The sequence below is a fragment of the Ranitomeya variabilis genome, chromosome 4, assembly GCF_051348905.1.
Source record: "Ranitomeya variabilis isolate aRanVar5 chromosome 4, aRanVar5.hap1, whole genome shotgun sequence".
NCBI classification, from domain to species: domain Eukaryota; kingdom Metazoa; phylum Chordata; class Amphibia; order Anura; family Dendrobatidae; genus Ranitomeya; species Ranitomeya variabilis.
Window position 1 is genome coordinate 318,356,422 of NC_135235.1, and position 72,089 is coordinate 318,428,510.

General features: G+C 45.5%; 1 protein-coding gene and 1 pseudogene across 1 annotated transcript; both read left to right on the top strand.

Annotated features, from left to right (window-relative positions):
• The first annotated feature begins 14,291 nt into the window (after positions 1-14,291).
• Positions 14,292-22,128, top strand: LOC143767866 (putative CENPB DNA-binding domain-containing protein 1 pseudogene; annotated as a pseudogene).
• Positions 22,129-23,103: 975 nt separating this feature from the next.
• Positions 23,104-36,937, top strand: DEPTOR (DEP domain containing MTOR interacting protein). The gene is made up of 9 exons (XM_077250453.1): positions 23,104-23,339; positions 24,602-24,780; positions 31,314-31,437; positions 32,479-32,657; positions 33,302-33,493; positions 33,719-33,823; positions 33,942-34,012; positions 36,464-36,568; positions 36,658-36,937. The coding sequence occupies exons 1-9, from the start codon at positions 23,173-23,175 to the stop codon at positions 36,817-36,819; spliced, it is 1,284 nt and encodes a 427-aa protein (XP_077106568.1). The 5' UTR covers positions 23,104-23,172; the 3' UTR covers positions 36,820-36,937.
• Positions 36,938-72,089: the final 35,152 nt, after the last annotated feature.

Consider the following 72,089-nt stretch of genomic DNA (forward strand, 5'->3'; position numbering starts at 1 on the left):
GCACAATGTCCTGGGGTACTAGGCTGGGAGAAGCCCCTCTCTCATGTCTCCCTGGTGGTAGTAGTGAGGGGCCCATTTCAGTTTCCTGAGCCTGATAAGGGTGCAGTATAGGGGGAGACAGGTCCTCAGCCAGCTCAGCCTGTGACACGGTCTGTCCAGGGGGGAGGGGCAGGTCACAGCTCTCACCTCTCCCTTGCTCTGTGCTCGGCTCCCTCCTGTCAGTTTCTGTGGTGAGCGGCTGGTCCCTGGTGCAGCAGTCACTCGTCCTCTCTCCTGTGCCTTCTCTGCTATGGCCCCATTCTTCTGTGTGCCTGCAGTCCCAGATGGGGAGCTCCTGTGTGCATGCTGCTGCATGGAGGATAAGGCACCTCCCCCCTCCACTATGGCTGAAGGAGCTGCTCTCTTTCCCATGCTTCCAGACAACAACATGTACCTGGTGATATTGGAGCCTGCGTGGCCCGCTGTGAGCTCCCTAGATACCTGGGAGCGGAGCCAGACTTTGCTCTTCCACATCGGTGGGTGAATGGAGCTGATGGTGGCTATATAATTGCTGCAGAGGCCTCAGGCACGCTGGAGCTCAGGAGAGATGTGTGCTCACAGCTCCATGCCCAAGCCACGCCCCCGTTTTAGCAATCCTTGACATGGAGTGGGCAGCTTGTCAAGTTTTTCTGGCCACGTTATTTGACCACACCGTTTTCATGGATGGAAAGGATGTCGAGCAATGCACATAATAGTGGTCAACTAAAATTAAATCCCTGCAGAGGTGAATTCCCAAGTCCTTTCCCTCTACAACACATGCACTTTAGGGCCACCATTCATCAGAAATGGTGAAACACTGGAAACACCCTTTGTTAACTCATCTCTCCAATCCACTTGACCATGACCTTGTTCCTGGGTTAGTCCATGCATGCAAGGATCTGCCTTCTTTGCTCCCCAATAAATTAATATGTGCCTTAAAACCCACACTAAAAATAAGTGAAAGTAGCGGTCACTGGGGAGCGCCAGGAAAGCTGTGAATGAGGTAAATTAAATTAATAAGCGGTCCAATGCAGCTCCAGCCGTGAACCTCCAATGGAGGATAGGATCTGGAACAATGTAGAAAACGGTCAAATGAGTGCAAAGAACACAAGGACAAGGTAGTAATTTCTTAAGCCCACAACGCGTTTCGATGGTAAACCGTCTTCATCAGGTAGATAACACCTACTACATTTTGGGGTAGGATCTTGGAGATGGGAATACCTCTTTAATTTGCCACCTGATGAGGACGGTTTACCGTCGAAACACGTTGTGGGCTTAAGAAATTACTACCTTGTCCTTGTGTTCTTTGCGCTCCTTTGACCGTTTTCTACATTGTCCCTCAAAACCCACACTAGACACATTCTGCATATTAAGAAATGGAAACGTCAGTAAAAAACCTGAAACACACCACGCCATTCCTCAGACTTAAAGGAGAAGGGAAACCAACTAAGTTACTCCAAAAATAAGAGTAGCAATGATGTCCACAATCTCTCCACAGACCAAATGAAGATGCACACCTGCCTATCCTTTGCACCACCTCAAAAGGAAGGCCCCAAACCTCAGCTGCAGCCCCAACTGAAAGAGAATGAGGGGCAAACCTACCCGCTCCCATCTCCAAGGCCTCTAGACAATTTTAAAAAATCACTTGAAAATGTTACCGGTATAAAAATGAACCATTCCAATAGTTTAATATGGGGCTAGAACCTTCCATATTCAAACCCAAATACAATGTAATACAAGCCACTGGACACCTAGTGGACCCCTGAGCCATTGCCAACAACACCCTTTTTCATTTTCCTCATTGATCCATCTTAACGTACCGTCACACATAACGATTTTGTTAACGATATCGTTGCTTTTTGTGACGTAGCAACGATATCGTTAACGAAATCGTTATGCGTGACAGCGACCAACGATCAGGCCCCTGCTGGGAGATCGTTGGTCGCTGCGAATGATCAGGACCTTTTTTTGGTCGCTGATCACCCGCTGTCATCGCTGCATCGGCGTGTGTGACGCCGATCCAGCGATGTCTTCACTGGTAACCAGGGTAAATATCGGGTTACTAAGCGCAGGGCCGCGCTTAGTAACCCGATGTTTACCCTGGTTACCATTGTAAATGTAAAAAAAAAAAAACACTACATACTTACATTCCGGTGTCTGTCACGTCCCTCGCCGTCAGCTTCCCGCACTGACTGTGTCAGCGCCGGCCGTAAAGCAGAGCACAGCGGTGACATCACATCGGGCTACTAAGTGCGGCCCTGCGCTTAGTAACCCGATGTTTACCCTGGTTACCCGGGGACTTCGGCATCGTTGGTCGCTGGAGAGCTGTCTGTGTGACAGCTCTCCAGCGACCACACAACGACTTACCAACGATCACGGCCAGGTCGTATCGCTGGTCGTGATCGTTGGTAAATCGTTAAGTGTAACGGTACCTTTAGAGCAACACACCCAAAATTCAATTGAATTAAGTAGAATCACCACATCTTGATCCTGATAAGCTATGTCCCTTACCCCATGTGCAGGGCATTGCAGTAGCTTAGGTATCCATGGTTATGACCACTTTTATAGTGACAGTTAGTTGTGAGTACTTGAAACTCTGGATATCTAAGCTACCGTACTTCAATGCCCTGCACATGGGGTACATGACAAAGTGAATCAGAAGAACTATACTAGATTTCTAATTGGAGATATGTATTTGCTAATATTATTATTATTATTATTACACCTACTACATTTTGGGGTAGGATCTTGGAGATGGGAATACCTCTTTAAAGAACCCAATAACAGAAAGCTACCCACTCTATCATTCTCAATAACGAGTGATGATCAAGAAGCCCATTGAAAGACACCAATCCACAAAATAACCACTCTCCTAAAAACATCCCAAACAAATATAAACTCTTGAGGTGAACAAGCAAATAGCGGAAACAGACTCAATATCTGTTTTTGCTAAAAGAGCCACATTCCTGTAAGACCTAACCCAACTAACTGCCACGTCAAAATTCACCGAACGCACTTTGGGGTAAGAAAGATGGTGAATGAGGCAACATTTATTTGTCAAAAAGGGAGAATCAGAAAGCCCCAACATATGCCCTAATCAATACTCCTGCATCAGTTTCTGAGACACGACCGAGAGGTGCTGATAAGCAAATTACGTTTTTTAATCCAAAACAAACCACATGCAACATAGAGTCATAGAATGTTAAGAGTTGTAAGGGACCTCAAGGGTAATTGTGTCCAACCCCCTGCTCAATGCAGGATTCACTAAACCATCTCAGACAGATGTCTGTCCAGCCTCTGTTTGAAGACTTCCACTGAAGGAGAACTCAGCACCTCTGGCAGGTTGGGCTAGCCCCATCTGGAATGACTGGCCATATGTCAATCCAGGACTGATTATATCCTTGTGGTGCCAGCATCTGCTGGGCTGCATTGCTTTTCTCTGTCTAAACTTTTCATAGTACCAAAGTCGAGTCTTCCCAGTGTGAGTGCGATGAGCCTCCCCTATGGTGTTCATATAGCAAAATTGCCGAGTACAATGCTTCGAAGTAGAGTTGAGCGACTTTTACTTTTTTCGGATCGAGTTGGGTTTCGCGAAACCCGACTTTGTCAAAAGTCGGGTCGGGTGAAATCGGACGATTATTGCGTAAAGTCGGGGGCCGACTGAAACACGAAACCCAATGCAAGCCAATGGGGAATCAAAGTCGGCAATGAGTGGAGGACAGGAAAACACTTACAGTGCCCATTTTAATGCCAAAAACATCAATTCTTATTACTGAAGCTTGTGAATCTTAATTTACTTTATAATAATAGTTAGGCATTGAAAACTGGGGGTCATTTGGCTAAAGTTGTGGGGGGGTAGGGCTGGCTCAAGATTTTCGTGGGCCCAGGAAACGCGGAATATGTCACGGCGATGGAGCAGGGAGAGGTAAGTATTTCAACTTTGCAAGTGCTGTGATCCTGAGCAAGCAGGGGGGGCCCACTCATTGGCATTGGCACTGGCACAGGGCCCCTCATAGTACGGCAGTGTGTTTGACGGCGGGTGGCGCCTCCCACCGGCAGAGACACTTTTGCTTACTATGAGGGGTCCTGTGCCAGTGATGTCACCAATGAGTGTGCCCCCCCACCTGATGAAGGAACCTGCACTTTCATCTGCGCCTTCCTCTTTGTCACCGTGTAAGGTGGTATAGTATGCGGGAAGGGGAACCTGACTTTCAGCAGGGTCAGATTCTGGCTGTGTAGAGTGCAAGGGGAATGTAGTGGTCTGGGTCAATGTACCAGCAGACTCATCTAGCAGTGGCTGGGCAATGGGCAGGATGAGGAGGAAACGAGGAAACACAGTTAGTAGGTCCAAATAATAAAGTAGGCTAAATGTAGTTCAAAATTGGTAACAGGACTAAACAGGCGGCATTGCTTTGTTCAGCGGAGGACAACTGTAAGGAGTGGCAGACACAGTTAGTAGGCCCAAATAATAAAGTGGGCTAAATGCAGTTCAAAATTGGCAACAGGACTAAACTGGCGGCATTGCTTTCTTCAGCGGAGGACAACTGTAAGGAGCGGCAGACACAGTTAGTAGGCCCAAATAATAAAGTGAGCTAAATGCAGTTCAAAATTGGTAACAGGACTAAACAGGCGGCATTGCTTTGTTCAGCGGAGGACAACTGTAATGAGTGGCTGACACAGTTAGTAGGCCCAAATAATTACTTAGGCTAAATGCAGTTCAAAATTGGTGACAGGACTAAACTGGTGGCATTGCTTTGTTCAGTGGAGGACAACTGTAATGAGTGGCTGACACAGTTAGTAGGCCCAAATAATAAAGTGGGCTAAATGCAGTTCAAAATTGGTGACAGGACTAAACAGGCGGCATTGCTTTGTTGAGTGGAGGACAACTGTAATGAGTGGCTGACACAGTTAGTGGGCCCAAATAATTAAGTAGGCTAAATGCAGTTCAAAATTGGTAACAGGACTAAACAGGCGGCATTGCTTTGTTCAGCGGAGGACAACTGTAAGGAGTGGCAGACACAGTTAGTAGGCCCAAATAATTAAGTAGGCTAAATGCAGTTCAAAATTGGTGACAGGACTAAACAGGCGGCATTGCTTTGTTGAGTGGAGGACAACTGTAATGAGTGGCTGACACAGTGGGCCCAAATAATTAAGTAGGCTAAATGCAGTTCAAAATTGGTAACAGGACTAAACAGGCGGCATTGCTTTGTTCAGCGGAGGACAACTGTAATGAGTGGCTGACACAGTTAGTAGGCCCAAATAATAAAGTGGGCTAAATGCAGTTCAAATGTGGTAACAGGACTAAACAGGCGGCATTGCTTTGTTCAGTGGAGGACAACTGTAATGAGAGGCAGACACAGTTAGTAGGCCCAAATAATAAAGTGGGCTAAATGCAGTTCAAAATTGGTAACAGGACTAAACAGGCGGCATTGCTTTTTTCAGTGGAGGACAACTGTAATGAGCGGCAGACACAGTTAGTAGGCCCAAATAATAAAGTGGGCTAAATGTCTGCCAAAAAATTGTTCATAAATAAACAGGTGGCATAGCTAGGTACAGGGGTGGGCTCCTCTGCTGAGTAGCAGACAGTGGTAGTAGGCCCAAAGTATTAACTGGTCTAAATGGAGGCCAGGGCCCCTGTATATTTTAACTATCATCTATCATTTCAACAAATTTGTATTGGCAGTGCCATTGAAGGATTTAACAGCCCAGACTACAGAGTGGTGGAGCAGGGAGAGGTAAGTATTGCAAGTGATAGAGCACTGTTCAAGCTGGGGGGGAAGATTCTCTCGTGGGCGGCGGTACTGGCACAGGGCCCCTCATATTACGACGGTGTGTCTGACGTTGGTTGTGCACCACCACCGTCAGAGACACTTCATTGTACTATGAGGGACCCTGTGCAAGTGTCATCGCCCAAGAGTGGGCACACCCACCTGTCCAGGCAAACGGCACTTGCACGGGTGTTTGCGCCAGGTGGTGACCATGGCCCTGTGGGGGGAGTCAGCCCATTTAGGGAGGTATAAAAATGGCCCATGGTGGACATTCAGCAGCTGCAAATGGAGGAATTGGAGCAGTCAGTAAGAGGAGGCCAAAAGCAAGACATTTTTCAGGCAAGCTACGTGTCAGCAGGGGAAGGTGGGGCCAAATAATTTGAAATCCATGATTAGTTCATTTTAATGAAGGTTAGATCATCAACATTTCGGGTAGCCAGACGTGTCCTTTTTTCAGTCAGTATTGAACCAGCAGCACTGAAGACTCTTTCTGATAGCACACTAGCAGCATGGCAAGCGAGCTCCTGTAATGCATATTCTGCCAATTCAGGCCAGGTGTCTATTTTAGATGCCCAGTAATCAAAGGGGAAGGACCTGTGAGGGAGAACATCGATAAGGGAGGAAAAGTAGTTCGTAACCATACTGGAGAAATGCTGTCTCCTGTCACTTTGAATCGATGTAGCAGTACCTGTCATGTCAGCGGTCATTGCGAAATCACTCCACAACCTGGTCATAAAACCCCTCTGTCCAACGCCACTTCGGATTTGTGCACCTCTAACACCTCTGCCATGTTGCCCCCTACGGCTCGTGTGAGAACCATCACCACTGCTGTGTGCTGGGAATGCCTGAACCAAACGGTCTACAAGAGTTGCTTGTTTGGTAGCCAATATTTGCTCAAGGTTCTCATGTGGCATAATATTTTGTAATTTTCCTTTATATCGTGGATCCAGGAGGCAGGCCAACCAGTAATCGTCATCGGTCGTCATTTTGATAATGCGGGGGTCCCTTTTTAGGATACGCAAGGCATACTCAGCCATGTGGCCAATGTACCAGGTGTCAATTCACTGCTTGTGCTGGGTTGAGGAGCACTTTCTTGCAAATCAACATCACTTGTGTCCCGCAAAAACCCTGTACCTGACCTTGCAACGCCACCAGTTTCTATTGCCCCCTGAGAAGAATCCTCCTCCCATAAATATTCATGCCAATCATCCTCCTCCTCCTCCTCTTCGTCCGCCACTTCGTCCAGGAGAGTTCCCTGAGCAGACAATGGCTGACTGTCATCAAGGCTTCTCTCCTCCTCGGCTGCAGACGCCTGCTCCTTAATGTGCGTCAAACTTTGCATCAGCAGACGCATTACTGGGATGCTCATGCTTATGATGGCGTCGTCTGCACTTACCAGCCGTGTGCATTCCTCAAAACACTGAAGGACTTGACAGAGGTCTTGTAGCTTTGACCACTGCACACCAGACAACTCCATGTCTGCCATCCAAGTGCCTGCCCGTGTATGTGTATCCTCCCACAAATTAATTACAGCACGCCTCTGTTCGCACAGCCTCTGAACCATGTGCAGTGTGGAGTTCCACCTTGCTGCAATGTCGATTATTAGGCGGTGCTGGGGAAGATTCAGCGATCGCTGATGGTTCAGCATATGGCTGGAGTGTACAGGCGGATGTGCGAGCAAAGTCTTCGCACCTTCAGGAGCAGGGCTGGTAACTCCGGATAATTTTTAAGGAAGCACTGCACCACCAGGTTCATGGTGTGAGCCAGGCAAGGTATGTCTTTCAGTTCTGAAAGGGCTATGGCAGCCATAAAATTCCTTCAGTTATCACTGACTACCTTGCCTGCCTCAAGATGTACACTGCCCAGCCATGACTGTGTTTGTTGCTGCAAGTACTCGGCCAGTACTTCAGTGGTGTGTCTGTTGTCGCCCAAACACTTCATTTGTAACACAGCCTGCTGACGCTTACCACTAGCTGTTCGATAATGGGACACCTCGTGTGCAACACTGGCAGCTGCGGATGGAGTGGTCATGCTACTGCGCTCTGTGGATGAGCTTTTGCTTCTGTAGGAGGAGGAGGAGGAGGGGTGGCAAACGCCTACAGCCAACTGTTTCCTAGACCGTGGGCTAGGCAGAACTGTCCCACTATGGCTGTCCCCTTTGGACCCTGCTTCGACCACATTAACCTAGTGCGCCGTGATGGACACGTAATGTCCCTGGCCATGCCTACTGGTCCATGCATCTGTTGTGAGGTGCACCTTTCCACTGACTAATTGCCTCAGTGCATGGACAATGCACTCTTTGACATGCTGTTGGAGGGCTGGGATGGCTTTTCTCGCAAAGAAGTGCCAACTGGGTAGGTCATAGTGTGGTACTGCGTAGGCCATCAGATCTTTGAAAGCTTTGCTTTCAACCAACCGGTAGGGCATCATCTCTAACGAGATTAGTCTAGCAATGTGGGCGTTCAAACCCTGTGTACGCGAATGAGAGGATGGTGCTGGTGGTGTCCTAACCGGTGGGCTTACAGTGAGGGAAGCAATGTAGCGTTGCTGACTACCTTCATTCTGAGCAGGTGCACCAACGGTACGTGACGTTTGGTAGTTAGTCCAGGCTTGCAAGTGCAGCTGGTTAAATGTCTACGCATGCACGTTGTATTTAAATTTGGAAGATTCTTCCCTCTGCTAAAGGTCTTTGAGCATTTCTTACAGATAACTTTTGACTGATCATTCGGATCTTGGTTAAAAAATTTCCACACTGCACTCTTCCTACTATTGAATACCTTTTCCGGCATTGCACGCTGTGCTACTTTCACCGGATCGCCACGCTGTCCTAAAACTGTTTTTGTTTTTGACACACGTTTTTGGCCTGATACGGGCCTGCCAGATGACAGCTGTTGCGATGTAGATGGCTGCTGCGGATCATCCACCTCCGCTTCTGAGCTACTGGCAGCGGTACCCTCTTCCCCCAATGGCTGCCAATCTGGGTCAACAACTGGGTCATCTATCAACTCCTCTTCAATGTCATGTGCACCTTCCTCTGTGTCACCGTGTAAGGTCCTATAGCGTTCGGGACGGGGCACCATAGTCTCATCAGGGTCAGATTCTGGCTGAGTATACTGCGAGGGCAATGTAGTGATCTGAGTCAATGCAACAGCATAATAATCTAGCTGTGGCTGTGCATCAATGCACTCCATGTCCGATTCATCTTGTAATGGGCAGTTAACAATTTCCCTTTCTAACCCAGGCACGGAATGTGTAAAGAGCTCCATGGAGTAACCTGTAGTGTCGCCTGACGCATCCTTTACTTTTGGTTTGGGTGAAGGACACAAGGAAACGTCTTGTTCCTGACTGGGAGCATCCACTGATGACTCGCTGCTTTTATATTTTGAACTTTCTGAAGAGGAGGCGAAAGAGCTAGAGGCTGAGTCAGCAAGGAAAGCCAAAACTTTTTCCTGCTGCTCCGGCTTTAAAAGCGGTTTTCCTACTCCAAGGTAAGGGAGCCTTTGAGGCCTTGTGTAGCCAGATGATGACGCTGGCTCAACACCTCCAGCCTTAGGTGCTATTTTGCTTTTCCCACTACCACCAGATGCTCCACCGCCACCACCACCATCAGTACCAGCTGGCAACGACCGCCCACAGCCTCTTCCACCAGACTTCATAATTTTTGGTAAAATCTAACCAAAATAACAACCGTTATATGGTACTGTAAAACAAGGTAGAAGGTGTATATAAACTTGTTGAGAATTTAAATCTCCCTTTTTTTGGGAGACTGCACCGAAACTCAGGCCCAGTGTATAACACAACACAATGTAAGTGGCAGAACGTGGCTGGCTCATATACGACAAACTAACAGAACTGACGTATATCCACTTTCTGACAATTTGAATCTCCCTTTTTTGTGGAAGACTGCACCAAAACTCAGGCCCAGTGTATAACACAATACAATGTTAGTGGCAGAACGTGGCTGGCTGATATACGACAAACTAACAGAACTGACGTATATCATAGTAAATAGATCAACTGACCGAACAATATATATATATATATATATATATATATATATATATATATAATAGTTTGTAGCCAAAAAAAGTCAAATATAAAATAGGTCAATGGCCAAACTCATCTGTGCTAAAAAATAGGAAAATGTGAAATATGTGAAGTGTGAATAGCATACTGGCTTATGAACTTAATGAACAAACACATGAGATTTTTAGCACAAGATTTGCAAACATTGTGAGCCCATTCACCAAAACGTCAAGGTAATCTCAGATCGAATGGGTAACTACACTGACTCTCTGGTGTGAACACTTACCTATGGTTTCTGAGCTGAATGCCTAATGTGAACACTTACTTGTGGCTAATGAAAGGGTAAAGCCATTTATATAGGAGGCTCAGAACCAATAGTGTTGAGATGTAATTAAAACATGGAGAAGGGCAGGGCGTTCAAGTCAGAAAATAATATATAGTAAATAGATCAACTGACCGAACAATATATATATATATATATATAAATAGTTTGTAGCCAAAAAAAGTCAAATATAAAATAGGTCAATGGCCAAACTCATCTGTGCTAAAAAATAGGAAAATGTGAAATATGTGAAGTGTGAATAGCATACTGGCTTATGAACTTAATGAACAAACACATGAGATTTTTAGCACAAGATTTGCAAACATTGTGAGCCCATTCACCAAAACGTCAAGGTAATCTCAGATCGAATGGGTAACTACACTGACTCTCTGGTGTGAACACTTACCTATGGTTTCTGAGCTGAATGCCTAATGTGAACACTTACTTGTGGCTAATGAAAGGGTAAAGCCATTTATATAGGAGGCTCAGAACCAATAGTGTTGAGATGTAATTAAAACATGGAGAAGGGCAGGGCGTTCAAGTCAGAAAATAATATATAGTAAATAGATCAACTGACCGAACAATATATATATATATATATAAATAGTTTGTAGCCAAAAAAAGTCAAATATAAAATAGGTCAATGGCCAAACTCATCTGTGCTAAAAAATAGGAAAATGTGAAATATATGAAGTGTGAATAGCATACTGGCTTATGAACTTAATGAACAAACACATGAGATTTTTAGCACAAGATTTGCAAACATTGTGAGCCCATTCACCAAAACGTCAAGGTAATCTCAGATCGAATGGGTAACTACACTGACTCTCTGGTGTGAACACTTACCTATGGTTTCTGAGCTGAATGCCTAATGTGAACACTTACTTGTGGCTAATGAAAGGGTAAAGCCATTTATATAGGAGGCTCAGAACCAATAGTGTTGAGATGTAATTAAAACATGGAGAAGGGCAGGGCGTTCAAGTCAGAAAATAATATATAGTAAATAGATCAACTGACCGAACAATATATATATATATATAAATAGTTTGTAGCCAAAAAAAGTCAAATATAAAATAGGTCAATGGCCAAACTCATCTGTGCTAAAAAACACAACACAATGTAAGTGGCAGAACGTGGCTGGCTGATATACGACAAACTAACAGAACTGACGTATATCCACTATGCGACAATTTGAATCTCCTTTTTTGTGGAAGACTGCACCAAAACTCAGGCCCAGTGTATAACACAACACAATGTAAGTGGCAGAACGTGGCTGGCTGATATACGACAAACTAACAGAAATGACTTATATCCACTTTGTGACAATTTGAATCTCCCTTTTTTGGGGGGGAGACTGCACCAAAACTCAGGCCCGGTGTATAACACAACACAATGTAAGTGGCAGAACGTGGCTGGCTGATATACGACAAACTAACAGAAATGACTTATATCCACTTTGTGACAATTTGAATCTCCCTTTTTTTTGGGGGGAGACTGCACCAAAACTCAGGCCCAGTGTATAACACAACACAATGTAAGTGACAGAACGTGGCTGGCTGATATACTACAAACTAACAGAACTGACTTATATCCACTTTGTGACAATTTGAATCTCCCTTTTTTTTGGGGGGAGACTGCACCAAAACTCAGGCCCAGTGTATAACACAACACAATGTAAGTGGCAGAACGTGGCTGGCTGATATACAACAAACTAACAGAACTGACGTATATCCACTTTGTGACAATTTGAATCTCCCTTTTTTGGGGGGAGACTGCACCAAAACTCAGGCCCAGTGTATAACACAACACAATGTAAGTGGCAGAACGTGGCTGGCTGATATACGACAAACTAACAGAACTGACTTATATCCACTTTGTGACAATTTGAATCTCCCTTTTTTGTGGGGGAGACTGCACCAAAACTCAGGCCCAGTGTATAACACAACACAATGTAAGTGGCAGAACGTGGCTGGCTGATATACGACAAACTAACAGAACTGACATATATTCACTTTGTGACAATTTGAATCTCCCTTTTGTGGGGGGGAGACTGCACCAAAACTCCGGCCCAGTGTATAACACAACACAATGTAAGTGGCAGAACGTGGCTTGCTGATATACGACAAACTAACAGAAATGACTTATATCCACTTTGTGACTATTTGAATCTCCCTTTTTTTGGGGGGAGACTGCACCAAAACTCAGGCCCAGTGTATAACACAACACAATGTAAGTGGCAGAACGTGGCTGGCTGATATACGACAAACTAACAGAACTGACGTATATCCACTTTGTGACAATTTTAATCTCCCTTTTTTTGGGGGGGAGACTGCACCAAAACTCAGGCCCAGTGTATAACACAACACAATGTAAGTGGCAGAACGTGGCTGGCTGATATACGACAAACTAACAGAACTGACTTATATCCACTTTGTGACAATTTGAATCTCCCTTTTTTGGGGGGGAGACTGCACCAAAACTCAGGCTCAGTGTATAACACAACACAATGTAAGTGGCAGAACGTGGCTGGCTGATATACGACAAACTAACAGAACTGACGTATATCCACTTTGGGACAATTTGAATCTCCCTTTTTTTGGGGGGAAACTGCACCAAAACTCAGGCCCAGTGTATAACACAACACAATGTAAGTGGCAGAACGTGGCTGGCTGATATGCGACAAACTAACAGAACTGACATATATCCACTTTGTGACAGTTTTAATCTCCCTTTTTTGGGGGGAGACTGCACCAAAACTCAGGCCCAGTGTATAGCACAACACAATGTAAGTGGCAGAACGTGGCTGGCTGATATAAGACAAACTAACAGAACTGACGTATATCCACTTTGTGACAATTTGAATCTCACTTTTTTGGGGGGGAGACTGCACCAAAACTCAGGCCCAGTGTATAACACAACACAATGTAAGTGGCAGAACGTGGCTGGATGATATAAGACAAACTAACAGAACTAACTTATATCTACTTTGTGACAATTTGAATCTCCCTTTTTTTGGGGGGGAAACTGCACCAAAACTCAGGCTCAGTGTATAACACAACACAATGTAAGTGGCAGAACGTGGCTGGCTGATATACGACAAACTAACAGAACTGACGTATATCCACTTTGTGACAATTTGAATCTCCTTTTTTTTGGGGGGGAGACTGCACCAAAACTCTGGCCCAGTGTATAGCACAACACAATGTAAGTGGCAGAAAGTGGCTGGAAGATATGTGAAAAAATACAAGGACTGTAGTACCATTTCAATCTCCCTACAATGATCTCAGGACAAGTATGGCAGCAATACAAAGGACTGCTGCACTGTCATGTCGGACGCTGTTCAGACCAGGTCATTCGACAGACAGCGGTAATTCCACTTTTGACCACTATTTGCTCATTGGCGTCGGCTAGGTTTTGTCCAGCTGTTCCAGGGTTAATTTACCTGATCCTCGGATTGGAAGCTGGGCCATGCCCATGGCCTTTAAATAGTTCTCCGGATCATTGGGCATCGCTGATTATAGCTTCTGTCTTGCGTTGTTATCTCGGTCTGGAGTGGAGAGCTGGTTGTTGGAGAATCATTGCTGGTGGTGTATTTTCCTTTGTCTTATTTACTCCTTCCTATATTTGTGTTTATTTTGCCCTGCACATTTATAGTGTATTCCTGAGTGACTGCGGCGTGGTGTATATTTTCCTTTATCCTTGTCTGTGCTACTGTGGGTATTGGTGTATTACATTCACTGGGTGGAGGGCGAAGGTTTTCAGCTTAGGGTTGTAATAACAGGAGGCAGGGTGAGGTTCGAGGCCTGGACATGCACACCATCATTGTAAACTTCAGGTAGAGGGTCAGTCAGCATTTCCCTAGTCTGAGGGAAATTGTAGGGGCCCGGGTTACTAGCTCTCACCCACCTAGTCTCTCGGTGACATGCACACAAAAGTGTGGACAAATAAACAAGATACAGTTAGTCCTCGGTTTACGACGGTCTCGGGTTACGTCGTTTCGTGTTTACGACGCTTTATACGACGCCTCATTCCGACTTACGACGTTTTGCGTCGTAAGTCGAACTACGTGCAGGGGCGGAACTAGAGTGTCCAGTACTGTACACTGTACCCGGTTACAGAGGAAACTGAGCCTCCTGCACGCCATAACACGCTTCATTATGGCTCCCAAACGCAAGGTAGACTCATCTGACACCAGCAGTGCATCAAAGAAGAGGAAGGCCATCACCATGGAGGTGAAAGTGGATATCTTAAGGCGATCTGATAAGGGGGAAACACCAACAGAAATTGGCAGGTCATTAGGACTTAGTCGTTCGACTGTCGCTACGATTATCAAGGATAAAGATCGTATCCTTGAACATGTGAAAGGATCTGCTCCTATGAAAGCGACAGTGATAACAAAGCAGCGGAGTGGGCTTATTATTGAGATGGAAAGATTATTGGTGCTTTGGTTGGAAGACCAAAATCAACGCCGTATCCCTGTGAGCCTTATGGTTATTCAGGAGAAGGCTAGGCGACTGTTTGAGGCGTTGAAAACAGATAAGGGGGAAGGAAGTGAAAGTGAAGAATTTGTGGCGAGTAGGGGTTGGTTTATGAGGTTTAAGGATCGTGCCAATTTCCATAACATTAAAGTGCAAGGTGAAGCTGCTAGTGCTGATGAGAAAGCAGCAACTGAGTTTCCTAAAGCATTGGCTGAGATAATTGAGGAGGGTGGTTACTGTGCTCAACAAGTGTTCAACGTGGATGAGACAGGCTTGTTTTGGAAACGTTTGCCTAACCGTACGTACATCGCCAAGGAGGAGAAGTCAGCACCAGGTCATAAAGTCGGCAAGGAGAGACTGACTTTGCTTCTTGGGGGCAATGCTGCTGGCGACTACAAACTGAAGCCCATGCTGGTGTATCAGGCTGAGAATCCAAGGGCACTCAAGGGCATTTCAAAGAGTCAACTACCAGTCATCTGGAAGTCTAATAGGAAGGCATGGGTGACACTTGCAGTGTTTGATGACTGGTTCACCAACCATTTTGTGCCAGGCGTGGAGCGGTATTGCACCTCCAAGGATATCCCCTTTAAGGTGTTGCTAATTCTGGACAATGCCCCTGGACACCCTGCTCGTCTGGATGACTTTAACCATAATGTCAAGGTGGTTTACCTTCCACCTAATACCACTGCCCTAATACAGCCTATGGACCAAGGAGTCATTGCTACATTCAAGGCCTACTACCTCCGAAGGGTCATTGGTAATGCTTTAGCAGCAACTGAAAAGAATAAGGACTTGACTCTAAAGGCCTTTTGGAAAACATACAACATCCTTGATGCTGTGAATAACATTGCTGATTCCTGGGATGAGGTTAAGCAGACCAGTATGAATGGTGTGTGGAAAAAACTGTGTCCCCAGTTTGTGAATGATGTCACAGAGGTCCAAGAGTCAGTGACTAGTGTCATAAAGAACGTTGTTGATATGAGTAAGACAATGAATCTGGAGGTGGAGGAGGATGATGTCACAGAGCTACTGGCATGTCATGGAGAGGAGTTATCTGCTGAGGACCTTATTCAACTGGAGAAGCAGATGATAGAGGAAGAGGAAGACATACCAACCCCAGAACGTAAGAGATTTAAAAGGCAGGGCTTGGCAGGAGGTTTTGCCCTGATACAGGAAGGATTGTCAAGGTTTGAGGCTGAGGATCCCAACATGGAAAGGTACACTAGGGTTGCCAGAGGAGTCATGGATTCCCTTAGGTGTTACAAGGAGATCTTGGAGGAGAACAAGATGGTCTCCTTCCAAACTAACCTGCAGCAGTACTTCAAGAAGGTAGAGAGGCCTGCAATAGATCCTGCAACAGATCCTGTACCTGTACCCTCTACCTCTCCTGCCCCTCTTGACTCACCTGCCCCTCTTGACTCCCCTGCCCCAGTATCTCCAGCACCTTCTGCTGATTCCTCCCAATAAGCCTGTTCTGTCTTTGGAATTGTTATCTTTGTTTATTACAGTACTGTACAGTACTGTACACTGTTTATTACCTGTTATAGAACTTACAGTACAGTAGTACTGTACTTCATTATTAAACATACTGTACTGCACAATATTTTACTGTACCTATCTTTATTGATAATTATGTAGGGTACTGTGTTAGGATAGGTGTTTGGATAGGCTAAATGTTTGCAGTACTGTACTGTTATTATGGTACAGTACTGTATGAACGTATGGTTCGACTTACGTCGAAATTCGGTTTACGACGACGCGTAAGAACGGATCAACGTCGTAAGTCGAGGACTACCTGTAACTGTGCAGAAAGGAGCAACAGGATTTTTGCTTTTAAAAAAGCAGTTGGTTTGCACAGCAGCGTGCAAACAGCAATCCAGCTATCAGGGAGCCTTATAAGGCAGCCTAATAAGCTACAGAGCTGATGCACAAAAATATAGCCTCCACTGTCCCTGCAAAAAAAGGTGGTGTTGGACAGTGGAAATCGCTACAGCACAAGCGGTTTGGGGGTTAATCTTCCCTCCCTAACTATATCCCTTCTTCTGATGAAGCTTCAGCAACCTCTCCCTATGCTAAGATCGGCAGAAGTAAGATGGCGGTCGGCGGGAACGCCCCTTTATAGCCCCTGTGACTCCGCAGAAAGCAAGCCAATCACTGTCATGCCCTTCTCTAAGATGGTGGGGACCGAGACCTATGTCATCACGCTGCCCACACTCTGCGTCCTCCTTCATTGGCTGAAAAATGGCGCTGAACGCGTCATATGAAACGCGACCTCACGGCCGATAACACACTAGGATCGGGTCGGGTTTCATGAAACCCGACTTTGCCGAAAGTCGGCATTTTTGAATTTGTCCTATCCGTTTCGCTCAACCCTACTTCCAAGTTCTTTCACCAATGACACTGGCCAGAACAGCAAAAGTTTGCAACCAATTTATTAACGTCTGTGGAATAAGCTGCCACCTATGCTTTCCCCCCTCCTTTTTCTCTTATTTTGTTTTTTGTGTAACTTAAATTTCTCCAAAGGGAGAAGAGAAAAATGTTGTTCTATCTTGTCTTTCCAAGTTTTTCCTCTACCTCCTTTTTTAAATGGGTGACTAGAGGACCCTCAAATACATAAACCTCTCCTTTTTCTCTGTTCTTCAACATGATTTTATCCTCACCCTTATCCTTGTCAGTCTGAACTGACACCGAAACAGCCCCATTGAAAATGAATGAAGCAGTGGTTGGGCAGACCCCCACCAATCAATAAGTTATTATCTATACAAGGCCAGTTTTAGACAAAGTGGAGCCTTGGGAAAAAGGGTAAATTGGGACCCTAAATTCTAGCATATTGCACCATCACAGAAAAATATGTCAGTTGTATTTACATGCACTAAATGCAGGCTGTTAAACAAACGTGATTGACAATATTGAAGTCATTCGACTCTTGTTTCGGGCCTCTTTACACAGGATGACAAAGAATGATGGGAACAGAACGATCACCAGTAGATCAATCTAACCCCATTATCATTATCAGCAGCACCTTTGCAGTTCATACCGGGTGATGTGCTTCTGAGAACAATGATTTTTGTTCCTGCATAAACAATCCAATCACTCAATGAATAGGCAGCATTTTGATCATTTAGTACAAGCACCCCATAGTCCTCCACATAGTATAATGCACCCCATAGTCCTCCATATAGTACAATCCACACCACATAGTCCTCTATATAGTTTAGTTCACACCCCATAGTCTACCATATAGTATAATGTGCCCCATAGTCCTGTATGTAGTATAATGCACCCCATAGTCCTCCATATTGAATAATGCACCCCCATAGTCCACCATATAGTACAATGCACTCCCCATAGTATAATGCACCCCATAGTCCTTCAAATAGTATTATGCACTCCCCATAGTCCTCCATAAATAAAATGAACTCCATAGTCTTTGATAGAGTATAATGCAGGTCCTATAAAGTACACATGGTATAATGCTTCCTATACTTTTCGACAGAGTATAATGCAGCCCCCACATAGTACATAGAGTATAATGCAGAGCACATAATCGTCGATAGAGTATAATGCAGTCCCCTTATAGTACATATAGTATAATGTCCAGCACATAGTCCTTGAGAGAGTATAATACAGCCCCCATATGGTATACTGTAGCCCCATATAGTATAATGCAGAATCCATATGGCATAATGCAGCCTTCTTATAGTATAATGCAGCCACATATAGTATAATGCAGCCTAATATAGTATACTGCAGCCTCATATAGCATAATGCACATTCCACATAGTATAATGCAGCCCCATATGGTATGATACAGCCCACATATGGTATAATGCACGCCTCATATGGTATAATACAGCCTCCATATGGTATAATGCAGCCCTATATAGTGTAATGCAGCACCTTATACTATAATGAAGCCCAGTATAGTATAATGCAGCCTTCTAATAGTATAATGCAGCCCCATATACAAACAAAGGCAATCCAGCACTGCATATTCACAAGGGCCAAAGGTAAATGTTTTAAAACCTTTCCCATATGACAAATTGGCACATCGCCAGGTGAAATACTCAAAAATCAGATTATATACCAAAAGAACAAGAGTATATAATTCACCACCACAAAATCTTTAAAAAGTCAATTTTTATTAATATATTTCATATCACAAACAGTATAACAGAAATTTATATAATAAAGGAGAACAACAATTGAGCACTCAAAGGGGGGATCACTGCTCCATTAATCTGACTTGGTGTAGCATGTGTCCGTATATTTGGGAAAGGATATCATTATTATTGGTGTTATAAATTTAGAAGTCAGATTTGTATCACAAACTGATTAGCACCACATAGTCACCGATAACATACACAAACTCCCGACATCATTGCTTACCCATTGTAGGTCCAATTGGAGCACGTGGTCCACCCTAAGACCCCTGACGCGCGTTTCGCGTTTAGATGGCTTTCTCAAAGGGGATATTTTTGAGAAAGCCATCTAAACGCGAAACGCGCGTCAGGGGTCTTAGGGTGGACCACGTGCTCCAATTGGACCTACAATGGGTAAGCAATGATGTCGGGAGTTTGTGTATGTTATTGGTGACTATGTGGTGCTAATCAGTTTGTGATACAAATCTGACTTCTAAATTTATAACACCAATAATAATGATATCCTTTCCCAAATATACGGACACATGCTACACCAAGTCAGATTAATGGAGCAGTGATCCCCCCTTTGAGTGCTCAATTGTTGTTCTCCTTTATTATATAAATTTCTGTTATACTGTTTGTGATATGAAATATATTAATAAAAATTGACTTTTTAAAGATTTTGTGCAGCCCCATATAGTATAATGCAGCCCTGTATAGTATAATGTAGCCTTATATAGTATATTGCAGCCCAATATTGTATAATGCACACCTCATATAGTATAATGCACATCCCATAGTACTCCCATATTATGGCCACCACGTACTTACTGATTAAAAAAAAACAACAACACTCACTTATCCTTGTACCCTTGCTGCTCTGGTCTCTGTGGTGTGACTCGTCAGCAGCTCAACTGCCTACCATAGAGTAGCGATATATCATTGCTTTCAACTGTATCGGTATCTAGCGATGCTGATACAGTTGAATGTGCAATGTCGGGTGGGTGCGGAGCCTGATCACGGGCTCTTTATCGGCTGCGTGGTCTGCCGCAAATGCCTAGTTTGCCCGCCCTTACACCGGCCCTGCTCCTACTGAGTGGAAAAGCGGAATGCAGTTTTCACCGGAGAACCCCTTTTAATGCAAGCCAGTCTAATTGTACATCACAGTAAGGCTCAGTTCACACATCCCTATTTTCGGTTCATGTGCTGGCCTTAAACAGAACTGACAGCACTCAGACCAATGTTAATCACTAGGGCTATTCAGATGATCGTTTGTATGTTTTTTCAACGGACCACTAATCCACGAGAAAAAAAAAAATGGCAGCATGCACTAGTCTTCTATTGAAGTCTATGAGTGAGCCAAAAAAAAATTGGATTCCAAATGGATCAACGATATAACATCCGATTTTTACGGCTACCTTGCAATTCTTATACATAGGAAACTGGAAGTGATCTTGTAAATGTTAATAACTGCTGATGTATAAAAAATGAATGCAATATAGATGACAATACAGATGACAAGTTATCTGCTTTTTCTGGATGAAATATGGACACAGGGCACCACCCGGCACGCCCGGTCAAGTACTGGAGCCCCAGACAAATGGGGGAGCACTCAGTGGCATAGTGCCAATGGCAGCAGACCACGCAGCTGTTATGGGGCCCATGAGTTGGAGGGGGCCCATGAGTTAGGGTACGTGTCCACGGTCAGGATGGCCGGCGGTATCGCCGGAGCGGCGAAGCCGCTCGGCGCTAAGCCCCGCCCCTTTCTGGGACGCGATGATGCCGGATGTGTTAACTGTACACATCCGGGATCATCGCACCCTCGCATAGCGCCCTGTGATATTACTTGCGGCGACGCAGCGTCGCCGCAGGAAGCACGGACATGCTGCGATCTGAAAAGACATGCAGCATGTCCGGAGTCGCAGGGAAGTCGGATGCGTGTTTCCACGCATAGTGGACATGGGATTTCATAAAATCCCCTCCACTATGCTGGAACATCTGGACGCTGCGTGTTTGACGCTGCAGCACTGCGCAGCGTCAAACAAGCAGCGTTTACTGACCGTGGACACGTACCCTTAGAGGGGGCCCGGTGTCAATGTGAATGACCCTCTCATTGCATTGTATTTTCAACTGCTTGCCAATACAGTTGAAAATAATGATGGGAGAAGGAGCCGTCTGCTGACGCTCCCTCTCCCATCATTCCCCCTCTGCGTCTGAGCTCTGTGAGAGCAATCATCCAGTGAGTAAGACCCCCGAACATCATCACACACAAAGCGAAGAAGCCAAGAAGGGTGAATTTCCCAAATCCAGCTTCCGATGTATGTTCAGCAAGGGAACATGCCTTCTGTAATCTGCTCTTTATCTGTTTTGGGCTGACATATCTTCTGGTCAATTTCTATGCTCGGAGTTGCTGTGATGTGCGTCGTGCTCCACTGCGGCATGTGGCATTGGGGAGGCGTTCTCTGCTGTAATTTTGCTGCAGCTGGAAGACATTTCATGCAGAATTGTGGCATTTGTGTGGTGCCACATGGGAAATGCTTTGTGCACCTCTGTAGCCTTTGTGTGATCTTACTGGGTGAGGTGCTTAAAATAGATCATTAACCCTTCATGACGCTGCCAATTTCCATTTTTGCGCTTTCGTTTTTTCCTCCCCTTCTTCCCAGAGCCGTAACTTATTTTTCTGTTCCCATAGTCATAAGAGGGCTTGTTTTTTGCAGAATGAGTTGTATTTTTGAATGGCACTGTTCATTTTACCACATCTCTTACTAGAGAACGGGGAAAGTATCCCATGTGGGGAGAAATTGTGAAAAAAATGCTATTTTTTTTTTTTTTTTTTGGGGGGGGGGGTGTTTTTAAAGGGTACATTGCACTATAATAATGACCCTGCATTATAATTCTCATCATTAGTATGATTACAGCGATACCAAACAAATCCAGTTTTTTTTAAATTAGTATAGAAAAAAAAAATCTGAAGTTTTTTTAAAAAAATGTAGGCGTTGTGTCGCCATTTCTTGACAACCATACCGTTTTAATTTTTCGGTCAGTGGAGATGTGCGACAGCTTATTTTTTGCTGGTCAAGATGGCTGTTTTTTTATACCATTTTATGATAGATATAAAGTTTTGTTTGCTTGCTACAGAATTTTTGGGGTTTTGTAGAGACCCAAAAAAACTTAGTGTTGACGTTCCTTTTTTTTTCCATTTACAGTGTTTACTGTTCAGGTTATTTTTATATTTTGATAGATCGGACTTTTCTGAACACAGCGATACCACATATGTGTATTTTTTATTATCTATATTTTTAATAGGAGAACTTGTTAGTCCTCTTAGGGGACTTGAAGCTGCTGCATCTGGCAAACATCACAGTCTTCTTTGAAGCCAGGCCACAGGCTGGGTTTCAGGGGAGGTCTTTCTTTTATAGACCCCCTGCTGTCATAGCAACCCATCGGCAATCAGAGACCGCATCATGGGCGTGCAAATGGATGCATGGAATGATGCGCCCCCATACCGGCGTCTGTCAGAGATTGACCAAGTTACCAATCACGGGCAGCTCTTTGCACCACCGGCGATTGTTTGATGCTGGTCCTGACTGTAAGGCCGGGGTCACACTAGCATATTGCATCCGATGCGAGAGCATCGGATGCGAGATGCTAATGACACTCGGCTCCTGCTCTGCTGTCAGCAGGAGCCGATTGTCATGCGTCTGTGCGCTGAGCCTGTTGCACAGAGCGTATCGGAGCACAGCTGCGGAGGAGGCGGAGAAATGATTTTCTCCATCTCCTCCATTGCCGGGGTCAGCATATAACGCACATCACTCGGATGATATCCATAGGCTTATATGGGTGCGAGTGAGCCGAGATACGGCCGAGTGTCAGTGACAATCGCAGCATACTGCAATTTCACTCGCACACTGAAACGGCCGAGGAAAAAAACGGTTATGTGAGCCGCCCCATAGATGAATACTGGTCCGAGTGCTATGTGATTTTTTATCGCATAGCACTTGTCCGTATTATGCTCTAGTGTGGCTCCTAACACACAGCCATCACCAGCTTTCGACTTCAGCTCTACGTGTACGGAGCATTTCGTGCAGGGGGTCATTTCTAAGTAGTGGACAACCCCTTAACTTGTTAAACTATCCTCTTTGCTGCTACTAAATTCTGCAGCAGACTTCGAAGATCCTTGAAGAAAATCTGCAACGTTTCCAGGACATGTGAATGTAGACATAAGGTTAGCTCTACGGCTTCACTCAGAGAACACCTGGGTGATCGGAGATAGGGCAGGCGGTGGATTGGATGGGTGATCTGTTCAGGATGGGGTGGGGGAGGGGTGATACAATATAAATTGCTGACTGGTCTGAGGAATGGGATAGTTGGCTTGAGGCTCTGGGTTGCAGGAGAAGGTTTGGGAAACAGCAGCTGAGATGGCTGAGCCTGATAAGAAAATGAGTTCCTCGGGGGCCGAAATACCTGTAACTAATCCTAGAGGGTCTTCTACTGGAGACATGGAGATTCTGAGCAGCAGTTTTCAGAAGAAAGCGGCAACCTACCAGAAAGAGACAGAAATCATCCTGGCTGGGGAACAACTGAGGTAAACTGATGGAGACTTGGGGAACAAGCTGTGGACTGGAGGCCATATGTGGCCTGTAATGCTGTGTGTGGCCTCAACTATATGAAAAGCAAAATGCTTGTCGGCCTAACTATATGTGAGCAGCCACACGTAGAAGAGTAGTTGCCTGCAGGTCTGGCAGGTACTGACGGTGCCCTATGTGGACATCTCTGGAGGCCTCATACATCAGGAGAGTGGGGCAGATAACCTGTCTGGCTCCAGAGAGAGGGGTGTGTTGTGTGGGTTTTTTTTTATTTTTTTTTAATTTCCCTGTAAATCCATACCGAACATGGTTCAGATGCTCTGAATAAGTTTCCTGCTGGTTTAACTAGGAAATGTTCAACATAATGTGGGAAAAGTGCTGTGTGCTACAGGAGATGTCCATTTGCTCAAGCTTATTTAAAAAAAAAAAAAAAAAAAAAAAAACTTTTTGCAATTTGTGGACTTAGAAGCTGAATCTACCTCCCAATCCTTGTGCAAAAATGGAATGTACCATGAGGCTACCACCCACCATTAATACTTGTTTGATGTGGGCTTGCATGCTGAGGCCGCATCTTTCCTGGCAGATGGAGCGGAGGTCTGCCTGCAGTTGTTAATTTGATGAATGTTGCTTGCAATCTGACAGTGGCATGTTGGCTGTCTCAATATTGCTGCAAGCAGAGATTAAAAAAGGCCATCAAGCAGCACTATAGCCTGAAAACATAACACGTTAGGCCAGGTGCCCGTGATCTGGAACAAGCAGCTCTTTGGGGGCACCATATGTATGTTGTGTCCAAAGCACTACTGAATGCAGAAAAATCCACATGTGATCACTGAACCATGCAGACTTATCGCATCCGATACTCATTTTTTTGAGAAGCTGGGTGAGACACACATGGCCACAAGCTGCAGTCATGAAACAGTCCATTCAGATTGGTAATACGGGTAATCGAACAGTGAGATGTGCAGTCCATGGTCATAGTAACTGCAGACCTCATCTTACACTGGACAGCCCACTAGAAAAGTTGTCCAGTCATATTAGACTCAATTTGTCAGCTTAGCTTCAATTCGTGGTAGGAGCCCAGCATTGTGGTGGTTTGTTTTTACAACTTAACTTGACACCTCTTTTCTAAAAAGGATGATAACAATTTTTCTCAGCATTCAACAGGAATGTTGAAACCTCATTATGCATGGAGTATTTTGCAAATGACCTACTTGTCACCAAACCTGATGCCTCCATATAAATTTTTTTTTTTTTCTTGCAGGCTGCGATTGCACAATAGTAAGCTGATAAAGGAAAGACGACGAATATCATTCACCTATCCTAACTGCTTTGTGGCCAATGAAGTGATTAGTTGGTTAATAAAGCACAAGGAGGCTACGGATCGAGAAACTGCAATCAAAATCATGCAGGTGTTCATGGATTCCAAATTAATTCATCATGGTGAGATCTAGTGACTGAGATGACTCTTGTCATACTATGAACCCTTTCCCTAATGATGCAGGTACAGCTCCTGTGCCTGCACCAAAAATCAGACCTGAAATCAGTTATTACATCATTGCGGTTTTTCATGCAGGCTTAGTAGCTAAACCTGAAAATCTAATCAGACAATGGCTGCTAGCCTTCATCTGCTACTAATCGATCTCCTCCCGTTCTGGGCATTTGCAAAAGGATAAGGGAGTCTTTGGGTATGTGCACACGTAGATGGAATCTCTGTGGATTTTTCACTGCATTTTACCTGCGGATTTACCAGTTTTTGTGCGGATTCCATCTGCGGTTTTACACCTGCGGATTCCCATTATGGAGCAGGTGTAAACTGCTGTAGAATTCGCACAAAGAATTTACATGCTGCGGAAAAAAATAACGCTACGTTTCCGTTTTATTTTTTTCCACCGCATGTGCACTGCAGATTGGTTTACATGGTACTGTAAACTCAAGGAAAATAGCTGCGAATCCACAGCATCAAAACTGCAGCTGATCCACAGCAAAATCCGCAACGTGTGCATGTACCCTCAAGGTTAGAATCAGTGGAGACCTTTTATTGGTGACTGCAAAGTGATGGATGTGGACTGTGGCAATTCTGTTAGTTGGTGCTACATGCGGGAGTTGGATACATGGACTGTATCGCATGATGGAATTACACAGGGCAGTTCTATTAATCCCAGCCTACCACACCGTCTTCACCGGTGGAAAGCTTCTGCTATAAGCAGTGCTTTCTCAGCTCAGAGCAACGCTGCAGCAGGGACTTCTCCTGTCGTGAGAACAGCGCAGTAGCCCAACAGTAGTACAATATTGGGCTGGAAAAAAACACTCGCTTGCTGACAATACCATCCTATTCCTGGATCTCTGCTTGGTGTTTGCTGCACCGCTCGCTCTGAGCAGTGACAGGGAATTATAGTGCTCTGCATGCTGTAAAAAATGCTTCCTTGCTCCCCACAACTGTGACCTGGCGTGCCCAGCTCTCAGATGGAAGTAGTAATGGTAAAAATCTACACTCGGTACGATGCGTGGCAATAGATGTGAAATTTACTTGCCATTTAACCAGTCTGGAGAAACGGCTAACAACATTTCGGTCAAATACAGACCTCTATCAGATAATTGCTGTACAAAGATATAAATATACAGTTAAATGTACAAAATTAGAATAAACAGATCAAAAGGTGATCAGCATGGACCACAGAGTTTGATCTTTGAAGTGTTGTGGAACTAAAGCCATATGCTGCAAGAAGAAATACCTAGTGTCCAGTTTTGTAAATCCCAATTGTAGACCGGAATGACAAAGGAGAGAAGAAAAAAAAAAAAATGAAAAGCAACTGCTAGGGGAGCAAGATGTGATTATTTTTATGACTGAAGTATTGTGGTGAATGGGGCTATTAGAGATAAAGGTCAGTAAGATTTAATACACAGGAGGGTGAAACCAACCTGTGAGCACAAGTGCGCATTACTCAAGCTTACCTAGGGCGCTCAGGTATACACCAAATATTGCAGGTGTTAGAGTGACGTGTTTAAGACCCTGTGCTCACGTGTTTCATGGCTCAGACAATTGAGGAACACGCAGCCACAGGGACTCTAAAATGTCACTTGAGCATCCACAATACCTGGTGCATACCTGACCACCCTAGGAGAAACTTGAGTAACGAGCACTTTTGCTCACCACTATTGGTGACTAGTAAGATGTGCAAGTTGTGGAAGCACAGTATGGCTGAGATTCATCTGTATAGGAAAAAATGGGGGAGGTATGATGGTGCCTTATCACAGTATAAGAACAAGTGAACTGTCCAAAGCATAGAAGGACTTATTAGACTGTCAGGTCCTTCATGCTTCTCCCCACCCCACTAATTATGTCTTTTCAAGATGGATAATATTCTCTGTTTCTTATACAGCAATTATCTGGTCTGTATTGGACAAACTTTACTAGCTGTCTTCTCCAGACTGATTAAATTGTAAGATACAAAATGTCCTGCTGAGAAAATGCCAAAATAGGAGGATCATAAGGTAACCAAAGAAAATGTAGGGACAAACAAAATCCTCCAGAGTGGATTCTCATAGAAAATAATTTTATTAAAGTACATAACTTGAATTAAAAATTGGAAATGCAACTCAACCACAAAAATGATGAGAGAGCGCAAACACTGTACATGATATGGTACATAAAGTGTAACAATGCAAATTATGCAGAATAGCAAACATAAAGTATTAATCCGACAGACAGTTTAAAGAGATATAGAAAAATTTGACAATATAAATGGAGTAAAGGTGGGTATAATATCATCAATACTAGTCATAGAAATAATATGGCTGTTCAAGAATATGGTGTGAAGATTAGGTAAAGTACATAGTGCAAACAATTTGCAATGAAATATATAGAGGGATAAATCAATCCAGTATCTAACTGCATATCAAATCTGTCCGTTTTTCATCTGAAGGCTAAGAATATAAAGAAGAAATTCTTATTTTATTATTGAAGCAGTGTAGTAGGATCAGTGAGATCCAAAGCCTTCAAAGGAAAAACAGAGCATAATGTGCACACCATGACCTGAAATGGTTAAATAGACCGCAGTAGCAGCAACTGAGAGGTTGTATCTTGATTACCTTTGATCCTATCTGAAGTCATGTATCAGTGTACCAACGAGCGTTTCGATATTCAATCTTCCTCAGAAGGGGTGCATGTGGTTAAATTGTAAGTAAACGTCACATCTATTGCCATGCATCCTACGGAGTGCTCAGTGTTATTATCCTTAAGACTGGAGCCCTACTTGGGATGCCTCACTATTTCTTATCGGTGTGACTTTACTAATTTTACTTTTTACTAATTGCTTAACTACTGCAATGCCTTATACCTGTCATTATTAACAGAAGCCTTAGACCATGCTCTGGGCATGGTCTAAGCAGGCATCTGTAGCTGACAAGGAGGCTGTCATGTGACCTTCCGCATCACTGCAACCATCAGGCCCCCCACAATGTTATATGGGTGTGACAGAAGGTGTCATGTTAATCTCCCCAATGTCCATGTGTACAGCTAATGTGTGGTAATGTAAATGATTGTGTACCTTACTTATATTGAAGTGGTTATTATATTGTGTACAGGTTTTAAATCTACTTTGTATGTTTTGATATTGTAACAAGATTGGGGAAAGATTAAAGGTACCATTACACTAAACAACTTACCAACGATCACGGCCAACGATACGACCTGGCCGTGATCGTTGGTAAGTCGCTGTGTGGTCGCTGGGGAGCTGTCACACAGACAGCTCTCTCCAGCGACCAATGATCAGGGGAACGGCATCGTTGAAACTGTCTTCAACGATGCCGAAGTCCCCCTGCAGCACCCGGGTAACCAGGGTAAACATCGGGTTACTAAGTGCAGGGCCGAGCTTAGTAACCCGATATTTACCCTGGTTACCATTGTAAAAGTAAAAAGACAAAAAACAACACTACATAATCACATTCTGATGTGTCACGTCCCCCGGCGTCCACAGGGTTAAAACTGCTTTCGGCAGGAGCGCTTGCTAATGCTGCGCTGCTGCCGAGAGCTTCCTGCACTAAATGTGTCAGCGGCGCCGGCAGTAACAGCTTTGACATCACCGCTGTGCTCTGCTTTACGGCCGGCGCTGACAGTCAGTGCAGGAAGCTCTCGGCAGCAGCGCAGCATTAGCAAGCGCTCCTGCCGAAAGCAGTTTTAACCCTGTGGACGCCAGGGGACGTGACACTTCAGAATGTGATTATGTAGTGTTTTGTTTGTTTTTTACTTTTACAATGGTAACCAGGGTAAATATCGGGTTACTAAGCAAGGCCCTGCACTTAGTAACCCGATGTTCACCCTGGTTACAAGTAAACACATCGCTGGATCGGCGTCACACGAGCCGATCCAGCGACGAAATAAAGTTCTGGACTTCTAGCTCCGACCGGCAATATCACAGCAGCATCCTGATCGCTGCTGCGTGTCAAACTCAATGAGATCGCTATCCAGGACGCTGCAACGTCACGGATCGCTGTCGTTCTCGTTGGAAAGTTGCTCAGTGTGAAGGTACCTTTAGGATAAGAGGGTAGTTAGAAATTGGGATAGGACTGGGTTTCTTGTAGTGGGGCACAATAGTCAAACTAAGGTGCCAGTGAAACACCCCAGGTAACCAGTTGTCACAGCGGCATCGCTTTCCTCATGGAGTGTCATGCTTGGAAGCGAAGAAGGATCCCTTTAACAGGTAATGGCACATACAACACCGTTCAGACTCCAGGCCAGAAGGGGGAGCTCTACACCTGACTTCAAGGGAGCTGCTCTCTGGTTGGGAGGAGGAGTCAGTTGGTGAGAGGAAGGAAAGCTGGGGCCATGGAGATGAGTGATTCTGTGGCTCCTGGGAAGGAAAAATAAAATGGAGCAGTCTGTAGGAGAGGGAAAAGTGAAGGAGAAGCTGCGACTGGGCTTCCTCCATGCTGAGCACAGATGCCAGTAGCCAGAAGACGGAGGTTGTGGGGGTAACTTTATGCCCCACGGCAGAAGACAGCTGATTGCAAGTTACCTGTCCACCATTTAACACCCAAGGACACAGTAGTGTTGTGAGTTCCGTTCTTGGGCTCCATCCTGTGGTTGCAAATGGTATTTTTGGGAGTTCTGCTCTTGGGCTCCCTCTGGTGGTTTCAAGTGGAACTTAGCAGCTGCTTTCACTAATCGGTGCCCTGGCCTTGTTATTTAACTGGGCTTTAGGCTGTAGTTGATGCCAGCTGTCAATGTTCCTTCCTGTGGATTCAGTCCTTTCCTGGAAGTTCTCTGTTGGCCAGTCCATTTCAGCTTAAGATAAGTTCTGCTAGTTTTTGGGTGTTTCCCTGCCGATGACCTTTTGTTCAGTTTAAGTTATGTCTCTTTTGTCCAGCTTGTCATCATGAAATATTCCGGCTAGTTGGAAGCTCTGTGGTTGCAGATTTGCCCCTCCACACCGTGAGTCGGTGTGGAGGTTATTTTTGTAAACTCTGCGTGGACATTTAGTTTTTATACTGACCGCACAGTAGCCTTTTCTTTCTCTGTCTATTTAGATAGTAGTGGCCTCCTTTGCTAAAATCTAGTTTCATTTCTGAGTTTGTCATTTCCCTCTTCACTCACCGTCAATATTTGTGGGGGGCTATCTTTCCTTTGGGGGTTTCTCTGAGGCGAGAGTTTTCTGTTTCCATCTTCAGGGGTAGCTAGTTCTTAGGCTGTGAAGAGGTATCTAGGCAGAGATAGGAACGCTCCACGGCTATTTCTAGTGTTGGTGTTAGGAGTAGGGATTGCGTTCAGTAAAGTTACCACCTCCTCAGAGCTAGTACATTATTTGTCTTGCCCACTAGGTCATTTCAGTGCTGCTCCATAATCACTAGGTCATATAGGTGATTACTGTCTGTAGAGCTGCCACCTCCTCTGAGCTTGTCCATGATTGGTTTTACCCACCAGGTCATCTCAGTACCACTCCGTAACCACCAGGTCATAACACAGTAGCAAATAGAGCCTGGGTCGTGATGGATCCTGTAAAAAGGCGAGTCAACTGTCGTACAGGTTAGTGTCCTACCTAAAGGGGGACAGAGAATGTGAGTACCTTGTGTGAGGCCTAAGGCAGCAAGGGACTACAACTACACAGCGCTAGAAAGAAGTCTTCCAACTCCACCTGGTTAGGGGGATTCCTGATACGCTTCCAAGTCAGCTGGACCACACCAGCATCCATGATCCAGTACCCTGGACTGTGGCTGCCTGAATTGTACAGTAAAGAGACTGCAACCCTGTGTCCTCTGCTTCTTTCAACACCAACTGTCCATACTACACCAGGAGCCCTTGGGACCCAGCTTCACCTGTAGGAAGCCATACCATCCCTGCCATAACATCACCCCAGTGGACCCCTTTAAGCAGTGTCGGTCACCCTTGACTGAATACCACAGGTGGCGTCACAAACTCTTATTATTCAATGACCCTCTTTAAAGACTGTCCCTTTAACATGAGCGACCAGGGCCATGGACCGGGTCACCAGTCGGAAAGGAGCTCCCTCTCCTGCCTTCTAATTGCTGGGATTTATATTAAACATTGCACTTGGTGGCTTAAACAGCCTGGGGCTGTGCAGGTACCTCTGACAGTGACAGCCAGGTCTCAGCTATCGCTTAAGCAGAGCTCCTTGCGGTGATTGCGCGTGCACCGCTCCTGTGCCTGTAGGATTGCTGCGGTTGGCTGAGTAAAACAAGTACTTTCAGGAATCCTAAGGCTCTTCACAAATGCTTCTTTATGCTTTCCATATGTGGTTTATGGTTTTGCTGCCTTTTACAACATAGACATTGTATGAAACTGTTGGCTCTTGACGTGTACTGTATGTACAAGAATAGATCTGCTATATTCATATACATAGCGGACAGTCTAACTAGGAAGCCTTCCTCAGAGGTTGCTTGGATATTATGGCAATCCCTCTATTACAATCAAAACACTGATTTTTGTTTTCCTTACAAATTTCCTGCCCTCCAAACAGCATGTGATGAATATGAAAAGTTTGAGGATGAACCATTCTATTATCGGTTTCGCGGTGATGACGGCACCTTAGACTTCACTGAGCTGATCAGGATAGCATTTCGAAGTCAGAGGCTCTTTGAGATGTAAGTGTTACTTTTTTTTTTTTTTTTTTTTCCTGTATTTCATTTATGGCATATCTACAATATACAGCATAAACATACTGTATGGTAGATGAGATGCAGATAACATCAATGGGCCCTGATATGCCACTCTCGGTGGAGAGGTGGTTGGCCTTCCTACTCATTTTGTACATTAACACCAATCTGCTCTCCACATCTTCCATAAACTTGCAGCATACATTGTGGCTACATCTAGGCCTATAAACTGGGCTGTGGCATTATCGCAGGGTCTTGTACAACTGTAATGCCACCTGCCATATGAGTAAGAGAAGCTGTGGTGCTCAAGTAGGGTCCCAAACCAGTAAATGTAAAGTGTAATAAACTTGGCACTCAACTTGAGTATCTTTGATGCAAACTGTTTAATATAACCCAGAAATGGTACAATCCAAACATTTTGGTCATACACGACCTTCCTCAATGTACCGACTGCTGAGAGAAAAACTAGTTGCTGTTGGAAAATGCAGATTTAAGCTGTTTTATATACGTATAATGATCCTATATAGTATGAGAATTAGGCATCCGAAGCCAGGTAATATTGTTACCAACTATTAGCTGGGCTATTGTCAAAGGATATAACTAGAGAATCCGTTATCCAGTATGTACAGTCAGTGGGAATGTGTCCACAAGGGTATAGGATGCCGTACCCTTGTGGACACACTCCCACTGACTGTACATACTGGATAACTGGTGGATAATGGATCCTCTGACAATAGCCCTGCTAATAGTAGGTAACAACATTACCTGGCTTTGGATGCCTAATTCCCATGTCTCATATTACATAGGATCATTACACCGATATAAGACACAGCTTAAATCTGAATTTTCCAACAACTAATTTCTCTCGGCAGTCGGTACACTGAGTTCGTGTATAACCAAAATGTTTGGATTGTACCCGCCATATGTTGAGACATGGTAATCTTTAAAGGATTTTTATTTATTGTGCTAAATATTCAGTGGTCATATAACCATAAATTACTGTAAGCATCTACCACTCTATTTTGTAAGGATGATGGAGGAGGAAGACTGTATTCTTCAAGTCCGTGAAGAAGACTCTGCACAATATAAAAGGGCTTTCATCGGCTCACAGATCGTGGATTGGCTGGTAGATCGTTGTGAAGTTGCCTCTAGAGCTGACGGTGAAAAACTATGCAGAACAATGCTACAGTATGGGATCATCCACCATGGTATTAGTTTTTGTTTTTTTACCCCCTACTGATCTAGGTGAAATTGCATAATGCATCTGTCCACTAGGCAGATGAGCACAAGAACCCAGTCACATCTGCAACTAGCTTTCTCCAGCTGAACCTTGGGCTGTGTGCTTCTGTTACATGGGAACCATTGCTGTTCTCCACATCTTACTAGGGCTTTGAAGTTGCCATGTAGCACCAGCGTTAATTGCCCACTTCAGCCAGGGCACTCCAAAACTTGTGGTATAAACACTACTGCAATGTAATATAGAATTGGTGTCGTGACTTAAACTTTCAGCCTTTTTGTTGGCTTTACTGGTTTTTATAAAACCTGCTTAAAGCTGGAGAAGAAAATCCATAGTTGCCATAAAACTGCATCAGAAGCACTGCCATGCTTTCCTAGACCACCTGAAAGGCAAATGTTGATGCTATTCTCCCCTATTCCCAAAATGGCTTCTAATTTTGGTTAACATGTCACTCTAATAAAGCAGTGTGGTAAATCTTTGGGCGCTCAATGATGGCTGGTCATTGCCACTCGAGTTCCCTAGGAGTAGATAAGTGATTGCTGGGTAGAACTTCTAACCACAGGAGGAGTGACATGAAGATAAGTGTAATGATGGTGACCTCTAATCTCTCTGCAGTATCTGAGCAATATCAATTCTACGACTCGGATATGCTGTACCGGTTTGCTATAAATGTCCGACGCAGAAGAAAACTAATTGAGGTCCTTGATAAGCGTATCTCATCCAACGAGCCCCGACCAGATTCTCCAGACAGTCCATTCTGCCTGCGCAAACTAAGCTCTGAGCTTCCCCGTATTGGCTTTGTGTGTGGTAAGATTTCAGAAAATGGTCTTCATAAAGGAGAAGTCCATGAAGTGGACTCTTGGTTGGGTATGAGGAAGCAAAGGATGGCACAGGGGTTCAATGTGGTTCTTACTCATGTAGTGTGAGGACATTAGTAACTGTTTCAACTGGTCCCTGAGGCACCAGCACTATAGTTGCCTTTTAGCTAATTGTTAAACTAAATGACTTGTGTTTTTTGTTTTTCTATTGAAGAAAATGATCCACCACCTCCAGCAATCTTCAAAAGAAGTGGTTCTGGAGGCGCTTCTTCTTACCACTGCCCATTAATCAACAAGCCAATAAAGCAAATCACTCTAGGTATTATGGCTGCTGCTCACACTTCTATCACTTGCATCTGACAAATATTTTCTGATGTCACTGGCATAATTTATTGTGGCCATTGTTCCCAGATTTCATTGTTGGCTTTGCATTCTAGTGCCCAAAAAACCTGTAACGGTGGAGGAACTGCAGATGCCAGGGAAAATGTACATCCAAAAGACGCTTGTTGTGAGTATGCTGCTCTCCTCTATACTGTTCTATGGGTAATACATGCTGCTCGTAACTACTGGCAGTGTAAGGAATCAAAACTTTCTATTCCCCCCCCCCACCCCTCACTAGTTTGCAATGACAGGTCTTGCTTGCATGTGGTGCCCCTGAGGTTCTAGTTGCTACAGAGGTACTGCACCTCAGCCAGAGGTGTGGTACTCCGCTCTCAGGTAAGGAGGGGGGACATCCAACACCACTCCTGGCCAGGGGATTTGGGTGGACCCTATTGAGGGAGGACCCCATCTCAGGCTGGAGGGGGAACTAGGTAGAGGGTGTATGTGTGGAGAGGCTGAGTTAGTGGGGAGGAGTGGAAGAGGGGAGAAAGAAACTCCTGAGTGAAGGAGTCCTAGGGGCCAGGGAAGTGAAGAAGCCACCTTGTGCACGCAAATCCATGCTGACCATAGTCAGATGAAAGGAACAGGTCGCAGTGGGGGGAACAGGCCCCCAGACTAGTGGAGGAACAACAAGGCTCGGCTAGCAAGCCAGAGGCTGTGGTATCTGTGCCACTGCCAGATCCACACACATTCGCTGAAAATGCAGTCAAATAGGATCAAGGTGACCATGAGGACGTCGCCTGACAAGATTCCGAGGCTGCTGGCTTGGGACACTGAGGGGCAGGAGGGCAAAGCCAGCACAGACAGCCAGGGAAGGAATATAAAAAAAGGGGGTCTCAGGAAATTGAACCCCAAATTACCTGAGAGCTGGCTGGATCACAGACCCAGAGGACACAGCACCCGGCTGGGGATTGCATTGAAGAATTGTGACTAAAGTGTGGAAACTGCACCCTGCTGTGTCCTCAGCATTATTTACTGCGTCACCTGCCCCACAACGCTCACCATCATTGACTCTTACGCTTTAACTGCCCTGGGGCCTAGCTCTACCCATGGAGAGCTGTAACATCTCTGCTGCGTCACAAACTACCCCAATGGACCTGAACTGCAGCATCAGCCACTTCCTCATTGCCGAACAGCACGGGTGGTGTCACAAACTAGTCTCCTATAAACTTTATTACCCCCACGGTCCTAGCAGGCGCGCCACATGCTCTACTCCAGTCAGAATTTGAGCTGCATTCAAAGTATTTGCCCTGAGCTTGGTGCATAGAGCTCAGCTGCTGGTGTCTCAGATTTTTTCCTCAGAATTTAACGAAGGCTGTTTTCAGTGCGTACACCCACCCCCCTTCAATTTTTCATCATGAAACTCTGCATATAATGTGCACTGATGCAATCAACTGTGACAAAAGTACTGAAGGGAGTGACATGCTGATGTTCATGAAGATGCACTGCAGCTCCAACACAAGGGAACGCACCATGTGAATACACCAGAAGTCTTATATTTTGCTGTAAAATGCTGCATGTGAACAGGCTCTAACAAAGCAAAAACTCACTGTCATTGGAGTAAAACATTATCCTCAAATTAAAGCCCTTTATGCAGTTCTTGGGGTGCAGTCAGACTGGCATCCAGCTCATGTGAGGATCTCACTGCAATCCTTGGACTGGCCGTTGGCTCTCCTGAGCTTGACTGCAGGAATTTCTATGCAGCTGTCACACTTGGGTCAGGAGAGCCAACAGCCAGTCCAAGGATTGCAATGTTATCCTCATGCATAATACAGCCATGACGTACCCTTAGGCTGTGTGCACACGTTGCAGATTTTTCGCTAAAAAAACCATACATTATGCATCCCATCACTTAAAATGCATTCCGCAATTTTTGTGCACATGATGTGTTTTTTCCGCAAAAAAACACATCGCGGTAAACGCAGCATGTTCATTATATTTGCGGATTTCCCACTATATTATTGCATTGGGAACCTCTGGTAAACGCATGCGGATTTATTGCAGAAAATGTCCAGTTTTGCACAGGAAATTTCTGCAAGAAATCCTGAATGTGTGCACGTAGCCTTATTAAACTTAAAAAAAAAAACCAAAACACACATGTACTAAAACATCATAACTTTGTACAATGTTAGAATAGAAGAAAATGACACCAGCTGGGTGTCAAATGCAAAGAAGACATGCTGCTTGTCAGGGTATTAAATGGGCTACAGCAGCAAATTCAGACTTTTCAATGTCAAATCCACAATCCAGGGTGCGAACAGGAGTTAAATAGTTAACAAATTGGTGAGCTGAAACCAACTGGTTTGTTGCCAGAAGGTGCTATTGCATTTGGCAGCAGAGGCAAATGTTCGCCACCTCACTGATCTATTCAGACTGTAGTAGCAACATAAAAAAAAAAAAATAAAATCTAGCAATTGACCCAAGTATAAGGTTAGCTTAAAAATGGCCAGTGTTGCCTTCTGTCCTACACATCAAAGATCCTTATGAGAACTAGTTGATGTTCATGAATGTCCTACTTTAACTTGGCTTCTGCCACACATTAGTGAGTCATTTTTAACCCAATTATTCTTTCTTCCAGATCAAGGGTGATGATGTAGGTTGGGGGTTTATGGCCCGAGGACCAGGCCCTACTTTTATTCAAGCTCTGGATGTTGACGGCCCTGCTGCTGAAGCCGGGATGGAGGTATAAAGTCAAGGGGTTGTTGGTGGAAACTTCTATTTTTTTTTTTTTTTTTTTTCTTTGCCATTCTAAATGTCCTTCTCATTGTCTAGGTCTGCCAGTTTATCAAGTCAGTAAATGGGATCAACTGTCTCAATTTAGATTACCACAGAATCTACAAGCTTATTGATGCTGGTCCTCGGATCCTCATCATGGAAGTATTGGAGCCCGTGAAGGGATCCAACTGTCTTGTTGAGGCTATTCTCCCACCCTAACCATATCTAGTAATATCTGAGGAGCACTGACAGAGTTCTGGGTCCTTTAGTCATTGCTGTGCCCTGTTCTCTTTTTTTGTCTTTGTCCAGATAATGGTAATAAATCAATGTTACTAGGTGTCATGTCTAGATTTAATCATGTTCTATTTAAAAGTGTGAATCAAAGGATATAATATAGAATGGCTGCTCCAAGACAACACTTAACGGCAGAGGCGTAGCTAGGGTTTTGGTTCAGGGGGATAAACTTCTGAGTGGGCCCCCTAACCAGGTAACCTTGACTACAACTAGGTGACGCACCCGAAGGGCTCACTTCCACTTGAGAGCAAAAAAAACAGTCCGTAATCTGGACCAAAAAAATGGATGAAAACTATGCTAGTTCAATGCAATTTTTAACCGCACCATCCGTATGCAATCCGTGTTTTTTTTTTTTTTTTTTATCGGATTGCACTCGTCCGTTTTCCTCGCAAGTGGAAATGAGCCCTAATGGTGGATGTAGCAGACGACCACTGTTGCTGACATCTCTTTACCATGACCAACATGGATATTGCCACCTTATGATCAGTGGTAGATGCCAGTCGTACAGAACATATGAAATTACAGCACAAATATAGATGGTAACTTACAGCTGACGTTCTTTCTGATGGAATCGTTCACTTCATGCCTTTTCCATCTAGCCCAGACCAACATGACAACTTCTCCAGCCATGGCTTGGCTGCAGAGATTACTACAAAGACACATTTCACGTCTCATATTTTCAGCACTGTCCTCATCTATTCCCAACCTGCACAAAATCCTCATCCTGCTGATGCCCCAATGCTGCCCTGTGTCCTTATTACTGCACTTGCTGTGTGGTTCTCTGTACCCTCTAAATTCTAAAACAACTCTAGAATATGGTAATGCCATCTGCAAGTGCCCTAGAAAGTTAACACCCTCTGTGCACCCCTCTGCCAGTCACAATAACCGGAGTTCCCCTCTAACAAGTGCCCACTTATTAAATGTCAAGTCTCCCCTACACTGTGTATAGGAAGCTGTACAACGACCCTTCAGTGTATACCACCCACACAGTATACTGACCCCTTAGTAGCCCCCCAAACTGTTTAATGGCCCCCTAGATAGCCTCCATATTGAATAATTCGCTTGCCATAGACAAACTATATTGTATATAATGCACTCCTATAAGCACAATACTCGCCACTCCTCCTCGTTCTTCAACTGCTTGGAGTGCCTGTCTTCAGACAGCAGGCACCAAGTAGTGACATCATGTCCACGATCAGTGGTATCAGATGCTGAGGGGGAATGTAGCGCTCACTCAATCTGGTCAGCTGTATCCGCATCTAGCCTATACAGTTGCACTTGCAATGATGGGCTGTGGGCCCTGTACTAGCACCAGGCCCCCTCCTGCTCAGGGGCCCCATAGCAGCCATGTAGGAGGGCGATCGATCCTCCCTGCTCTACCAGAGTGTAAGTGTATTGGCATGCTGATACTTGTTGTCGCGTAGCTCTGAGTGGGCTTCCTCCTCAGAGTGGGGCCTGGGGTGAGTGAGCCTCCCTAACCTGCACCTTAGTTTACATGATGAATTATATATGGGGCAAGCACCTATACTGCAGCATGAGCTCAAGTGTAATCTGTATTTTATTTTCCATAAGTAAAATCACTAAAACAAGCCTCCAAGATGGCCTTCCCACTGTGTGTGTACATCAATACCTAATCAGGGCACCACATGCAGACACCTGAGCAAGATATGCTTCCGTTCTAGCTCTTCTAATCCAATTAGATATGGTGCTCTTAGCCAACTGTTTCCCCTTATTCTGTCCTGAGAGATGGACAAATAGGTTTTGATTAGTGATGAGCGAATGTACTCGTTGCTTGGGTGGCCTCCGAGTATTTATGACTGCTCGGAGATTAAGTTTTCATCGCCTCAGCAGCATGATTTACAGCTATTAGCCAGCTTGATTACATGTGGGGATTCCCTGGCAACCCCCACATGTACTCAGCCTGGCTAATAGCTGTTTTCATCACGGCAGCTGAATGATTTACAATCTCCGAACACTAACAAATACTCAGAGGTCACCTGAACGACGAGTTCACTCGCTCATCACTAGTTTTGATCAACTCTGCAAGAACAGGTTTGGTCTAAGTAATGTAGGACAATGCGCTGCACATCGAGTGACTTCCCCTCTTTCGAGACTGCAGGTTCTTGGTAAAAGGAAGGTAGAATGATCTCTTGGGAACGGTGGAATTCAGAGACAACCTTTGGGAGTAATAATGGATTGAGACGAAGGGCTATTGAGTCATCTCTAATCAATAGATAAGGCTCTTATTGATAAGGCTTGTAATTCTCCTAGCTGTAGCCACCAAGAAGACCGTCTTGTATGTAAGGTTTTGAGGAGGAGAACAGGAAGACAAGGGTTCAAAGGGTGGACCTGAGAGCCCCTGGAGTACAAAATTAAGGTCCCATGGGGGAACTACAACCTGTCTCTTAGGGTTCATTGTGATGGCTGATGTCAAATCTTTTGATCCAGCGATGACCTACTAGAGCTTGGTCAAAAACAGAGCTGAGAGCGGAGATCTGGACCTTCGGGGTACTAGGTCTAAGACCAATTTCTAAGCCTTTTTGTAAAAAATCTAGAATTTGGGTTAAGCAGATCTGGAAGGTCAGGTAAGCAAAAAGATGAAAATTTCTTCCAGACTTTATTGTAGATGATGTTGGTTACTGGCTTCCTAGATCTCTGCAGGGTAGCAATTGCTGGGTTTGATGAGCCTTTTGCTTTCAGTAGCTGGGCTTCAGTAACCCTGCCGCTAGATTCCACCTAAGAGGATCTGCGTGGAGAATGGGCCCTTGAGAGAGGAGGTAGTCTTTTTATTGGTAATAGGATCGGCCCGTCTGCCTGTAGTTGAATGATCAAGTTGAACCAACTTCTCTTGGACCATAACGGGCCTACCAAGATAGTTGCGGTCCAGTCTTCTCGAATCTTTCGTAGAACTTTTGCCAGAATTGGGATCAGTGGAAAGGCATAGGCCAGGTGAAAGTTTCAAGTCTGGACTATGGCATCTACTCCCCTGGAATTGTCCCTGGGGTTTAAGGAGAAGGTTTCGACCTTTGCGTTTTGGTGAGAAGCAAAAAGATCGATTTCCAGTAGGCCCCACCTGTCTACCAGAATTTTGAAGGTTTGATTGTCCAAGCTCCATTCCCCCGGATGAATGTCTTGGCGACTTAGATAGTCCACCTGGATGTTGGAAGAACCTTTTAGGTGGACTGCTGTCAGAGACAGTAGGTGCTTTTCGGACCAGCAGATAGCCTTTTTAGGCTGTTGAATCTTGTACTGCCTTGGTGCTTGATATGAGCAACCGTGGTCATGTTGTCCGAGTATATCCGGATGTGCTGTCTAGTAATCTGATAACCTGCTGCCAGAAGGGCTTATTCCACAGCCTTCAATTCTCTGAAATTTCACAACCTTCCACTCATTGTCTGGTCCCAGAGACCTTGGAACGGAATATGGTTTATCATGGCTCCCCAGCTTCTCCTGCTGGCATCTGACGTGATCGTAGTCAGCGGGACTTAGTCCAGCTTACGCCTTTGGGGAGGTTTTTGGAATTCATCCACCATGCCAAGGAAGCTTTGACCCGACCTGGTGTGTGAATCCTTTTGTTCAGAGTGCTAGGATGACCATTCCAGCTTTCTAAAATGTGATCTTGGAGGATTCTGGAGTGGGCTTGTGCCCAGGCCACTGATTGTACACAGGCTGCCATGGAGCCTAAGACTGACATGTCTTCCCGGAGTGTAGGAGATCTCATCTCTCTGAACCTTTTGACCTTTGCTATTAACATCAGCCGGTGGTTGTCTGGAAGAAAGGACATCTGTTTTGCAGAGTAAAGGAGTACTCCCAGAAATTTTCTGGTTTTGGAGGGTAGCAGCTGAGATTTTTTTTTCAGGTTTGGAATTCATCCCAGGGACCTCAATATTTCTAGAGTGACTGACACGTGGGATTCCTTGTCTTCCGGGACACCTTGTCTCCGGATAAATGACACTACCATTCCTCAACCAAGAATCTGCAAAAACCCTAGTCCATGCCCTCATCATCTCTCGCCTTGACTACTGCAACCTCCTGCTCTGTGGCCTCCCCTCTAACACTCGCACCCCTCCAATCTATTCTAAACTCTGCTGCCCGACTAATCCACCTGTCCCCCCGCTATTTTCCGGCCTCTCCCCTCTGTCCATCCCTTCACTGGCTCCCCATTGCCCAGAGACTCCAGTACAAAACCCTAACCATGACGTACAAAGCCATCCACAACCTGTCTCCTCCATACATCTGTGACCTCGTCTCCTGGTACTTACCTACACACAACCTCCGATCCTCACAAGATCTCCTTCTCTACTCCCCACTTATCGCCTCTTCCCACAATTGTATACAAGATTTCTCTTGCGTATCACCCCTACTCTGGAACCCTCTACCACAACACATCAGACTCTCGCCTACCATCGAAACCTTCAAAAAGAGCCTGAAGACCCACCTCTTTCGACAAGCCTACAACCTGCAGTAACCACCGATCGACCAAACCGCTGCATGACCAGCTCTATCCTCGCCTACTGTATTCTCACCCATCCCTTGTAGATTGTGAGCCTTCGCGGACAGGGGCCTCTCTCCTCCTGTACCAGTTATGACTAGTATTGTTTAAGATTATGGTACTTGTTTTTATTATGTATACCCCTCCTCACATGTAAAGCACCATGGAACAAATGGCGCTATAACAATAAATAATTTAATAATAATACCTCTGCCATTACTTTGGAGAAGACTCTCGGCGCTGAGGAAATGTCAAATGAAAGGACTCTGAACTGATAGTGCTCCACCTGACGACTTCCCTGTACCGCAAACCTGAGATATTTTCTGTGTCTCGGGTGGATTGGGATATGGAAATAGGCATCTTTTAAGTCGATGGTCACCATGAGGAAGTGAGGCCCGACGAGAGGAATGGCTGATCTTACAGACTCCATCTTGAACTTGCGGTATTTTACATGTTGATTCAGTCCCTTCAGATTTATAATAATACGAGCCTCGCTTAATGGTTTGGATACCAGAAACAACCGGGAGTAATGGCCTAGACACCATTCTGATTCTGGAATCGGAGAGATCACGTTTGATTTTACAAGGTCCCTGAGACCTGCTAGCAGTGTTGTGTGACCTTTTGGAGTCGGAAGGGAAGTGATCTTCAGACCCTGGGGGGGACGAACTCTATCAATAGGCCCTCCTTGATAACATTGAGGACCCAGTGGGAACTGGTGATGTTTTCCCACTGACATGCATATCTTGAGTCTCCCCCCCCCCCCCCCCCCCCACGGGGTCGGAGTCATTGTTTCTCCTGTTGGGACTGCTGCTGCTGTGGGACAAAGATATTTTTACCACTACCCTTTGCATAGCTCCATCTCCCAGTCTTGCCCTTCCCTCTCGCCTGGGAGGTTTTAGACTGGGGCACGAAAAAAAAGTTTTTCAACAGGTTTTTGTTCTGGGAGTGCTTTTTTCTTGTCCGTGGCCTTATCTAGAATGTCATCTAGGGCTGGTCCAAATACATACTCTCCTTTAAAGGGTATTTGTGGCACCTCAGGGTCCTGGTCGTCACAGTGGTATTGCTTTCCTCCCGGGGAGAGTGATGCTACATTTGGAGGCAAGGAAGGAGAACTCTTTGTCAGGTAACACAATGAATGCAACATGTTCATACTCCAGGCCACCAGGGGGAGCTTCTGATCCTATTTACAAGGTGACTCCCCATATATATATATATATGTAACTGGTAGTCTGTAGGAAAAGGGAGTTCCAGACATCTGTCTGAGGAGGACAGAGGGTCCACGGAGCTGTGCATGCCCTAAGAGCTGCAGCTCCCAGAAAGAGACATCTTGAAGACAAAATTGTATTGCAGCGAGCGTGAAGGAAAGCAGAGCAAAGGAGAGGATACCAGAAGGGGACCAGCCCCGAACAGGCTGCCTCCTTCTGAGGCGCAAAACACTGGTAGCCGGAACACCAAGGTAGTAAGGACCTCTGCGCTTTACTTCAGAGACCGGCAGGACAGCTAATTGCAGGTTACCTGTCCGCACCTACACCCAGGAGGCACGGTGACACCCCACAGAGCGGGGTTATCTAAGAGAACCTATAAACAGGCTCAAGTCACCAGTCATACGGGTTTTGTCCTATCCGACTACGGGGGACAGAGAGAGAGAGACATTACGACTACGGGGGACAGAGAGAGAGAGACATTACATCTGTGAGGACCTTATTTGAAGCTTATGGGACTACACCACTACAGCGCAAGGGAAGGCTATTGATTTCCACCTGGACAAGGGGACTCTGGAATTGCCTCCAAACTGGCCAGACTCTACCTGCCCTATGATCTGGTGCCCTGGACTTTGGCTGCCGAAACCAACAGTGAACAAGGTAAAGAGACTGCAAACCTGTGTCCTCGTTCTTCACTGCACCTCTCACCATTCTACATCTACATACTGGGAAGCCCTGGGGATATACTTCACCTGTGGGAAGGTATACCATCTAGCTGCCATAACATCACTCAGCAGACCCCTTAAAGCAGCGTCGGTCACCCTGAACGAATGCCACAGGTGGTGTCACAAACATAAACTTTATCCCTTTAACGACCTTTCCCTTTTATACGGACGTCCCAGGGCCACGGACCGGGTCAGCCACCATGACATCCCCCTTGTGAACCACAGGACATGGTACCGAGTACCCCCTTGCCCTGACGGGGCGCTCCAAACACACACAACTTGGCTTTGGAAGTGATGTCACCGCTCCACACTTAGTTAGATTGCACTTGTGACCTGGCAGCAACTCTAATAGTTTCCATAGAGGCGTCCGCTAGGCACCCTGTAGCTTTATGAAGGATTAGCAATGAGTCCAGCATTTCACCTTTGGAGGTACCCTGAGAAATATGGGTTTCTAATTTTTCTAGCCAGCGAGAGAGGGCTCTAGCTACACAGGTGGAGGCGATGTTAGCCTTCAAGGCAGTTGTAGATGTCTCCCACGATTTCTTTAGGAGACTCTCTATTTTCCTGTCCATTGGATCCTTCAATTGTGAAGAATCCTCAAATGGGAGCGCAGTTCTTTTTGCCATTTTAGCCTCCTGAACATCAACTTTGGGAGTACCCCATTTGAAAAATTCACCTTCCAGGGGAAATCTATGTTTCATTTCCAAGGTGGTGCTGAGGCGCTTCTCCGGTAGCTCCCATTCCTGATCAATCATACTAAGAATGTTGGTGTGAATCGGGAACCCCTTTTCTCCAGTTTTAGCCCACCAAACATTTGATCCTGGATGGACTGAGGCTCAGATTCCTCCTCTAGTCCCATGGTGTTATGTACTGCGGACACCAGATCGTCAATATAAACAGAGGAGAAGGGCTGTTGAGGGAGGATCTGAAGTGATCCTTCACGGTTGACGCAGTGATTTTCAAATTGATCCACAGGGCGTTGCCGGCAACTGAAAATGACCAGACGGAGACGTGTGTCTCTGTTTGGGGGGATCGAGCAGATCTCTGAGCCCCCGTTTATTGTGTCGCACTTTTCATACTGTTAGAAATTATACTTCAACCAATCAACATAAGAACACGCTCACAGTTCTTAACCTATAAGAATGCAGGAACAGCCTGCACATCAAGGTCCCGTAGAACAATACACCCTCAGTGTCATATCTTGTTTCGGGCTACTTCCTGGCTTCAGCCCTGGGTGACACAGGATCCTCCCATCTACCTGTGGACGAGGTATAGGACAGGTCTGACGCAGACTCAGAGTCCTCAATTTGTAATTTTCTCTTTTCTTTCTCACCGGAGACGGTGGTGGCGGAGGTGGGGGAGTAAAAGCTGCTAAAGAAGATTGCATCTCTTGTTTTACCAGCGAGTGAATTTCCTCTAACAGGGATGGTTGCTCCGCTCTGACTACTCTGTCAGTGCATGGCTGTTAGAGCTTTTTATCCCATAGAGGTGGGAATTTTATATTACAGATCAGGCACTTCTTCCTATAGGCAGCTTTGGGGGCAGACTTGTCTCCCTAAAATAAGAGGGAGAGAGGTGTCAGGACAGGGGATCCCCTAAATATCAACCACCTCCCAGTCCCCTTCCCCGCATACACTCACTGTAGCAGGGGCAGCGCTGGGCTCTGCAGACGCAGGGCATGAAGTGCCATCCATACTGAGGGTTAATCTTACCTCTGTGGCGACTTCGGCAGAATTTTTATATTCATCAGAACGCCAGCATCTGCTTCCAGCGTGAGTACACTCCCCTTCCTTGATCCATGTGCCGGCATTTACTTGAATGCGTGCACGACACGCCGGCCAGCAACAGGCAGAAGTCGATGCGCTCCAGCTGGAACGCAATCCCAGAAGTGATGCACGTGCACCCGCTGATGTCACTTCCCGTACGCCGGCCGCCGTACATGGAGGGGGAGAAGACCAGGGAGCCCAGGGAGGCCTCTGGCTGGGGGTCCCTGGCCTGCTTTGCCCTCTTGGGGGCGCGGGAAGGCCAGGAGGGGTCCCGAGGACACCACACCAGGGACGACGGAAGCAGCATCGGGGGAGGCGAGGAGCGACTACCTGCTGACCGGCTACGCAGGCAGAGCCTGCCATAAGGTGCTACAGTCGCCGGCCACCACACCACTTGGAACCTCTCCCTGTCCCATGGGGAACAGGAAAGACACTGGCAAGTGGGAGGTGGGAGTTCCTTTTAACCTCTCTGTATTTCCTGTTCCCCATCAGGGCAAAGAGGCAACCTTCATATGCTGTTGTGGAAGGTGACTAGAGAAATAAAGATTAAACAACCACAAGATAGATTTCATCACCAGGTATCATTAATCAGTAGAACGGTGCTGACCTGACACTGTCTGTAGGTTACTGTGCACAGTCCTGCTGACAGGTTCACTTCTAAGTGCTAAAAGGATCCTCAAAGCTTTTACTCTATTCTCTACCTGTTCTCCAAACCATTCCATCATTCACCCCACATATTAATATTATATAGTTTTAAGTCCAAGAACCGATGAGGGTGTCTTGAGTCCAAAATGAGCCAGATTTATTAATGCACCTGTTTTGGTCCTAATCAATGGTCTAAGGCTAGTCTAAAGGTACCGTCACACTAAACGATATCGCTAGCGATCCGTGACGTTGCAGCGTCCTCGCTAGCGATATCGTTTAGTTTGACACGCAGCAGCGATCAGAATCCTGCTGTGATGTCGCTGGTCGCTGAATAAAGTTCAGAACTTTATTTGGTCGTCTGATCGCTGTGTATCGTTGTGTTTGACACCAAAAGCAACGATACCAGCGATATTTTACACTGGTAACCAGGGTAAACATCGGGTAACTAAGCGCAGGGCCGCGCTTAGTAACCCGATGTTTACCCTGGTTACCAGCGTAAAAGTAAAAAAAAACAAACAGTACATACTTACATGCGTCCCTCAGCGTCTGCTTCCTGACACTAAGCTCCGGCACCAAAGTGAAAGTGAAAGCACAGCGGTGACGTCACCGCTGTGCTGTTAGGGCCGGAGCTCAGTCAGTGTCAGGAAGCAGAGGCTGGGGAACGCGCTGGTGAGTATGTACTGTTTGTTTTTTTTACTTTTACGCTGGTAACCAGGGTAAACATCGGGTTACTAAGCGCGGCCCTGCGCTTAGCAACCCGATGTTTACCCTGGTTACCCGGGGACCTCGGCATCGTTGGTCGCTGGAGAGCGGTCTGTGTGACAGCTCTCCAGCGATCAAACAGCGACGCTGCAGCGATCGGAATCGTTGTCGCTATCGCTGCAGCGTCGCTTAGTGTGACGGTACCTTAAGAGTTGGCAATATATAAAGTCTCATACAGTGTGCCTCACTGATACAATCGGCACATGTTCTAACTACCTGGACTGCGATTAAGAGGTATAGCTAATCAGCAGTGTCAGTAAGGGTGGGTCACTGTTATTACAACAATGCAGTAATGCAAGACATGTGACAATCCACATGGTAACTAATTTAACACGTTTCAAAGGACAAGCTGGAAATGCAGATTTTTTTTTAAAGGGGGTTGTCCACTACAATCAATAACTCCCTCACCAATTTAAACCTTGTAAACTATCTTTGTAAATGCCTCTTGTTGCCATCTGTTCCTGTAAGCAGTGCCATCGTTGACTGCTTACTCAGCATCATGAGACTCCCGGCTGCAGCTGTCGCTGATGTCAAATTCCAGATTCCCTTGCATTACCTAGGTGTGAACAGCCCACGTGCGGTGAAACACTGACCGCAGCCTAGTCAAACGTTGTGGTGTTGTGCATGTGGCTTGGTCATGCCTCGGTGATGTAAGGGATTTTGGAACTTAACAGCGGATGTAAGTGGCAGCTGCAACCGAGGTCACGTGATGCCAAGTGAGTGGTCAGCGATTGCAACAAGAGGTATTTACAATAATACTACTTTACAAGGTTTAAATTGGTGGGGCATTATACAATATAGTGGACAACCTCTTTAAATAAAGCATACAGGGGTTTTGATGGATTTCCAACCCTATTATCTTGCAAGCTATGCCTGGCCTCCTTTTCGCTATCCCTTCAGAGGAGGCTTGGTTAGGACATTTAGGTACATCTTGTCGTGGTTGGATAGTTTTTGCACTCTTTGATCAGAGAACGCTAAGTACTTTACACTTTTAACATTTACAGCAACATTGGAGTTCATGTATTCAGTCATCACAGAGCGCTGACGCATCGTGTATGGATGTTTATATGTACATCTAAACCCCTTCCCTTTTTTTTAATGCGCGCACCCCCCCCCCCCCCCCCCCCCTATAATGAAGAAAGGTGAAACACTTGTTGGGGCACATATCCATTACACCGCTTTATATGTGAGTGTTACTATAGGAATTACTATCATGACTCTCTCTAGTTCAGCGATCTTTCCACTTTTCTCTGGATGCATTGCATATACCTTCTGGACTGTTTACATTAGTATATAGTATGATCCACTATATGCTCCTAATACTTATTAGATATTTATACACACTTTTTCATAAATAGCATCTTCTTACTGCTTTATATATTCCACTATGCTTCTCCTTTTGACTTTTTACCATTAATTCTTGTGGGCATATCTATTTTGCATATTGTCGTCAGTCTATATAGTCTCATGCAAAGAAAACAAAAGAAATGAACTGGAATATAAGTTGGAATGCATGTAACGTGTAGGAGCATGTTCACACTGGCCACTAAACAGACAAAACCGTAGTTAAAAACAAAAGGCACAAATACCCTGCAGTGAGTAAATCGCATTATTCCATAAAAATAACACTGGGTACTTAGGCCCTTATTTACATTTACATCATTTGACATATGGTAAGGTTTTAATACTAGAGGATAGGACTGTCCCGAGTAGGGTCACCTTGACGTGGTGGGATAGCTTTTACATGTTGTTTTTAAATAAAAACAATGTTACCTATGTCCCTTGTGTTATTTCCATTCACTATTTATTTGCTCATTTTGTTTTTATCTTAGGTTTTGTCAGCTTTGTCTTATTGTAGACTTTTTTACTCATTATGTTTGCTTGTCATCATCTTTTTCATAGAGACCTTTATATGCTAATCCTTATATATTTCCATAAAATATATTTATACCTTATGAGATTCTCGTGCCTCCTTTTGCTGGAGTATACATTTTATATTAGCTGGAGTGCCTCAACTTTTATATTGTTTACATTGCTCTATGCTTACTACATGTAGGAAATTATTATACAAATACAACTTTACAAATTCATTTAATTGTGATATAATGATCATACCATTAGTATCTACAATAGACACTTATATCAACCAATCATTAGCAATGTAAGAAACATCGTACATCAGAGAATATATACCCAGACTAAGGACGACATGTAAGAGCCATGATTATAGAGTTCAGTATGGAAGTCATTGTGACCTTATTTTCACATAATTGAACTGTGAAATATTGGGGCACATCATAGTCTTATGCAGACGACACTGGCACATCTATCATAAAGACATGAGGAAGCGATATGTGCAGATTCTAGTAAGGTGGGTGGTCATTATGACTTTTGCTATGTTCTACACTCTTCTCTCTTCCCACGAAGTCCCTCATACTTGTATAGCTGTAGGGTAGAAGATTAGATTCTTTAGTCAAAATACAAATCCCTTGTTCTTGGCAACTGTAACGTATTAAAACTATATACATAAATCACCTTAAATGCTATGGACTAATAGAGACCTCTCAGTCCACCACTTGAGGCCCGGCCTACTTGGATTGGAACAAGTCTTTCCTCGACAGCTGGTAAAGGCAGGCATTGAGTCTGAATGTGGAGTTGCCCATCACTAGACATGGAGCACAGGACATCCTCAGGATTCACATCCTCTGGCAGCTCTGCTTCCCTTTTGAAATCCCGGAGTTCATGGTGGCAGCCTCCATTCTCGGTCTCTGTCTTCTTGTCACGTTTTCCAGTTACAGTCAGTTTCCTGCCTTCTGTTTTTACGGTCAGCTCTTCAGGAGAGAAAGGACTCACATCCAGGGTAAGTTCAAACTTCTCTGTTCTTGGTTTTACCAATGAAGAAGACCTGGTCAAAGGGGCTACCGAGTATCTGTTCCAAGTTGGACTCCTCCTCATTTCCATGTCCAGTGGTGGCAATGCCAAGGGGACCTGGTGGAACTGCTGCATCCTCCTCTCAAGTTCAGTCCTCATGTTCATCATGTCTTCATCCAGCTGTCTGGCAAGGAGGTCAATGTCTGGGTTTGGTTCTGGTGCCAGAGCAGAATTCCTGTACGGGCTGTATGAGTATTGACGTTGTCTGTAAGGATACATCTTATTTTCCTGGTGTTGAGCTGGTGGCTGGACACCCTAGTGTGCGACTGGATGATGAGTATTTGAGGGCATCCCAGCTCTTGTGTCTTTTATATCCACCTAACTTAATCCTAATTAATGTGTTAAAAGAAAAAATAACCGGTTTTTCATGAATAATTTAAGACCTATGGTTAAGTCATTGCTCAATAGAATGGAGTGTGACATAACCAGTCAAGGGGAGTGTGTTGTCGAGAAGAGTTCAGCGCTGTCCAATAGTTATTCCTGGCAAAGAAATTATGTAATGTGTGCTTCCACGTGTGTACAAAAATTAAAAGGCTCCTGCTTCTGGTAATGACCTACTCTACAAAAGCCCAAGAGCACAAATTAAAGAACATAGATGTCGGCAGCGGAGCCGCAGAGAAAATTACCGAAAAAAAGACCCCACTAAACAACGTGGCCATTCTTCCTGCGCCTTCCAGACGTCATGTGCACATACCCTAAACATAGAACACTGGTATCTTTCTAGATAAGTAATCCTCTATCGGTTCACAATGGCCCCAAAGGAATAAGGAGGTGGCCATCATTCTCTATCGGTCACGTAACTCTGATTTTGGCTAGCTTGCAGCTATTGAATATTGTGCAGAATTTCCGTCTCAAGTGCATAGGATAGACATACAGTGGATATCAAAAGTCTACACACCTCTGTTATGCCAGGGTTTTGGCATGGAGAAAAAAATCATACTAATAAGAATCATTTCACAATTTTTTTCACCTTTAACCCCTTTACCACCTTGGGATTTTCAATATTTGCGTTTTTGTTTTTTGCTCCTCCTCCCAGAGCCATAAGTCTACTTTTAAGCAATATGGCCTTGTGAGGTCTTGTTTTTTGCGGGATGAGTTTGAAAGACACCATTTGGTTTTACCATATAGAGAACCAGAAAAAATTGGAGTACATGTCCATAAATTGTATCAAATTTTATTACGTTACATAGATAACAAAAACACATGTATCAAAACCCTTTAAAACATATATAGAAAATATCAGGTGAGTTAGGTAGCACAGACCAAATTAACGGTGCTGTCCATCACCGACGCCATATTATACAACAATCAAATGCAATATGCAAGAAATAATTAGTAAATGGGCACAGAGTCAAAGGGAAAGTAGGGTCGTCTAAAGAAACACAGTATAGCCCTGTACACAGGCTAATACCTAAGTAACTATATTTTCACACCCATCCCCGTGCTCTTACCACAATACTGGCGTCAGACCTGGACAGCACCGTTGCCCCAACACGCGTTTCGCGTCAGCTTTGTCAGGGGGTGGTGCTGTCAGGTGTCTGGCGCTGCTATTTATCATCACCCCAATCTACAGACACCGGTCCACCTGTAGCGGCGCATGTTCAATCATCGCTCGGCCAGGAACCGCACGGCGAGCGGCCTCCAAGATGGCGCCGCGGTTCAGAGCACCGTCGCGATGACGTCACTGAACCGCAGGCGTCATCACACGGCGCCGCCCACAGTGCCCCGGGACCAGAACGACGACGAGCATGCGCACAGTGGACCCGGCTGAAATAGACATATCTATCAGGACACCATTAGCGATCGTACATATTCCCAAATGGGCCTGCAAAGCGGAAAAGAAAAAACAAAGGGGACAAACAAGGTAGAATATCAATGGACATCTTAATACTAACATCCAAACCCGGACTAAAAAAAATCGCCGCCATTATTGCTAGAGCAAGACATTGTTAATCAGAAAAGAAAAAAGAAAAAAAGAGAGAGACACGTGTATAATATAATATATGAAAAATATTAAAATGTGTATACATTAAAAAGCCAATGCAGCAATTATTAAAAAAACTAAATCTAATCAGTAGCTGCATAAAAACACACCACCATATAAGGCAGATCGTGCCACAGTGATGAATTATATAGAAAAAAACACACTAAAACAAACAATACAGCCAGTGAGCTGTGAATACATAATGGCAAAATACCTTGTTGTCATACAATTGTGCTCGAAAAAATCAATAATACAAACACACAGAAAAAATGACAATACAAACATTAATTGTGGCTGAAAGGGTAAATATATTACCACAATATAAGTGCCCTCATCTAAAACCTAAAAAACAAGGTGCACATTAGAAACAAAAAAACAATTATGTTTTTCTCTTTTTTTTCCCTTTTTTTTCCCTCTTATTTTTTCTTCTTTTACTCCACAGATAAGGCCCCGTCTCACTAAGCGATTTACCAACGATCACGACCAGCGATACGACCTGGCCGTGATCGTTGGTAAGTCGCTGTGTGGTCGCTGGGGAGCTGTCACACAGACCGCTCTCCAGCGACCAACGATCAGGGGAACGACTTCGGCATCGTTGAAACTGTCTTCAACGATGCCGAAGTCCCCCTGCAGCACCCGGGTAACCAGGGTAAACATCGGGTTACTAAGCGCAGGGCCGCGCTTAGTAACCCGATGTTTACCCTGGTTACCAGCGTAAATGTAAAAAAAAACAAACAGTACATACTCGCCTTTCGGTGTCCAGGTCCCTTGCCGTCTGCTTCCTGCTCTGACTGAGATCCGGCCGTACAGTGAGAGCAGAGCGCAGCAGTGACGTCACCGCTGTGCTCTCGCTGTACGGCTGCTCAGTCAGAGCAGGAAGCAGACGGCGAGGGACCTGACGGACATCAGAAGGCGAGTATGTACTGTTTGTTTTTTTTTACATTTACGCTGGTAACCAGGGTAAACATCGGGTTACTAAGCGCGGCCCTGCGCTTAGTAACCCGATGTTTACCCTGGTTACCAGTGAAGACATCGCTGGATCGGTGTCACACACACCGATTCAGCGATGTCAGCGGGGCCTCAACGACCAAAAAAAGGTCCAGGCCATTCCGACACGACCAGCGATCTCACAGCAGGGGCCTGATCGCTGGTACGTGTCACACATAGCGAGATCGCTATGGAGGTCGCTGTTGCGTCACAAAACTAGTGACTCAGCAGCGATCTCGCTAGCGATCTCGCTATGTGAGACGGGGCCTATATTTTGAAGAATTGGAGCAACCAAAGCAGACGAAATAAAGAACAAGGGTCGATCTGATCAGTCCGTTTCCAATCCAACATCTATGTCCATTCCAGTGGGGGGAACCACAAAGGGAGCGCCATGAAGAAAAGAAGGTAACTAGACATGAATAATAAATAAATAAATAAATAAATAAATGCAGAAAACGATTAAAACCAATAAAGACACACAACAACACACTAATATAAAAAGGAGAAATCAAAGTCATATCTACAAAAAGGAGCTAAAACTCAGATGTTCGTTCAGGCCTGCTGGGGCGATAGTATTTAATACCGCTATCCAGCGGCATTCTCTCTGGGCCAACTTCTGTTTTGCATCCCCCCCTCTAATGCCTACCCTAATTCTATCTATACCCCAGGCTTTCAAATCTTTAGGGTTACATTTATGATGTTTCCGGAAGTGTTTTGGTATAGGTTTCAAACTATTGACATCTTCCACATCTCGTGCCGCTTTGATATCTCTAACGTGTTCGCGTATGCGAACACGCAGCTCTCTCGATGTCAACCCTACATAAATAAGCTTACACGTACAGGTGGCGTAATATACAACATGAGTTGTACTACATGTGATGTATTCATTGATTCGAAAACTACGCCTGCCATCTGATGATTCAAATGTAAAAGCTCTAATAAGATTCTTACACGCGAGGCAGTCTCCACAAGGGAAAAAGCCGTTTCTAGGTCTTCCTGCCTGAAATGGGTCTGGTGTTTTGGCCACATAATGACTGTGTACAAGTATGTCCCTGACATTATTACACCTGCGCGCAGTCATGAGGGGTTGGTCAGACAAAACCCTTCCCAGCAGGAGATCGGTTGTTAAGACTGGCCAATGCTTTTTAAGGACGTCACCGCTGTGCTCTGCTTTTACTTTCTGGCCGGCACTCACAGTCAGTGCGGGAAGCTGACGGCTAGGGACCTGACGGACACCGGAATGTGAGTATGTACGGTTTGGTTTTTTTTACATTTACGATGGTAACCAGTGTAAACATCAGGTTACTAAGCGCGGCCCTGCGCTTAGTAACCCGATGTTTACCCTGGTTACAAGCGAACGCATTGCTGGATCGCTGTCACACACAACGATCCAGCGATGACAGCGGGAGATCCAGCGACGAAAGAAAGTTCCAAACGATCTGCTACGACGTACGATTCTCAGCAGGGTCCCTGATCGCTGCTGCGTGTCAGACACAGCGATATCGTATGGATATCGCTGGAACGTCACGGATCGTACCGTCGTAGCGATGAAAATGCCACTGTGTGACGGTACCCTAACAGTCTATTCAGTAGGACTATCAGTTGTGTATTCACCAGACTTCTGCTCAACACAACTGATGGTCCCAACTGTTGTGAAATTGGATTCTGGGCTCCCCCGGTGGCCACTTGTGGAATTTAACTTGTGTGCATCATCCTCTCTGTTCACCTGCTCCTATCAGGATGTGGGAGTTGCTATATAACCTTGCTCCTCTGTCAGTTTCATGCCGGTCAACAATGTAATCAGTAGCCTTTCTGTGCATGTTCCTGCTACTAGACAACTCCCAGCTAAGTTGGACTTTTGTCCTTGTGTGTTTTTGCATTTTGTTCCTGTTCACAGCTGCTGTTTCGTTACTGTGTCTGGAAAGCTCTTGTGAGCGGAAATTGCCACTCTGGTGTTATGAGTTAATGCTAGAGTCTTAAAGTAATTTCTGGATGGTGTTTTGATAGGGTTTTCTGCTGACCATGAAAGTGCCCTTTCTGTCTTCATGCTATCTAGTAAGCGGACCTCGATTTTGCTAAACCTATTTTCATACTACGTTTGTCATTTCATCTTAAATCACCGCCAATATATGTGGGGGCCTCTGTCTGCCTTTTGGGAAAATTTCTCTAGAGGTGAGCCAGGACTGTCTTTTCCTCTGCTAGGATTAGGTAGTTCTCCGGCTGGCGCTGGGCATCTAGGGATAAAAAAACGTAGGCATGCTACCCGGCCACTTCTAGTTGTGCGGCAGGTTTAGTTCATGGTCAGTATAGTTTCCATCTTCCAAGAGCTAGTTCTCATATATGCTGGGCTATGTTCTCTCGCCATTGAGAATCATGACAGTTTGACCGGCCCAAAAAGGGTTAAATTACTGGCTGAGAAAGGAGAGAAAAAAGAAGTCTGCTACAATTTTTTTTTTTTTCCCTCTAGTTCTGAGTGTGCTCTTAATTGAATCACTTGCTAGTCTGCCTATACTGCAGCCTTCCTCTCTTCCTCTCCTTCTAATCCTTGAATGGCTCTGTGTTCACCTGTTTCAAATGGATCTTCAGAGTGTAGCTACAGGTTTGAATAATCTCGCCACAAAGGTACAAAATTTGCAAGATTTTGTTGTTCATGCACCTATGTCTGAGCCTAGAATTCCTTTGCCTGAATTCTTCTCGGGGAATAGATCTCACTTTCAAAATTTTAAAAATAATTGCAAATTGTTTTTGTCCCTGAAGTCTCGCTCTGCCGGAGACCCTGCACAGCAGGTCAGGATTGTAATTTCCTTGCTCCGGGGCGACCCTCAAGACTGGGCTTTTGCATTGGCACCAGGGGATCCTGCGTTGCTCAATGTGGATGCGTTTTTTCTGGCCTTGGGGTTGCTTTATGAGGAACCTCATTTAGAGCTTCAGGCGGAAAAGGCCTTGATGTCCTTGTCTCAGGGGCAAGATGAAGCTGAAATATACTGCCAAAAATTCCGCAAATGGTCTGTGCTTACTCAGTGGAATGAGTGCGCCCTGGCGGCGATTTTCAGAGAAGGTCTCTCTGATGCCATTAAGGATGTTATGGTGGGGTTCCCTGTGCCTGCGAGTCTGAATGAGTCCATGACGATGGCTATTCAGATCGATAGGCGTCTGCGGGAGCGCAAACCTGTGCACCATTTGGCGGTGTCTACTGAGAAAACGCCAGAAAATATGCAATGTGATAGAATTCTGTCCAGAAGCGAGCGGCAGAATTTTAGACGAAAAAATGGGTTGTGCTTCTATTGTGGTGATTCAACTCATGTTATATCAGCATGCTTTAAGCGTACTAAGAAGCCTGACAAGTCTGTTTCAATTAGCACTTTACAGTCCAAGTTTATTCTATCTGTGACCCTGATTTGTTCTTTGTCATCTATTACCGCGGACGCCTATGTCGACTCTGGCGCTGCTTTGAGTCTTATGGATTGGTCCTTTGCCAAACGCTGTGGGTATGATTTGGAGCCATTGGAGGCTCCGATACCTCTGAAAGGGATTGACTCCACCCCATTGGCTAGTAATAAACCACAATACTGGACACAAGTGACTATGCGTGTTAATCCGGATCACCAGGAGGTTATTCGCTTTCTGGTGCTGTATAATCTACATGATGTTTTGGTGCTGGGATTGCCATGGCTGCAATCTCATAACCCAGTCCTCGACTGGAGAGCTATGTCTGTGTTAAGCTGGGGATGTAAAGGAACTCATGGGGACGTACCTTTGGTTTCCATTTCATCATCTATTCCCTCTGAGATTCCTGAATTCTTGTCTGACTTTCGTGACGTTTTTGAAGAACCCAAGGTTGGTTCACTACCTCCGCACCGGGAGTGCGATTGTGCCATAGACTTGATCCCGGGTAGTAAATACCCTAAGGGTCGTTTATTTAATCTGTCTGTGCCTGAACACGCTGCTATGCGAGAATATATAAAGGAGTCCTTGGAAAAGGGACATATTCGTCCTTCGTCATCTCCCTTAGGAGCCGGTTTTTTCTTTGTGTCTAAGAAAGACGGCTCTTTGAGGCCGTGTATTGATTATCGACTTTTGAATAAAATCACGGTTAAATATCAATATCCGTTACCACTGCTTACTGATTTGTTTGCTCGTATAAAGGGGGCCAAGTGGTTCTCTAAGATTGATCTCCGTGGGGCGTATAATTTGGTGCGAATCAAGCAGGGGGATGAGTGGAAAACCGCATTTAATACGCCCGAGGGCCATTTTGAGTATTTGGTGATGCCTTTTGGTCTTTCAAATGCCCCTTCAGTCTTCCAGTCCTTTATGCATGACATTTTCCGCGATTATTTGGATAAATTTATGATTGTGTATCTGGATGATATTCTGATTTTTTCGGATGACTGGGACTCTCATGTCCAGCAGGTCAGGAGGGTTTTTCAGGTTTTGCGGTCTAATTCCTTGTGTGTGAAGGGTTCTAAGTGTGTTTTTGGGGTTCAGAAGATTTCCTTCTTGGGATACATTTTTTCCCCCTCTTCCATCGAGATGGATCCTGTCAAGGTTCAGGCTATTGGTGATTGGACGCAACCCTCTTCTCTTAAGAGTCTTCAGAAATTTTTGGGCTTTGCTAACTTTTATCGTCGATTTATTGCTGGCTTTTCTGATGTTGTAAAACCATTGACTGATTTGACTAAGAAGGGTGCTGATGTTGCTGATTGGTCCCCTGATGCTGTGGAGGCCTTTCGGGAGCTCAAGCGCCGCTTTTCTTCCGCCCCAGTGTTGCGTCAGCCTGATGTTGCTCTTCCTTTTCAGGTTGAGGTCGACGCTTCTGAAATCGGAGCTGGGGCGGTGTTGTCGCAGAGAAGTTCCGACTGCTCCGTGATGAGACCTTGTGCTTTTTTTTCCCGTAAATTTTCACCCGCCGAGCGGAATTATGATATTGGGAATCGGGAGCTTTTGGCCATGAAGTGGGCTTTTGAGGAGTGGCGTCACTGGCTTGAAGGGGCCAGACATCAGGTGGTGGTATTGACTGACCACAAAAATTTAATTTACCTTGAGTCTGCCAGGCGCCTGAATCCTAGACAAGCGCGCTGGTCGTTGTTTTTCTCTCGGTTTAATTTTGTGGTGTCTTACCTACCGGGTTCTAAGAATGTTAAGGCGGATGCCCTTTCTAGGAGTTTTGAGCCTGACTCCCCTGGTAATTCTGAGCCCACAGGTATCCTTAAAGATGGAGTGATATTGTCTGCCGTTTCTCCAGACCTGCGGCGGGCCTTGCAGGAGTTTCAGGCGGATAGACCTGATCGTTGCCCACCTGGTAGACTGTTTGTTCCTGATGATTGGACCAGTAGAGTCATCTCTGAGGTTCATTCTTCTGCGTTGGCAGGTCATCCTGGAATCTTTGGTACCAGGGATTTGGTGGCAAGGTCCTTCTGGTGGCCTTCCCTGTCACGAGATGTGCGAGGCTTTGTGCAGTCTTGTGACGTTTGTGCTCGGGCCAAGCCTTGTTGTTCTCGGGCTAGTGGATTGTTGTTACCCTTGCCTATCCCGAAGAGGCCTTGGACGCACATCTCGATGGATTTTATTTCGGATCTGCCTGTTTCTCAGAAGATGTCTGTCATCTGGGTGGTGTGTGACCGTTTCTCTAAGATGGTCCATCTGGTTCCCTTGCCTAAGTTGCCTTCTTCTTCCGAGTTGGTTCCTCTGTTTTTTCAAAATGTTGTTCGTTTGCATGGTATTCCGGAGAATATCGTTTCTGACAGAGGGACCCAATTCGTGTCTAGATTTTGGCGGGCATTCTGTGCTAGGATGGGCATAGATTTGTCTTTTTCGTCTGCTTTCCATCCTCAGACTAATGGCCAGACCGAGCGGACTAATCAGACCTTGGAGACATATTTGAGGTGTTTTGTGTCTGCGGATCAGGATGATTGGGTTGCTTTTTTGCCTTTGGCGGAGTTCGCCCTCAATAATCGGGCCAGCTCTGCCACCTTGGTGTCCCCGTTTTTCTGTAATTCGGGGTTTCATCCTCGATTTTCCTCCGGTCAAGTGGAATCTTCGGATTGTCCTGGAGTGGATGCTGTGGTGGAGAGGTTGCATCAGATTTGGGGGCAGGTGGTGGACAATTTGAAGTTGTCCCAGGAGAAGACTCAGCTTTTTGCCAACCGCCGTCGTCGTGTTGGTCCTCGGCTTTGTGTTGGGGACTTGGTGTGGTTGTCTTCTCGTTTTGTCCCTATGAGGGTTTCTTCTCCTAAGTTTAAGCCTCGGTTCATCGGCCCGTACAAGATATTGGAGATTCTTAACCCTGTGTCCTTCCGTTTGGACCTCCCTGCATCCTTTTCGATTCATAATGTTTTTCATCGGTCATTGTTGCGCAGGTATGAGGTACCAGCTGTGCCTTCCGTTGAGCCTCCTGCTCCGGTGTTGGTTGAGGGTGAGTTGGAGTACGTTGTGGAAAAGATCTTGGACTCTCGTGTTTCCAGACGGAAACTCCAGTATCTGGTCAAATGGAAGGGATACGGTCAGGAGGATAATTCTTGGGTCACTGCCTCTGATGTTCATGCCTCCGATCTTGTCCGTGCCTTTCATAGGGCTCATCCTGATCGCCCTGGTGGTTCTGGTGAGGGTTCGGTGCCCCCTCCTTGAGGGGGGGGTACTGTTGTGAAATTGGATTCTGGGCTCCCCCGGTGGCCACTTGTGGAATTTAACTTGTGTGCATCATCCTCTCTGTTCACCTGCTCCTATCAGGATGTGGGAGTTGCTATATAACCTTGCTCCTCTGTCAGTTTCATGCCGGTCAACAATGTAATCAGTAGCCTTTCTGTGCATGTTCCTGCTACTAGACAACTCCCAGCTAAGTTGGACTTTTGTCCTTGTGTGTTTTTGCATTTTGTTCCTGTTCACAGCTGCTGTTTCGTTACTGTGTCTGGAAAGCTCTTGTGAGCGGAAATTGCCACTCTGGTGTTATGAGTTAATGCTAGAGTCTTAAAGTAATTTCTGGATGGTGTTTTGATAGGGTTTTCTGCTGACCATGAAAGTGCCCTTTCTGTCTTCATGCTATCTAGTAAGCGGACCTCGATTTTGCTAAACCTATTTTCATACTACGTTTGTCATTTCATCTTAAATCACCGCCAATATATGTGGGGGCCTCTGTCTGCCTTTTGGGAAAATTTCTCTAGAGGTGAGCCAGGACTGTCTTTTCCTCTGCTAGGATTAGGTAGTTCTCCGGCTGGCGCTGGGCATCTAGGGATAAAAAAACGTAGGCATGCTACCCGGCCACTTCTAGTTGTGCGGCAGGTTTAGTTCATGGTCAGTATAGTTTCCATCTTCCAAGAGCTAGTTCTCATATATGCTGGGCTATGTTCTCTCGCCATTGAGAATCATGACACCCAACCCCATTTATAAGGCAAGAAATCCCTCTTATTAAACATGACAGGGCACACCTGTGCAGTGAAAACCAGTCCCAGTGACTACCTCTTGAAGCTCATCAAGAGAATGCCAAGAGTGTGCAAAGCAGTCATCAAAGCAAAGGGTGGCTACTTTGAAGAACCTAGAATATAAGACATAATTTCAGTTGTCAAAAGTGGAAAATGAACAGCGCTCCAGCCGGGTGTAGTAGTAACGTAGAAAAATTATTTATTCAGCCATGATAAAGCCATGTTTCGACCGACATTCGGTCTTTTTCAAGCATACAAAATGGTGCAACAGGCTGGCTTAAATAGTGTGGATACCACGCAGGGCACCAATCACAATCAAGTCACAGCCCATATTGAAATACAAAACATAAATATAACGAATAACAGACATCAGACATATGTGTAACAACAAATCCCCAATAAACAAATGATAACCATAAAAATCAGTCAAATAATCCATATATAAATACAAATCCATGCTTTGTTTATCTTATGACCAGCAAATCTTCTCAATGCATCTTCGTTACTATGGAGAACTTCGCCCAATGGATCCATTTCATTATAAACTTCCTGGTCAATCGGACCCAGTAGAAAATAACGGCGCCAAAGGCATAAGCAACCTATCACTCTATACCATATAGCGTAATGCCTCTCAAGCAGCCAATCCGGCATATCATTACATATTTAGTGTGTCTGCATCATCGCTATGCATCCATACCTGGCTGTCGTCTCTGTGTCGCAGATCATTATAGAGGCCCCAGCATCAGAGCGCAGGCGCAACATGTACCAGCCGCGCCCCATCACATGATCGGGACGGAGACACGCCCAGACATGACGCGCACATACGTCACAACGCTGCGGTCCCACATGATCGCAACTCAGACCGGTTACCTGGGAGACGTCCGCAGACAATGAATACAAGATTCACAACATAGAAAGAATCTAAAAAAGAGAGAAACACTTAAAAAGAGAGCATATTATATAGAGACAAGGCTGTAATATATAATAATGGCACAGAGTGATGCAAAAGATCCTGTTGGATAAAAAATGGAAAAGGTCCTGTTGGATAAATAAACACAGCAAACATAATGGGACAGTGGACAGCAGACGGAAGGCAACAAATATAGCATATCCATGCTGTAGAATTAATATATTCAATGTGCCAAATATGCACAAATCCACATCTTGCATCGTCCTGTATCCTCCGTCCTCCGACTGTCACATTCATTATCTATATTTGACAGAACACAAACATATATTAATAAAAAACAAATAAATCCACCCGTGTCATAAAAGCAAGATAAAAACAATGACGACACCATCCCTAAGAAAGGAACCATCATATTAGGGGGTACATATTTGTAGATTAAAGTCTATATTTAAACCCCTAGGTTGCAATGAGCCCAGGGTATATATCCATCTCATTTCTTTAGTTTTAAGAATCTGTAATCTATCCCCTCCCCTCCTCGAGGTTGGAACACTGTCTATGACTCTAAATCTAAGTTGGTTTACTGAATGTTTACTCTCTATGAAGTGCTTAGGGACCGGCAGTTCCGTGAGTCCCGTCCTGATGGTGCTTTTGTGTTTACTGATACGAGCCCTCACTTCCATAGTGGTTTCCCCCACATATGTAAGACCACATGGGCAGGTAATCATGTAGACAAAATAACTCATGGGCGGACATACCGCCTGTTCAACCTGTGCAGCTGCACAGGGGCCCGGAGGCTCCAGGGGGCCCCTGCAGGCAGGGCCAGCGTTAGGGGCAGGCAGCTGCCTAGGTCCTCGCTCCCCCAGGGGTCCCCAGCTAGCGGCACATCACGTAGCTGCTATGGGGCCCCTGTGAGGCAGGGGGCCCGCCTGCCGCCAGCGCCGACTCCCCCGCCACATTTAACTATACTGGCGTCTGCCGGTACAGTTCAAAGCAATTATGGAGGAGAGAGCGTCAGCTGATGCTCCCTCTCCCATCATCCTCCCCTCTGCCTCTGACAGACACTGCCGCGCACTCACTGTGTGCCGGCAGGAGCAGGAAGGAACTGGAAGCAGCGCGGGCACGAGGAGAGGTGAGGAGTGTGCTGTGTTGTTGTTTTTTTTTACTCTATAACAGTGAGTACTGGACTGTGGGGCCATTCTGGGGGGGAGAGCTGCGCTGTATACTATGAGGCAGTGTGCTGTATACTATGAGGCTGCACTGTATACCATGAGGCTGTGTGCTGTATACCATGAGGCTGCACTGTATACCATGAGGCTGTGTGCTGTATACCATGAGGCTGCGCTGTATACTATGAGGCAGCGCTGTATACTATGAGGCTGCGCTGTATACTATGAGGCTGCGCTGTATACTATGAGGCTGTTCTGTATACTATGAGGCTGCGCTGTATACTATGAGGCTGTTCTGTATACTATGAGGCTGCGCTGTATACTATGCGGGCAGTGCTGTATACTATGCGGGCTGTGCTGTATACTATGTGGGCTGTGTTGTATACTAAGGTGGGTACATTATACGTTATCTTCTATGGGGGCTGTGTTATATACTATGGGGGGTGCATTATATTCTATGGGGAAGGCTGTGTTACATACTATGGGGGGCTGCATTATATTCTATGGGGGCTACATTATATTCTATGGGGAGGTGGACTGAATTATATTCCATGGGGGGCTACATTATATTCTATGGGGGGCTGTATTAGATTTTATGAGGGAGGATTGCATCATACTCTTTGATGGGGCTACATTATATTTTATGGGGAGGTGGGCTATATTATATTCTATGGGGGGGTTGTATGTTTGATATTTTTCGTTACCCCTGTTCGTATTATCTTGTTAGTCTGGTTGGCATATTACGGTATACTATTAATCACCTCCTTCCTGCGTGCGGTAAGGGCGCAGACTGAGGGTGGAGCTAAGGCAAGGTATGTGGCCACAGCATCTTCATCATCAGAAGTAACCTGGGGAACAGGGCAAGCTAGGGGCCCCCAGTGTTAGGGACAGGGAATGAGCCCCTGGTCCCAGGACACCCGACAACAGAGTTGTGACAAATACACTCCTCAGTCCTCCAAATAGTATAGTACACTAATTTTAGTCCTCAATATTGTATAATGCACCCCCCATAGTCCTTCATGTAGTGCCATCCACCCCATAGTTCTTCATATAGTATAATGCCTTCCATACAGTATAATGCAGGTTCCATATAGTGCATATAGTATAATGCACTCCCCATAGTACGATAGAGTGTAATGCAGCCCCCATAAAGGATAATGCACTCCATAGTCATAGTCATTGATAGAGTATGATGGAGCCCCCTCAGAGTATAATGCATCCCCCCCTCAGAGTATAATGCAGCCACTACATAGAGTATAATGTAGGCACCCCATAGAGCAGTGTTCCAGAGCTCTGGTCCTCAAGAGCCACCAACAGGTCATGTTTTCAGGATTTCCTTAATATTGAAGAGGTAATAATTGCATCACCTGCACAGGCAATAATTCCATCACTTGTGCAATACTAAGGAAAACCTGAAAACATGACCTGTTGGTGGCTCTTGAGGACCGGAGTTGGGGAACACTGCCATAGCGTATAATGCAGCCACCCCATAGAGTATCATGTAGCCCAACTGTCCTGCAGTATTATGGCTGCACGTACTCACTAATATATGAAAAAAAATACAATACTCACCTCTCCTCCTAGTTCCCCTGCTGCTGCAGAGCGTCTCAGCAGCTACACTGCCCGGCATAGTATGGTGCGCGATTAATTGACGTCATCGCGTACCCACTGCGTCAGAAATAGAGGGGAATGATGGGAGAGGGAGCTTCAGATGACGCTCTCTCCTCTATCAGTGCTTTCAACTGTATCGGCATCCCCTGACCCACGGATCCCATAGTGGCCTCATGGTGTGCCGGTATTAGCGGCTGCGTGGTATGTCGCTATTAACGGTATACCACTGGCTGGGGGCCCCTGGAGGAGTGAGGGTACTAGGCAGATGCCAAGTCTGCCTACTCCTAATGCTGACCATGGATCTATGAGAGCTTTATGGCACCTCTGTAACAGTGGTAATGTGAGGGGATGTGTCATTACACCATGTACTGTTCAGGGTGTATGAAAGCTTAGTGATGTCCCCTGTAGGAGCGATAATGGCGGCCATTTTGATTGTCATCCTTTATTTCCAGACACAGATCACTAGGAAATGACACAAAAGCTGTTACTATCACATCTCTTGCTGTGGACGCCTCTCTGCAGGGGATTCTCCTTCTTCATTAATCTTTTCTGGAGGATCTAATCAGACTGGCTGTCTATGATATGGGGGCAGGGCTGCCACTAGAAATTTCGGGGCCCCATACTGGCAAAATTTTCGGGGCCCCCTTAAGACTCCGCCCAGGCTCCACCCCAGCCCCGCCTCCAACCCTCGAACTGTCCACAGCACCACCGCTGTCTCTTGGAAAAACTCCACTTCTCACCAATCACACATTAACAGTTCCCATCACCAGATCACACACATAGCCAGCAGATTTTGTTTTGGCCAAAAGGTTTTTTTAATCTGCCACGATGACAAGGTAGACTCTTTTGGCCGGGCGCTACTCTACTCTAACTTATTAAACATTTGTTAAAATATGCAATACAATTTAGGTATATTTTTATTTATTTTTCAATTTTTCAAATGACCAATAATGCCACATACAAGGGACAAATACCACCACACCATGACCAGACACCACATTATCACCACATAGTGACATATAATACTATCTACAAGGAATAAATACTGCCACACCATGTGCAGACCAGATATTACCACCACAGTGACCAAACAATATCGCATAGAAGGGACAAATACCACCGCAGCATGTACAGACCACATATTACCACCACATGGTGACCAACTACATACAAGGAACAAATACCAACACAACATGACCAGACCACATATTAACACCACATAGTGACCAAATAATAGCACATACAAGAAACAAATACCGCCACACCATGGCCGGACAACATATTACCACCACATTGTGACTAAATAGTACAATACTGATCATTAATAAAAAAAATACTATCACCATAAGTGTCATTATACATAGGAGATCTGTACTTAGTATGCAGTGTCTGTGTACAGGTAATACAGTGGTCACCGGTGCCATTATACACAGTAGCTCTATATATAGTGTCAGTGTACATGTAATACAGTGATCACTAGTGACATTATACACAGGAGCTCTATATATAGTGTCAGTGTACATGTAATACAGTGATCACTAGTGACATTATACACAGGAGCTCTGTGTATAGTGTCAGTTTACAGGTAATACAGTGATCACCAGTGACATTATACACAGGAGCTCTGTATGTAGTGTATAGTGTACAGATAATATAGTGATCACCGGTGACATTATACACAGGAGCTCTGTATACAGTATACAGTGTATGGTGTCAGTGTACAGGTAACATACTGACTCACCAGTGACGTCTCTAGCTGAAGTCCTTCATCTTTGCGTTTCTTTTTAATCCAGCGCAGACCGCCATCACTTCTTTCAGCCAGGACTCGTCTCTGCATAAAATAACACAGTTATCTAGAGCACCGCTTCCAGAGCACATTCCCCACTTTTTCCCTTTCTTCTACACTACACATCTGAATACAGACATTCACCCACCATTAATATATACTGTAATTGGTTATTATGCAACCCACCATTCCAAATATAAATTATAATATGCCACTGAGCCCCTTCTAGCTATACATAGCCACTTTCCCCATTTAATATATAAATTAATTAGCACCTGCACTCTTTCCCCAATTTATTTCCAGTCACTTTATCCTCAACGATCCCACTATGTACCTCCCGCACTAACCCTAACTCCGATTCATTATAATTACATGCCCCTTCTGCCTCAATTCATTGTCATGTCTTCCCTCTCCCACCCTCTATTCATTATCATCTGCTCTTCCCCCACCCTCAAAATTCATTATTTGCTCTCCCTACCTTCAATACACCATTGGCTCTCCCCACCCCCACCTTCAATTCAATTGCTGTCCACCATCCCTCACAGTCACTTGATGAACAGTCCCCATCACCCCCACTTCATCATTTGCAGTCCACCTTACTTCATCATTTAGTCGACTATTCCCCCTTCCCTTCATCTGCAGTCCCCCTTACTTTATCATTTGCAGCCCCCTATCATTTCATCATGTGCAGTGCCCCCTCAAACACACTTCATCATCTGCAGCCCTTTATCATTTCATCATGTGCAGTGCCCCCTCAAACACACTTCATCATCTGCAGCCCCCTATCATTTCATCATGCGCAGTGCCCCCTCAAACACACTTCATCATGCGCAGTGCCCCTTCAAACACACTTCATCATCTGCAGCCCCCTATCATTTCATCATGCGCAGTGCCCCCTCAAACACACTTCATCATCTGCAGCCCCCTATCATTTCATCATGCGCAGTGCCCCCTCAAACACACTTCATCATCTGCAGCCCCCTATCATTTCATCATGCGCAGTGCCCCCTCAAACACACTTTATCATCTGCAGCCCCCTATCATTTCATCATGCGCAGTGCCCCCTTAAACACAGTTTATCATTTGCAGCCCCCTATCATTTCATCATGCGCAGTTCCCCCTTAAACACACTTCATCATCTGCAGCCCCCTATCATTTCATCATGCGCAGTGCCCCCTCAAACACACTTTATCATTTGCAGCCCCCTATCATTTCATCATGCGCAGTGCCCCCTCAAACACACTCCATCATCTGCAGTCTCACTCCCCCCCACAGAAAAAAACAAGAGAAAGGATATGCACATACAAGGGATCAACCTGAATATTCCACTTTATTTAAATGACTTATATAAACAAGGCAAAAAAGGGGTAACACATTTAAAAACATTTAAAAACCACAAAAGGCTAAATAGCCCAAACATAATCACCCCAAACGGACCCAATGATGCAATGATGGCAGTGCTCATACAGGATATAGAAAGAGATTAAATACAAATCTCCAAATACGCAAACTCTCATGTTAATTAAAAAAAAATCCGTTGGGGTGATTATGTTTGGGCTATTTAGCCTTTTGTGGTTTTTAAATGTTTTTAAATGTGTTACCCCTTTTTTGCCTTGTTTATATAAGTCATTTAAATAAAGTGGAATATTCAGGTTGATCCCTTGTATGTGCATATCCTTTGTCTTGTTTTTTTTTCTGTGTTGTTTCATATGCAGTTGGTAGATCCCTGTTGAGTACATTGATGTGGTGCCCGCTATATCTGCTTTTCTCACTCTCCCCCACCTCACTCATTTAAAAAAAAACAATATAACAATGTTTTTTATACTTACCTCAGTCGTTCCGGGGCGTCTAGTGTTTCCAGCAGTGAAGCAGCAGCTAGAATGTATGGGCTGCTGAGAGGACCTGACAGGAGCCCCTACATTCTAGCACATTCACTACTGAGATTGCTAGAATGGATGGGCTGTAGTCAGGACCTGCAGAAAGCCCATACATTCTAGCTACAGCCGAGCAGGAGCTGCGCAGCCGACTAGGTAAGACGGCTGTGCACAGCTCCAAAACGGCTCCCGGGCCCCAGCGCCGACATGTGCGCCGCAGTGCACAGTATTTTAGTGCACGATGGGGCCCGATCAGTAGAAGCACAACAGCGGGGCCCCGGATCTGCGGGCCCCTCTGTGCACTGCTGCTGACCGGGCCCAATACAGCAGTAACGGCTGTAATGCCCTGATGGCGGCCCTGTATGGGGGACTGGTATAGGAAACCCATTCTTCTCTGTCCTGTTAGGAAGTTCTGAGGTAATAGAGGATGGAGCGGCTCAGTGTTCTCATTTATTAGCGGAAATGGAGAAAGGCCTCAGAGTCTCCTGCTCTGGACCTGACACTCCCAGGAATCAGAGCAATTACCTGATTTATCCCCATTGGATATAACGATATCGGGCCTCATCCAGCTTTATCTCATGTGTGACATTCATCCCCAAACGCCAGTCCTCACGGCCCCAACACATCATGGTGTCAGGATTTCCTTCATTTTGCACTGAGGATGGAATTATTATCGAGGCCTCAGAAGCTGCCGCAGGTTCTCTCCCCCGAGAAATACGAAGGAAATCCTGACACCATGATGTGTTGGGGCCGTGAGGCCTGGAGTGTGGGGGACACTGCTGTATGCGCCCACCAGACATAGGGGGCAGTATAATAATGACTACATGGCCGAGCAATGCAGTAAAGACAACACAAAGGTATAGGGGTAAAAAGAAGATTTTATTTATAGATGAGGTTATTATATATTATATATCATGTATATGTGTAAATTATTAATCTATCAGCCTAAATCTATCTATGGGCCGTGTTGGTCCAGAGGAAGGTGAAAACCCCCTGTGAGGAATCGGCCAATTATCCTCATATTAGGGGGGAAAATTCCTTCCTGACCCCAAATATGGCGATCAGAATGAATCCCAGGATCAAAGGCTCATAGCTAATGTGTATACGTAAGTTTAATGTAAAAAATATATATTATTTAAAATTATTATTATATTATTATTATATAAATGTTTATTATATAAAAATATAAAAGTAATTTCTATTTTTCGGCTAATTTACGTTTATATTTGTGTCGACTATATTATTGTAAATCCAAAATATTATATTATTATTTTACATAAATTATATATTTTTTATTATAAACATAAGAAGCTACTTATTTATTCTATTTTACTAAACCTATCTATGGGCCGTGTTGGTCCAGAGGAAGGCGAAAACCCCCTGTGAGGAATCGGCCAATTATCCTCATATCAGGGGGGGAAATTCCTTCCTGACCCCAAATAAAGTATGGCGGTCAGAATAAATCCCAGGATCAAGGGCTGATAATGAACCGATGAGATTAAAGTAAAAAAATGTGTTGTATTATTTTTTTCCTACTAATCTGGTAGCATGTTTGGACTAATTTATGTCTATATTTGGTTAGGAAACATTTTTTCAACTAATAATATTTTATTTTGTATCTTTTTTATGCTCTAAAAGTGTGCACTTACTTATTAACCTATGACACTAAATGTATGTATCGGCCATGTTGATCCAGAGGAAGGCGAAAAACCCCTGTGAGGAATCGGCCAATTATCCTCATATCAGGGGGAAAAATTCCTTCCTGACCCCAAATATGGCGATCAGAATGAATCCCAAGATCAAAGGCTGATACCTAACCTGTGTAATGTACCTAACCTGTGTAATATACCTGTCGTGTAAAATAGTATATATGTTTCTTTACTTGGACTAATTATTATTTATAGGAACTATTTTTTCTTTTAAAGTAAGAACATTTTATTTTATTATAACTTTTTTGTACTACTAGTGTGTGATTCTACTTATTAATCTATTATACTAAACCTATTTAAGGCCGTGTAGATCCAGAGGAAGGCGAAAACCCCCTATGAGGAAAGGGCCAATTGTCCTCATATTAGGGGAAAAAATTTCTTCCTGACCCCAAATATGGCGATCAGATTAAATCTCAGGATCAGAAGCCGATCTATGTCCTACATCTATGTGCTGATATGTACTGTGTGCTATGTGTGTGCAGCGCCCCAGAGTCCTGGTCGTTGCAGTGCTGTGGCTTCGCCGCTAAGGGGAGCCATGGTACGTTCGATGGCACCGAAGGAGTTCCTCCAATCAGGTATCACAGACACCAATATGTTTCACAGCAGGGCCTCCGGGGGGAGCTAAGGGTGCTATTCATTAGGCCACTCCCCACCATAGTGGGTAAACTGGGGGTCAGGCAGGAAGTTAGAAGAGAACGCTGACGGGATTGAACGGAGCAACACCCTGTGGCAGGGGGTGTTGTGAAGGGAGAGACTGTAGGGTCTCTGCCAGGGGTGGGATCCTGGCAGAGGCTTGGCATAGAAAGAACGTAACGGGTCCGCGCAGGCTCCTGGAAGCGGCGGGACTCAAGAAAGGACTAGAAGCGAGATAGATTGTGCTGAGTGAGAAACGAGATCAAGCAGAAGGAGAATACCAGCAGGGGTTTTGTTGAAAGAGGCAGCACCCTGCTGAGGCGCAATACCGGTGGCCGGAACGCCGAGGGAGTGGATTAGAATACAGCTTCAAGCCATACTCCAAACAGCGGCAGGACAGTCGGTCTCAGGCGGGCTGTCTACCACATATCACCTATGAAGTCTTGGGGGGCAATTGCGGGAGAGGGGCGACTCTAGGGTCCCGGAAGAACTCCAGGCCTACCTGACAAACGGGTGCCATTCCAACCTGAATACAGGGAAGGGGTGGATTACAGAGGAACATCAAATCGAGTTGTGAGGGAACTTAAGAAACAGACACAACCGTTGTGGGGTTACTTTCCGTGAGCACAGCAGGGAAGGACTACAACACATAGCGCTAGAAGGAAGGCACAGATTTCTACCTGAGAGGAGAACTCTGGAGGTGCCATTGGACCGGCCGGACTTGCGTAGCCTGGTGAACCGTGTTCTGGACTGAGGACTCAGAGATCTCCAGTAAAGAGGTAAAGAGACTGCAACCTGGTGTCCTCGTTATTTACCGCGACTTACACCCCACAACCGTACCGCTCCATCGCTACCATTACTACCACCTATTACACCGGACGTCCCCCACTGACGGACAGGGCCACGGACCGGGTCTAGCCACCGTGACAACCCCGAGACTGAGAACTTGAGGCCCGGCTCCGGGTACCCCTCAGCCCTGCGGCGGTGTGGGGGCGCTCCAACTTGGCGTCACGAACAGGATCTACTTAAGCCTGAAGAATCAGGTCATGTGTGCCTAGAGACTGTGATTTGTTGTGCTTGGACTGTACTTTATTACAAGGACTGTGCTGCGCCAGTTGCCGCCAAAATCCGCCGCCATTACAGCGCTGAGGAGAGCGCAGGAAGAGAAGAGGGGCGTGAAGTGGGCGTAGGCAAGCTGGAGAGCGCGAACAACCATGGCCGCCCAGTCTAAGTATTTCTGTGTCCTGAGGACGTGCCCGTCAACAGCTGAGGTACGCCTCCTGATCTTGGTCGGAGGGTGGAGACCATGGGGACGGGGCCGCCCACGGAAGAGACCGCGGGAAGAAGACGCGGGAGAGGAGAAAAAGATGGCGACACCCGGAGCACCATGCGGAGCTGACCCGGCCCGGCCTGAGGCTGCGCAGCCTGGGGTAGCCCCAGAGATACCAACACTGCGGGGTCTGACCCTCGCAGGGCCACAGATGGGACGACCCCCTGTACCGATGTCCGCGGAGTGCGCGGCTGCAGCCGAGGCCCGACGGTTAGCACGCCGGCTGAAAGAGGATGCCCGTATGCTTGCTCGGATGGGTCAACCAACGGAGATCCGCTTGTCCCCAGTATCCCCCGCTCCGTCCCACCTGGCCGCGTCTGAAGGTACGCTACCGACTCCGGACCTGAAAATAATCCCGGACGCCGAACACTTCCGGCGTCTGATGGCCGCCTGGCGGAGCCGACCCCAGCCGGCGGAGCAGATTGATTTGATTGGCGCGCCGGAGATTCCGACCTCGTACTGGGGTGTGGTGGTGGCCTTTAATCCCCGATATGGGAGAGGAGTGATCCAAGAAATTGGAGAGCCAGTACAAGTTCGGGTAGACCGAGAAGAGGTGGAACCTTGCCGCGGGGGGTTTGATCGCGACCTGGAGCCAGGAGATGCCGTCACCTATACGAGGTGGAAGAGAGACGCCAGTGAGACGGGCTGGTTCGCTCGAGGGGTCCAGCGATGCATCGCCCTCCAGGCTGCTGCGGGGACACCAGAAGGGGATAGTCCCGGAGGAAAGGCAGCAGAACCCGGCCCCGCGGAACCGCAAGGAGCCCAGCCTCGCCGCACTCCAGAGGGACGTGTGCACCTGCCGACAAGGAGGACCCCCCGGAGGGGAATCTTATCCTTACTGGGACCAGAACGGCGTCCTGGCTCACCGGGCCGATCTGTTGGTCTGGTGAGGCCAGAAAAGAGATCACCTTCCGCAGAACCTCAGTAAGACATTGCTGTCAGAAAATGTAAATAGTTGCTATTTTATTGTTTTAACTATTCCTGATTGTTTGCTGCTAAAACCCGTCCAGGGTAAACTTTAAAAGGTGACCCCTTTGTTGACCCGGGGTCACTATTGCTGTTTCCTTGAAGTTTTGCACAAAAGTTACACAAACTGCAGAAATCATGGACTGTGCATGATTCGAACTTTCTTTTGTAAATAGTTTGCACCTTCTTAAAGGTGCTCCCTACTGGTTTTAGCCAAAGACACTTTGTGAAGATACCTTTCCTACCGGTTCTAGTTAAAGACACTTTGCGAAGATACCATACCGGAACCTTTGCGTGGGCT

Bases quoted from the DNA above. Each gene is read 5' to 3' on its own strand.
- DEPTOR (XM_077250453.1), top strand. From the start codon at position 23,173: ATGGCTGAGCCTGATAAGAAAATGAGTTCCTCGGGGGCCGAAATACCT. The intron at 24,781-31,313 runs GTGAGATCTAGT...CCCTCCAAACAG, and splicing joins TTCCAAATTAATTCATCATG to CATGTGATGAATATGAAAAG. The intron at 33,494-33,718 runs GTAAGATTTCAG...TTTCTATTGAAG, and splicing joins CCGTATTGGCTTTGTGTGTG to AAAATGATCCACCACCTCCA.